The 72089-nt window shown below is 36.7% G+C and overlaps 2 protein-coding genes across 2 annotated transcripts in view; both read left to right on the top strand.

Moving 5' to 3' along the window:
• Positions 1 to 9035, top strand: part of MOB1B (MOB kinase activator 1B) — a 54160-nt gene extending 45125 nt beyond the window's left edge. Inside the window, exons 4-6 of the mRNA XM_029235660.1 lie at positions 3613 to 3746; positions 6008 to 6171; positions 8786 to 9035. Coding sequence (XP_029091493.1) covers positions 3613 to 3746; positions 6008 to 6171; positions 8786 to 8863 — 376 coding nt within the window. The 3' untranslated portion in view covers positions 8864 to 9035. The remainder of the gene's footprint in view (positions 1 to 3612; positions 3747 to 6007; positions 6172 to 8785) is intronic.
• A 10821-nt stretch (positions 9036 to 19856) lies between these two features.
• On the top strand, positions 19857 to 46269 carry DCK (deoxycytidine kinase). The gene is given in 8 exon segments (XM_029234534.1): positions 19857 to 19883; positions 19885 to 20302; positions 24845 to 24960; positions 34643 to 34836; positions 35836 to 35983; positions 40843 to 40958; positions 42484 to 42574; positions 44313 to 46269. Coding segments are annotated over 8 exon segments (1137 nt in total). The 3' UTR covers positions 44340 to 46269.
• The last annotated feature ends 25820 nt before the right edge of the window (positions 46270 to 72089 follow it).

The following is a 72089-nucleotide window of genomic DNA, read 5'->3' as shown; positions in this document are numbered from 1 at the left end:
CCTGCAACTTTATTGAATTCATTGATGATCTCTAGTAGTTTTCTGGTAGCATCCTTAGGATTTTCTGTGTATAGTATCATGTTATCTGCAATGACAGTGACAGTTTTACTTCTTCCTTTCCAATCTGGATTCATTTTATTTCCTTTTTTTGTCTGTTTTGGCTAGGACTTCCAATACTATGTTGAATAAAAATGGTGAGAGTGGGCATCTTTGTCTTGTTCCTGATCTTAGAGGAAATGCTTTCAGCTTTTCACCATTGAGTATAATGTTGGCTGTGGGTTTGTCATATATGGCCTTATTATGTTGAGTATGTTCCCTCTAAGCCCACTGTTTTGAGAGTTTTTGTTAATCATAAATGGATGTTGAATTTTGTCAAAGGCTTTTTTCTGTATCTGTTGAGATGATAATATGATTTTTATTTTTCAGTTTGTTAATGTGGTGTATCATGTTGATTGACTTGTAGATATTGACCATCCTTGCATCCCTGGGATAAGTCCTGCTTGATCATGGTTTATGATCCTTTTAAAGTATTGTTGGATTTGGTTTCCTAATATTCCGTTGAGGATTTTTGCACCTATGTTCATTGGTGATATCGGCCTGAAATTTTCTTTTTATGTGGTGATTTGTCTGATTTTGGTCAAAGTGATGCTGGCCTCATAGAATGAGTTCAGAAGTTTTCCTTCCTCTTCAATTTTTTGGGAATAGTTTGAGAAACATAGGTAATATAACTCTTTAAATGTTTGGTAGAAGGTAATATAACTCTTTAAATGTTTGGTAGAATTCACCTGTGAAGCTGTTCAGTCCTTGACTTTTGTTTGTTATGAGTTTTTGGGTTTTTTTAAAATTACTGATTCAGTTTCATTATTGGTAATCCATCTGTTCATATTTTCAATTTTTTCCTGATTCAGTTTTGGGAGATTGCATGTTTCTAGGAATTTATCCATTTCCTCTAGGTTGTCCATTTGACTGGCTATAATTGTTTGTAGTAATCTCTTATGATCATTTGTACTTCTGTGGTATTGTTTGTAACTTCTTTCATTTCTGATATTATTTGTTTGGTTTTATCAATTTTGTTTATTTTTTCTGAGAGCCAGCTCTTAGTTTCATTGGTCTTTTCTATTTATTTTATTATTATTATTAGTTTCTATTTCATTTAATTATGCTCTGTTCCTCATGATTTCTTCCCTTCTAACTTTGGGTTTTGTTTGTTCCATTTTTCTAGTTACTTTAGGTATAAGCTTAGATTGTTTATTTGAGATTTTTCTTATTTCCTGAGGTAGGCTTGTATTACTATAAAATTCCCTCTTAGAACTGCTTTTGCTGCATCCCATATATTTTGGATCGTTATGTTTTTGTCTTCATTTGTCTCCAGGTATTTTTTGATTTCCTCTTTGATTTCTTCAGGGACCCATTGGTTACTGGGTAGCATGTTGTTTAGACCCCACCTGTTAGTATTTTTTTTCTTGAAGTGGTTTCTCAGTTACTATTTATTATCATTATTAACCAAGAAATGAACATTTTGGAATTTGTAGTTTATAAGTTCATACCATGATGACAGAAACAAATTTCAAAGACAATGGTCTGTCAAAGGTGGAGTAAAAAAAGCAGTGGGTGCAAAATAGAGTTAGAATATGAAGTCATCATTAAGTATAAACGTGACAAAAGAAAAGGAAAGAATCAGGGAATCATAGTTATAAACTCCAGGAGTATAAGCAATATGCAGTTGTTTTATTTTTCAAAAAACCTTAGGACATTGAATATTAGTATTGTTTATAAAGCTTCAGGATATTGAAAATGATTTTTTGGTTTACTGTGCCTGCTTTTGACTTCTGCATTTAAAAATAAATAGGGAACACCTGAGAATCATTAACAAAATGAAAAACATGATTGTGAGAGAAATGCAAAAACATTGAGGCTTCATAACATAAGGGAAAAAACATGGATGAGCTCCTGTCTTTAAATGAATACTAAGTAAGGATGGCCAGAAGTCCTACCATTCATGTTCTCTGTCTCCTAAGAGGCTCAAACAAGAAGAGGCTTAAGTCACACTTGAGACTTTTGTTTTATGTTAGGAAGAATATCTTGACTGTGAAAGTGATTAAATAGTGGAACAGGATGCCAAGAAATGTTGGGGAATCTCCTCTTGGAGACCTTCAAAGTAGACTTGACATTCATCCTTGTTTCCCAGGGTTGGTATGCTGTCAGAATATTTATTCAGGTGTATCCTGTTTAAGATTTACTGTTCAAGTGTAAGAAACTATGATTAAATAGAAAGCATCCTTGTTATCCTATCTCAAGATACTTTTCATTGTTTAAAATACCCTGTAGTATTTTTCCATTATATTTTCTTCCAGCTCCTTTGCTAGGCTTAATCACCTATCATTACGTTAGTCCAAACTCTGGGACAAGATTATAAAAACACAATTGATTCAAAGAGAGAAGCTAAGTGGCAGAGGTAACCTTCAGAAACTAAAAAACTAAATGCTAGTTCAGTTTAGATAATTTTGTACATGGAGTTTCAGCTGCATGCTTATTCCGTGTCTTAAAAATCAGGTTGTGTGGGCTTCCCTGGTGGCGCAGTGGTTGGGAGTCTGCCTGCCGATGCAGGGGACACGGGTTCGTGCCTCGGTCCGGGAAGATCCCACATGCCGAGGAGCGGGTGGGCCCATGAGCCATGGCCGCTGAGCCTGCGTGTCCGGAGCCTGTGTTCCGCAATGGGAGAGGCCACGGCAGTGAGAGGCCCGCGTACCGCAAAAAAAAAAAAAAAAAAAATCAGGTTGTGGTTGTATGTGTGTGTGTTTGTTTAATTAACTCCATTAGCATTCTGTTGTACTGTTTTTACATACTAATTTACAAGTCTCTACTAGTCTTTTTCCTTGAGAACAGGGAAAGTGTCTTTCATTTTAGTGTCCGTTGTTCAAGTGTCTTTCATTTTAGTGTCCGTTGTTCAAGAACAGTATTCCTTGACACAGTATTACTCACATGGTAGGTGCACATTAAATGTTTATTATACCAAAGGCTAGTGTCTGGTTAATACCTAGATACTATAGGCATCTTTATTTGGGTTGCCAATTTTCCTCAAAGGCATGTTTAGCTCCTCAACCAAATGTACTCAAATATTGAATCATTATCTTTTTCATTAATCTTACTTAGATGCTTCCATATCATTCTCTAGTCTTAACCCAAAATTTAAAGCCCCAAGTTAAAAAGAATTGTACTGCGTAAGGAGAAACGGTTTTTGAGGAAGAAAACAATAATCATAAAGATTAAAGATGGTCATCATAGAAGTGGGAAGTAAACTTAGGGTTTCTACTATAGCAGTTTATACTATGTGTGATTCTAAAATATAACTGCTAAGTATGAAGGAAAGCTCACAAAAAATGGGTTTGGTGGGATCTGCTTAGTTTGTATCCTGATAAATGCAAAATAGTCCAATAGCAATTTTAAAATGCTAAATTTAAGTGCCAAATGCAAAAAATCTTTTTTTGGAGGAAGAGATTAAAATACATCCTGAATACATTCCTAATAAACATATGTATGTAATATAAAAACTTACACATTATATATAGGTATACACTGATGTTCTGTGTACTTTTTATCTTTCCAATACAGATATGAGTATCATTGGGCAGATGGAACAAACATAAAGAAGCCTATTAAGTGCTCTGCACCAAAGTACATTGATTACCTGATGACTTGGGTTCAGGACCAGTTGGATGATGAGACATTATTTCCATCAAAAATTGGTATAATTGTTTAACTGGGATCCATCATGATTTATCTAATTTCATGCGTTTCTAGGGCTTATTGCCTCTCTATTCCAGGAACCATGTTAAATTACCATACCTATCAAAATATTGCTAATCTTATGTACTTGAAAGTGTCTATCTTTTTCATACCAAGTTTATCATGAACATTAGGTAAACCTCCCTATAATTTTAAACAGTAAGAAGATCGGTATATCTTGGATAGTAACAAATCTGGCCTGTGTTAGGGAAAAAAGAGACTGGTCATTGGGTAAGCAGCCAGTATCATCTGCTGCAGTCATATCCATTTCTTGTTTAGGAAGGGAGCTTATATGACTTCAAAACCGTTTTACCTTATATTTGTGGCAAAGAGGGCATTTGTATTCATGACCCACGGTGTGAACCTTGCAGGCTGTGAAATCAGGCTAGGTGAGAAGAAAACAAGATTTGACAGGTTGGCCTGTTATCAACTGAGTGACTTTTATATATGCTGACCTTTTAAAGGGCTGACCTTTCAAGTGGAAATTATTTACATTTAGACAGTTCATATGACTTTACTGTGTCAAATTCCTTACAACTGTGTTTTCTGAAAAAATTAAGAATTTGCTCTTTTTCAACTTTTTGACTGTATTTTATGCTTTTTTAGTTTTGGGGAGAAGGATATAGTGGAGGAGACAGCAATGTAAATAGTTGCTGTTGGGCTTCCCTGGTGGTGCAGTGGTTGAGAGTCCGCCTGCCCATGCAGGGGACACGGGTTCGTGTCCCGGTCCAGGAAGATCCCACATGCAGAGCGGCTGGGCCCGTGAGCCATGGCTGCTGAGCCTGCGGGTCTGGTGCCTGTGCTCCGCAACGGGAGAGGCCACAACAGTGAGAGGCCCGCGTACCAAAAAAAAAAAAATAGTTGCTGTTGTTATGGCTTGTTTTAAACACATTCATTGAATGCTTTAACTACTTTGGAGCCTTTGTAATAAAAGGTCTATTTTTCAAGACTGCATTACTTATATACATAGTAATGGTTTGGGATAAGTGCCCTCATCTTATCTTTTATCTTCATAATATAATTTTTAACTTTTAACCCAATTTCAGGCTTCTAGAAAATTTGTAAGAATTGTGCAAACAATCCCTATGTATCCTTCTTCCAGATTTTTTAGTTGCCAACATTTTAACACATTTGCTTTCTCTCTCTCTCTCCCTCCTTCCCCACTCCACATTCTTTTCTTTTTCCTGAACTGTTTGAGAGTAAGTTGCAATTATGATGGACCTTTATCTGTATGTGCTTCAATGTGTATTTCCTTAGAAAAATCACAGTATAACTGTCAGAATCAGGAAATTAACACCAGTACAATACAACTGTCTAATTTACAAATCTTATTCAGATTTTTCAAAATTTCCCAATAATATCCTTTAGAGCAAAAGAAAATCTTTGACATTTGTTTTCATTCAGTGTCATGTCTCTTTAGCCCCCTTTAATGTGGAATGTGTATTTCTCAGGCTTTTTTGGTCTTTTCATGACACTGACATTTTTGAAGTGTGTAATGTAAGCATACTATTTTATATAGTGTCCCTTCATTTTGGGAGACACTTATGTACCCCAAAATGTCTTATGTTTTCTTGTGATCTATAATATTTTTAAATGGGCAGTAGGCAATGTGATGACATTGAACCCAGTAGTACCAGTATTTGCCTTGTGTTTTGCCAATCTGGATCATTTAGCCACTTTAACAAAGGATGTAGACTTTTGTATTTTCCTAGTTTTGTATTTAATGCTGTAAAAGTGCTCTAATTCATAAAACAAGTCTAATTGAGCAGAGACTGCAGCTAATTTCAGGGTAAATGTAGACCTGGTGTAGTAATGAAATAATTTCCATAGAAAAAAATCTGAAAATGTATTGCAGGCATTTTAAACAAAACTAAACATAGTGATACATTATTTGTGTTCAGCATAAGAAACCTGAGGATCTGAATATGCATTTTAGCTCCATTACCATCTTAGACATTTATTTGTTTCATTTTGGTAAAGTGGTGGTATATTAGAGGCCTAAAGGGCTAAACTGAAGACAGATTCTTATTCCATAGAAGCATTGAAGTTTATTTTCATTCATGATATGTTGAGAACTTTTGAAAAGTACAATGGGTATTTTAAGTAGTAATTCATAAATACTTCTTATTTTCAGCCTTGTCTTGGTAATTTATATTGCCATTTGCTGATAATGCCTTGTTCTCTTCTTGTTAATAGAGGGGGTTGTTTATCTATTTACTAGGTGTCCCGTTTCCGAAGAATTTCATGTCTGTGGCAAAAACTATACTCAAACGCCTCTTTAGGGTTTATGCTCACATTTATCATCAGCATTTTGACCCTGTGATCCAGCTGCAGGAGGAAGCACATCTCAATACATCTTTCAAGCACTTTATTTTTTTTGTCCAGGTAAGTTGGATTAGGAGATCTTTTTTGCTCAGAAAAAGCAGTTATCTACAGAGTTATGGGGTGAATACTACATCCATACTGTCAGGATAAAATTTGCTATATCTCTCTAGTCTTCATCCTCTCTTTTTTTTTTTTTTTTTTTGTGGTACACGGGCCTCTCCCATTGCGGAGCACAGGCTCCGGACGCGCAGGCTCAGCGGCCATGGCTCATGGGCCCAGCCGCTCCGTGGCATGTGGGATCTTCCCGGACCAGGGCACGAACCCATGTCCCCTGCATCGGCAGGCGCACTCTCAACCACTGCGCCACCAGGGAAGCCAGGTCCATTAACTTTTGATCTGAATCCTTAGTTGACCTCTTCTTCCTTCTCTCTTTATTTCTCAGAGAATGGGCCTTAGAGATGTAGACTAAAAGGAGTGAGGCTATTCTTGTCCTGCTATAATAATTAGAGAACTAAAAGGTAGGAGTGAAAAAGAGGTAGAAATGCAGAAGCTGAGCAGCTGTTTTTCGGTGGAGTTTGGAGAAGGGAGAGATGGTAGGCAGGAGAAGTCCAAAGCTTGAATCTGTGTTGTTTTTGTATATCTGTGGGCATAAACTTATAAATACCTTTCCCATGCCCCATCTCCACAAAGAAAAATGTGTTTATTTTCCCTCTATACACACTCCTCATAATGGGGATACACATTTTGTATCTTAATTTCACCTATATAAACAAATTTTAGGAGATAGTAACTTGCCAAAACTGTTGCCCTGAGCAATTATTTTACTATGGTATCCCATCTATAGACACCAATAGAAACAAAATGTTATCCTAAAATTTGCATCTGTGCTTTGGTTTAGGCAGAACATGATTGCTTGAGGTTTTAGTGGTTTGGGAGAGGGTATTCTCCCACCAGAAGGTTTATTAGTTTTACCTTATTATATGATCTTAAAGTACACTGTATCTCCCAACTCCTAGCAAAATAGTAAGGAATTGATATGTTGCATTTACCACATCTGAGCCTAGTTACATCTCAGGACACTGTGACCTTCTTAAAGGTGGGTCCATTAGTTATACAGTATTACCGCTTCTTTGAGTGAGAGTGGCCTCTGCCCTGGGCCTCACAATTTAGAAGTTCTGCTCTGGCCCTTGCCCATACTCCTGCATGGAGTGAGAAGTCCATAGGGCCAAGAACATACCTACATAGATCCCTTCTGGTATGTGCTTGGATACCTGAGATTCAGAACTCCCTACCCACATGGTCTCAAGTGTATTGCCAGGGTTTGCATGGATCTTTTCCTTTGGTCTGTACTTTTAAGGGAAGGTCATATCTCTGATAGCCAGACCTAAGGGATAGCCACATGGCAGCTGCTGGTGAGTGTGTTTGGACATTGCCTTTATAAGCCTGTCAGGGTGTCCACACTCCTGCATGTGAGACCCATTGAAATACAGGATGGAGCTGTGGTTTGGTAGATCAGGGAGGTTTGCTGAGGGCCAGGGACTGGCTCTCCTCATGTCACTACTTTCCAGTGTAGACTGAGGAGTCTTAAGAATTCTAAATTTGAATCTGCTTTCCTGGCTACTATGGTGTGTTTGTTAAGGTAGGAGAATCGAACATATATAACAATATATTAGCTTAATGTAAAATACAGTAATTTAGTCATGTGATATATATCCATTTGTGCTATTGGTCCAGACCCCGCAAGTCTTAGTGGTAGACTTGCTATTGAGTGCCCCTTAATGCCTTCCTAGTACTTACTGCAGTGCTTGGCACGTGATGGATGCTAATAAATGAGTGAAATTGTGACCTCAGAATGCCCCACTGTGGCAGAATATCAAAAGATCAGAAGTATCAACAGCTTTTTTTTTTTTTTTTTTTTTTTGCGGTACGTGGGCCTCTCGCTGTTGTGGCCTCTCCCATTGCGGAGCCTGACGCGCAGGCTCAGCGGCCATGGCTCACGGGCCTAGCCGCTCCGCGAACAGCCACTTTTTATTAGCCTTATAATTTATAGTTCAGGGGAAATCTATTCATAATTGAATTTCAGAATGACAGTGGTAGAACTTCTAAAGAAGCACAATTTAAATCCAGGCTTTCTTATTTGTTCTTTACAGGATTTACTTATCATTTATGGACTCCACATTATTCATGTTATTCTCATACCACATTATATAGTAGCTTGAAGATATGTTAGTTAATAACATAAACTAACTTTTTTACTCTTCATATAATGCTGAAATTTGCCTGAGATGTTTTTTGATCCCTGCTTGGTTGACTATATCTAAATGGTGCCCTGGTTATTCCTTTTAACAGGAAGCAGCAACTCCCATTTATTGAGCGTTTACTTTGTGCCAGGGATTACATGAAGTGGTTAACATACAGTATCACATTTAGTCCCCATAATAATCTTATGAGGTAATTTACCCTAGTATTATTACAGATGTAAAATATAATATCAGAAGTGGTTAAGTGATTTGCGTAAGACACAGAGGTAGGGAATAGAAAAAGTTTTCTTGAAAAAAAGATTTGACTTTTATTTACTTTAAAAGCTAATTTCCAACAAATGTTAATGGAAATCTGTTTTGGAATGAGATGTAAATAATGTTTCTGGTATTTCTTCTGCCTTTGTCATACATAGGAATTCAACCTTATTGACAGAAGAGAACTTGCACCACTCCAGGAACTGATCGAAAAACTCACCTCAAAGGACAGATAAAAGAATGCAGATGTGTGCAAATTATTCCTCAAATGAAGCTGTGTGGAGTGCATTTGGATTTTGTTTTATTTTATTTTTATCTTGGTTGTTTTTATGTTAGGTTTGGGGGGCTTGTTTGGGTTCCTTTTTCTTTATTCTGAATAAATGAAACCATATACTATGGCTAGAGGAAGGCAAGAACCATTCTCTATTCAGTTGATAGGGGTAAATTTTGTCTTAGTGGCATACAGTATTTTTTCTAACTTGGGGAATTTTTGATAATACTATATGTTGAAAGAAATGCTTATTGATTGGACTGCTGATGGATGGGGGTTCTCCATTGTGTAAATTGTGGTTGATTTTTGAAGTCCCCAAAAGTCTTATGTTTTTAAGTGCCTTGGCAGGCTCATTTCTGAGATGCAAAGCACAGACATAGAACTGAACAGGGCTTGAAACAATATTAGGATTACTACCCAGGGCACTTACTGATGCATGTTTCAAAATACCTATTGATAAAAGCCATAGTTTACCTAAATTGGTGATCTCCAGCTTTTACTACATTAAAGAAACACAGTTTGTAAAGGTGTGCATGTAGAGCATAAAAATTAGTATTTCTTAATTATTTTTGATATTGATAGTAATTCTGTTCAACAGATGCTTAAAGTTCTACAAGCAGGTCTTTTCCATCTCTTGATATCTGTGATATTGAAACTTGAAGATGTTGAAATGTAATACCGATTACATTTTGGCTTCTTTCTACATGTTAACTGCACTGTAGGTGTAAAAATTCAGGTTATATATAGGTTTGCCATCTTCAGAGATGATGCTGAACTGTGAGGTTTCTTAGCAATTGCCAAATGAGCCATAAATCTGCAGAATCCCCTTCTGCTTTGAAGAGGAGGTGATAGGAGTGTGTGTTTGTTTGCAGGGGGGGTTAGTTTGAATGGTGCGTTATAGATGGGATTAAGTACAGGGAGTCAAGTTCAAGAAAGTCCTTTCTCAAAACTCTTGAATAGAATGGCATGAATATTTTAATCAATATTTTGTAAGCAAAGTCTTAGAGACTTCCTTTTAGGAATCAACTTCCATGAGAAGTTAAAAATAAATTACTAATTTTAGATATAGACATAAACATGGAATTTAAGGACTTTGGGGAAATTGATCACTTTACAGCATTTCCATTCAGTGAATGGAGCTGGTGTTTGTCATTTTAAAATGATACAGTACCTTCTTTACTTGTTATAGGCCCAACTTGAAACATTCTGACTTCTGATTTTTCCACTGTGAAAGGAAATCTTTCTTTGCAGTGATATCAGATAATGAAAGTGCTAAAGTAGTAATTAACTTTTACATTTTTTTTTTTTTTTTTTTTGCTATGACTTTCTGGTGAACTATTCCCATAAGTAAAAAGTTCAGAAACTTAGTTTTTTTTTTTGCGGTACGCGGGCCTCTCACTGTTGCGGCCTCTCCTGTTGCGGAGCACAGGTTCTGGACGCGCAGGCTCAGCGGCCATGGCTCGTGGGCCCAGCCGCTCCGCGGCACGTGGGATCTTCCCGGACCTGGGCATGAACCCATGTCCCCTGCATCGGCAGGCGGACTCTCAACCACTGCGCCACCAGGGAAGCCCCCAGAAACTTAGTTTTTAAAATAAATGTTAACATTTTTCGCTTCAGTTTTACTCTTGCAAAATATCCTTTTTAGACTTCCAGTTTTAATTTTGTCATTTCTGGTACATCTGTTTCCTTCAGTTAGAAATATATACTCTTCCTTTGTTAGGAATATATACCTTTTTCCTTGTAGAATAGAAATCTTACTCTGAAATTGTATAGACTAAAAACAGTAGAAAAGAATCTAAAATGAAATCAGTTTGTTTTTGCCATTAACAAGTAGAATAGTGATACAATTTACTGCCATTACAATTATGATCAGTAGGAACTGCCTTTTTCTCATTTCTAGCAATCATTCTCCAAGTACCAACAGTAGAAAGTAACAGGAGAGCCTGGCAGAGGCAAACATATTGGACATTCATTGGTCATACTTATTTATAAACTGCAATGAGAACTAGCTGATTTCCTTAAAACAAATCTTTTAGTATCCAAATATATAATATCAGCCACTGTGGGTTGATTCAGAAACAAAATCTGGCATCTAGTGATTTGGGGTACCATCTATTTAGGAAGATGAAACATGATTATTCAAATAGTCTTCCAGTACTGCATTTGACTTCATATCAACCTAGTAATAAAGGGGTTGCAATAGCCAAGTGTGGAGAGACAAGTGAAACATTGTTTTTGCTCATTTAAGCCTTATACAGTAGTACACTGTACAAATGTTATTATAAATTAATGTTTAGTAGTCGGACTTACTTTTCCACTCTATGTAGATAGGAGTTTCTTATCACTGTGCCAGAATCTCAGGTGCCTGCTTCTGAGTATTCCTTTAAACAGAGGTATTGGGAAGTAAGGAAATATGTATGTGTATATATATGGTAACAAAGTAGAGACATTCTCCCAGGGAGAGGCCTGGCATTGTGCATGGTGTTACATGGCTGCAAATAGGGAAACACCAGAGCATGTGAGAAATAACTGACTTAATAAAAAGCTGCTTTGATTCGTTTGGTTCCCAGGAGCGTTAGTAAGATGCCTTTTATAAAATAAGGATCAAATCTTGGTTTTACAACATAGTTTGCTTATAAATGTCTATTGGATTCTTTCCAGATTTCTTAATTTGTACATAACCAGGATAATGATTTCCCCCCCTGCTCTTCATACAGAGATATAAAGCAGAAGTTGGTTTTCTCATCTGCTGATGAAAGCATAAAATTTAAAGTAGTAAGTTAACGTAGTGTTGTCACAAAGCTTTGGTTAAATGTTGATAGGAAGCAAGTTTTAGTAATTCTTTTAAATGACGGTGTAATGGTGGTGGAGAGAAATTAATAACAGAGTGAAAATCTTTCCATTAGCTGTAGGTGGTGCTACTGGCTTTCATTTACTGGCTTGATTATTCTGTTTCCCATAAAAACCATGGCACTAGGCTGCACTAAAACATTAAGTATGTGTTAGCTGGTAGAGGCTTTGGAGGTCAGTTTACCTTAAATTGAAAGATTTTAGATTGCTATCTCTTCCTACCTTTGTCATTTTTAAATGCTAAATGTTCAGCATAAAATTAAGTAGGAAAAGATATGTTTAGTGTATAATATGTCACAGACTGAGGTACTGCCTGGCTTATCAGGAAAGATAAAGCACTACAATCTCTTATATTCAGGAATTACCGATAATGTGGATATTTATATTTTACATGTAAGCACCACACTGCATTTTATGTATTAGCATTTTCCTTGCTTAGGGGAAAATAGCAAAATGACAGATTTCTTTTATACCTTTGTGTACACCCTCTCTGAGAGAGTTTTTGATAACCACTGAAATGGTAAAATATGTGAGATAAAATTATTAAGTTGTAGGACTTCCTTTTAAGATAAATATGTCATACCTTGAACATCTCAAATGAGAGTTGATCTTCAGAGTAGTTTCTTTGGGAGCACTACTTATTCCAGCTATGCTGCAGAGGTGTAATGTTTCTAGAACACTTTCAGCGATGCCTTGAGAATTGGTTTGTGACTATGCAAGAAAATCTGTTTTATCATTTCAGTTGCACCGAAAACTTTTCTGGAAGCTTAATATGACCTATCTCATTCACCAAAACAACTCTACTTTGGCTGTTTTCTTAGAACTAAACTATTAAGGAAGTTCAAAAGAATATGCCATAGGCTCTGAATTTGCAGAAGAGAATGTTTTGAGCACTGATTTGTAACATCATTTAATAAAAAAATAGTTTCCTGATGTCACTGCTTTGAAGTAGGCAGTATTGTTTGGATGTACAAGTTTTATTTTTTTAATTTAGTTTAATTACCTTACAGTTAAATATAATAGTTTAAAAAACCAAAGTCTTTTTCTTACTTTCTATTTTTGGTCCATTTTCCTGATAACTTTTGGATTATATCTTGAGTACTGTAGGGTAGTTTTGATTGAAGGTATATTAAAAAAAAATGGATCCAATATTTAAGATAGAAGTAGCTTAAGGAAGCAGCAGGCTTTACCTCCATGCTTTTTTTTTTTAAACTTATTTTCACGCAAATGAACAATTTGAATTTAAAGACTGGAGATCATTGTAAAAAGAATTTGGAATACAGTTTATATATTAATTATGCTGAATTTAAGTCTGTGTGTCACAGTAAAATATTTCAAATTGTATAATCATTTCATATGTGATTTATAACTTTAACATTTTGAATGTCTTTTTAAAAGATATGAGACAAGAAGTATATTTGAAAATGTCACTGCATACCAAGAGGAAAACTTAACTTATTTTGAAACTTATCTGGGATATTAAAGAATATACCAATTCCTAGAAACACTATTCTAGATCTATACGGACCGCTCCTAAAATGATTTAAATATCAGCATTTTGTCATAATATTAAGTTTCACCATAGGAATTACAGTTGTTGAGCTGTCAGTTTAATGGTATATGAGATAACTGTTTAGAGCTAAAGCTATTTCATGATTTAATGGAAAAGTTTAATTTTAAGATATAATAACAATTCTGACTGCAGACAATTTGAATTTTTGAGGCTCTCCTAATGGGCTAATGATAGAGAAAAATTCATTTTGAAGGTATAAAACTGTGCTCCATGTCTGCCACTTGTAGCTGAACTGATACTTAAATTTTGACAAAAGAGAGAAAATACAGATTAAAATACTGAGTACTCTCAGTTTTGCAAGTGTGATACAAATTTCCTTTTCTGCATATAATACTACACAATAGAAAAATTCGGATTAGAATCCTCAAAGATAGTGAAATCACTGGCCTTTCCAAGCTTATGTTTACTTGTCATCTCCTTCTCCTTGGAGGTAAATTACTTCCTTACTGGTGTTGACTTTGCATATACTCCTCTCTCCCCTATCTCACAACACACACAGACACACACACACACAGACGAAAAACAAAACAGATTGATTATATAGGTCCTCACTGTTAGTGATTCTGAAGTGATTGCTGTCAATACATAGGTTGCACCTGAAGTGTTGGATGATACAATTTACATAAGCATTTTTGGTTGGTTTTGGTTGATAGCTTTCTTTAAACTACATCACTGAAGCTGAGATTACTAGAGATATAAATTTAAATCTTTTATTAATATTTAATTTCTGTTATATATTATTAAATTCTTATATGTGTGGGTGTTTCTTACAGGTTTGCAGGTTTTCATTTTTATTTTGTTTACTTAATTGTGCAAGTTGTAAAATAGATTCTTGCATTTTCATTTTAAGAACACTTTTCTCCTTAAATTGTTCTGCAGAGATAACTGTTTTTAGGGGAAATAGTTTTTTACAGCCACTAAATTGTATTTGTTATTTTTGTACATGCATTACTAGGGTGGTAAGGACACTAATCTTGTGGGGAAAACTTAAATTTGTTTTATTTGAACTTTCCCTATACATTATTACTAAAAATTATCTAGGAACAGCATCACGAGATCTAGGTTGAGAGAGAATACAATAAACATGAGAATACTTAAAGTTTTAATAGAATCATTTCTGAGGACAAAACCAGAATACTGCCAGTGCCATAAATGGAAGTGTGAGGCAGCATTCACACTGTGCAACTGTTGCAGAGAATGAGTAAGACAGGATCCTGCTCTAATGGAGATGGACAATTTCTCTCTATTAAAGTAGCTGAATCTAAAACATGAAATGCAACATGGGGGCTATATTGTAAACTGTGCCAAGATTACTCAAATTGTAGTTACTTTTGATCAGACTTCAACTATTTTCTCGTTTTTGTTTCAAAAGGGGATACTGAGGGAATTCCCTGGCAGTTCAGTGGTTAAGACTTGGCGCTTTCACTGCTGGAGGCCGAAGTTCTATCCCTGGTCAGGGAACTAAGATCCCACAAACCATGTAGTGTGGTAAGAACTAAAAAATAAAAGGGGATACTGAATGTCAGAAAATCTGTAATATGTTTTAATTGAGAGATGTAAATAATGTATACAGACTTGTATGTCATGGGATTGGAAATACTTAAATTCTAGGGTTTTTTTTCTTTAAAGGAAGAAACTGAATGTCTATTTAAAAAAATAATAAATAGTTATGTTTGGCCATGAATCCTGACTTTGCATTACTGTTTATTTTTGCTGTAGGTGTTCCCACACTGTACAGATTCCTAGAGAAATATTGAAGGTATATGAAATATGTTGAACATTTAAAACTTGTTAGGCATTATTTTTTATAATACAACAACCCTGGAAGTTAGTGGCTCAGTGTCTTCTATACTAGAAAACTAAAGTTTAGAAATTATAGAAGTCACTGATTAGCACTAGGGTGTGAAAACCCAAATATGCTCGACCTTGAGGCCAGTGGTTTTGTTTATTTCCTTTAAATATACTATTACCATGAGAATAATTAGCAAAATAATTATTTGTTCACCTTTCCGTTAAGCTTTTATCTAATATTTTGTCTTCATTACAGACCATTAAAGAATAAGCAGTATGGGAGAATCCTCATTTTACCCTGATACCTAAGTTCCAAAAGGAAATGTGTATTTTAGAGTATTCTTAGAGTATCATTATTTAGAGGTATTTATGTTTAGAGGAAATTGTGTTTAGACCATTAGGTTGAGAATATTTTGATGGTAGTAGCCATAGTTGCCCAGTGTCACTAATTGGTATTTGAGATGAAGACTAGGAGTAGAAAATGCTAGTTCATGCTGATGTGGACTGTGCCTGCATGCTTTAATAAAAAATACCTTGTTAGGGCTTCGGCACAGTGGTTGAGAGTCCGCCTGCCGATGATCGGGACACGGGTTCGTGCCCTGGTCCGGGAAGATCCCACATGCCGCGGAGCGGCTGGGCCCGTGAGCCATGGCCGCTGAGCCCGTGAGCCATGGCCGCTGAGGCTGCACGTCCGGAGCCTGTGTTCCGCAGCGGGAGAGGCCACAACAGTGAGAGGCCCGCGTACAGAAAAAAAAAAAAAAAAAAAAAAAAAAATGTTATTATGCATATATAGTACGTACAAAGCGTCTACTGTATGTAAAGAAATATACACATCTAAAAATTAACTGTTTTGCTAATTCGGTTCATTTGCTTCTACTGTACTGAATTTATATGGTTCTTTACTATATAATATTGTATGGAATGATGCATTTTGGTAACAAAGGTTCTAAATTATTTCTTTAATGCTTAAACAGCCATGCTTCACAGATACTGTTACGAACAGCATAATGACTACAGTGTCATGTTTTCTTGATGACTTAAGTTCGCCTTTACAAGCATGCAGCAAAATATATGTTCCTTTGCTAAGGAGCTATATAGGGCTGCTGGCTTGCTCCTATGCCGTGCTGGTATGTTATTTTGCTGTCACACTTCAGACTTGCTGGAAGCACTCTCCCAATCTTGCTGTTATGATGGCTTCTGCATCCTTCTGTTTTCTAGGTAGTAATGAAGGTTGCAAGTAGAAATTTATAAGCAAGTTTATTAAGTTGATAAACATCCTTTTACAGAAGTTGTTGGGTTGGTGTACACAAATGCAGGGGCCGTGTAACCACTACTTATCAATGTTCAAGACCTCTTATTCTTTCAGCCTTTGTTCTCATTTTCTCAGTTGGTTTAGAGTTTTATTTATTTATTTATTTGGCTGTGCCGGGTCTTAGTTGCGGCACGCGGAAATTTTTTTTTTTTTTTTTAGTTGCGCATGCGGGCTCTTATTTGGGGCGTGTGGGATCTAGTTCCCTGACCAGAGATCGAACCCGGGCCCCCTGCATTGGGAGCTCGGAGTCTTAGCCACTGGACCACCAGGGAAATCCCTAGAGTTTTCTTAATAAACTTGTATGTTATCAGTTAGGAGACCCTGTCTCATTCTTTAGTTATACCAGCATTCCCGCTGGAGAAAAGGAATTCCTAAATTGAAGGAGTAGTAAAATTTCTGGCAAGGAAGGGTTAAGATGGTAGCATGCTCACACCTGATTGAGTGCTCTAATACAGAGGTCCCCAGCCTTTCTGGCACCAGGGACCGGTTTTGTGGAAGACAATTTTTCTACGGATAGGGGGCGGGGGGAGCGGGGGTGGGGTTCAGGCGGTAATGCGAGCAATAGGGAGTGATGGGGAGTGGCAGATGAAGCTTCCCTCGCTCACCTGCCATTCACCTCCTGCTTTGCAGCCGGGTTTCTAACAGGGGGTTGGGGACCCCTGCTCTAATACCCTGTCTTTTATCTGTAATTCCAAAATCTGAAACACTCAGAAAACAAAGTATTTTCTTGAATTCACTGCAAACTTAACCTGATCTGAGGTTAATAGCCTTTATTCTACTTAATGTGAAAACATGCTTCACTGCAAAATGTTAGTGTACTTAACACTTTTGCAGGAGGGTGAGGAATGGTTACATAATATATGTGGTATATAACTATATTTCTTTTCTAAATTCCAAAATTAAAAAAAAAATTATTTACTTGGTTGTGCTGGGTCTTAGTTGTGGCAGGTGGGCTCCCTAGTTGTGGCAGGTGGGCTCCTTAGTTGTGGCATGTGAACTCTTAGTTGTGGCATGCATGTGGGATCTAGTTCCCTGAACAAGGATTGAACCCAAGGCCCCTGCATTGGGAGCGCAGAGTCTTATCCACTGTGCCACCAGGGAAGTCCCATAAATTCCAAAATTTTAAAAATTCTGAAACAGAGTTGACTACAAGAATTTCAGATAAGGGATTGTGGACAAAAATCAGGGAGATACTTTTGAGAGTGCTTTTCTCTAGTCTCTTTCTTGTGTCATCAACTGGTTGTGCGCCATAATGGGAAATTATGCTGAAATTCATGTCAAAAGAGCTAGGTTTCCTGTTTCCCCATTTGTATTTTTGAGGTACACTCTTCAGCTTGGAGGAACTCAAGTTCTCACAGCCAGACACTGGCAGAACTGGGATTTGAAACCAGTCTTTAATTTTCCAGTGCTTAAACTCTCAGTCACTGCACTATACAAGTACTTCTTTTGTGGTTTTTGTTTTTGTTTAGTTGTTTTTTGTCTGGTTTGGTTTGGTGGAGGGGGAACCACACTTGGAGATTTCTAATCCTCAACCCCAAACATCTTTGTCAGATCCACATGGGACTTACTGAGTTCCACTTTCCTCCTGTTGAAGGTCTCAGAGACTTACCTTGCCTTATTACTCTCTCAGTAGCTGCCAAAACCCTTACCATTACATGTTTTTTTTCCCCCAAGTTTGGGTGTGGAATATAATACCTAGTAGCAGGAATTCCCTGGCAGTCCAGTGGTTAGGACTTCGAGCTTCCACTCCTGGGGGCCTGGGCTTGATCCCTGGTTGGGGAACTAAGATCCCGCAATCTGCTCAGTGGGACCAAAATATAATAAAACAAAACAAAAACCTAGTAGCTTCCCCAGCTTCCTTGCCATCCCCATGACAAGTATTCAGGCCTTTTTCATTTCAAGGATCTTGCTACTAATTACTGTGGGGATAAACAAAAGTAATATACATAAAATACTACCATAATGAAATAGGGAATTTACAAAAAATGATTTTTTCTGTTTTCATCCTAGAGTTCCCCATGGAATCACATTTTGATTTCTGCCTTCTATTTCTGAGAACAGATTCACCATTTACCGCCTTCTTCTTACTCCACCTTTTGATGCATTTCAGGTCTGATGTTGGTTGTAAGGTAGGAAAGAATAATAGGGCCTATGGTTTATGTAGACAATTTGAACTTGGGAACTTCTAGACTGGGGAGTGGCCTGTTTACTAGGTCTTTACTGTGATTAAAAACAAATTCCTCTGGGCATTTCTACACTGTATTTGTCCCCAGCTAGATGAGTCATCTAGCAGAGGACATGGCACATAAGTAGGCATTCAAAAATTCAATATACATTTGTTAACTATGTGCTAGGTGTAGGGTATGCAGATTTAATTAAGCTTATAGTCATGCTGAACAGAAACCTACCCAGTGTGGTAACTTCTTCACAGCATTGTAGGGCAGAGAAATTTTCCCTCTTTAGGTGCTGGTCTAATAATGAAGTTGACATAAAATTAACAGGAGAAAAACATTTAATTACATACGGGAGCCCCATAAAAATGTAAGACTCAATGAAATGACTAAAGCAGGAAGCTTTTATATCCTTTAGACAAAGAAACAATAAATTTGTGATGAATTGACAAGACGAAGGGGTTTGGGCCTGGTGTAGTTAATTGTTGAAACAGTAACAAGGTTTATTTATCCAGTCTTCTCTGCCCTAAATTCCCAGTCTCTGGCGATAGGTTGCCTTCTACCCTCCTGGTACAGGGAAGGTAACTTTTATATGGGAGAGTTAGCCCCTGCCTTCAGGAGGAACAAAGGACGGTCACAGTGTCCTTATTTAATTCAAAGTAATATGCCAAAGTGGCAAATTTGGGGGTGGCACCTTCTGCTCTCCTTCAGCATAAATGGGGCATCCAAATCAGGATATGAGAGATCAGAAAAGGCTTCCTGTGGTGTGGCATCTGAATACTTCAATTCCCATCCCAGTTCCACTCACACTGACTTTGAGACTTTCAAAATCCCTCCTCAGTGCCTGTTTCCTCACTGATAAATGGGGCTAACGGTAGGATCTCTGGCACTTGATTGCTAGTTAACCAATGAAAAACGTTCAAAATAATGTCTGGCACACAGTAAGACTGCAATACATTCCCAGCGCCACCTGGCCTGATGATAGCCTCCAGGCTGAGAACACAGGGTAATTCGTTTGGTTTTTCTACTACTCACTGCCTCACCCCTGACAAGTTCAAAGTTTCAAGTCCAACCAATTCGGTCCAGACGCTCAGAACCCACAAACCCCACGGGACAAACGAGTTCCCCAAAGCCCGGCCCACTCCTGGTGACGAGGGCAGGTGGCGCGACCTCTACCCTTGAGCGCTTTTCGACCTTGGGCACCCGCCCGGATTCCCACAAGATTCAGGGAACCCTCCCTGCCACCGCCTTCTGGGCAGAGATGCGCCTGCGCGCGCGCGGCCCCGCCACCCCCGCTCCCCGTGACCCTTCGTGCTGGGCGCGCACGCAGGGGCCCCGCGCGAGGCGGGCTCCGGCGGAGGGGCCCAGGAGGCAACTCAGGTTTAGGGGAAGGCGGGGGCGTGGCTTCCCCGCTGGGCGGGCGGCCACTTCACAGTCCCGCCTCATTCGGCAGCTGCAGCCGCGCGCCAAAATCAAACCCGGGCGCCCGCCGGCCAGAGAGTCTGCCGTTCAAGGCGAGCTCCGCGGCGGCGGCGGCGGCGGCCCAGTCGCGCACACCTTTGACCACCTCCCAGCGCTCCCTGCCCGACGCGCTCGGGGCCGCCACAAGACGAGGCATGGCCACCCCACCCAAGAGGAGCTGCCCATCTCCCGCAGCCAGCTCTGAGGGGACCCGCATCAAGAAAATTTCCATCGAAGGGAACATCGGTAAGGAGCCTAGGGAAGTGTTGGTCCCAAAGCAGGGGTAGTCGCGGCAGCGGCGGCTGAAGCGCCCCTTCGCTTCATCCCTGCTCCTCCTCATTGAGGGCTTTCCTCCCAGCCTGCTCCTGTGCTTGCAGACGCGCCCTCAAATTCCCCAGCCGCCGAAAGCACCCTTCTCTTGCCTCTCCAGCTTCCCTCCCGTGCCACGAGGGTGTTCGTGACCCCTGGGCGTCAGGCGGCCGGCCTAGGCCTGCGGGCCTTGTGAGGCGCGCTTGGGGTCCCTTTCATCCTCTTTGTTTGGGAAGGGTTTTGTTTTTGCGGTGTGTGGTGTTTTTTTTGGATGTGTCTGTATGTCAGTTCTTGAGGTGCAATATACATAAGTTAAAGGATCCCTTTTTAGGTATACCCCTCTATGAGGTTTGACAAACATACAGTGTTTTACTACCATCATGATCAAGATTCAGAACATTTCCATCCCTGCAGAAAGTTCCCTCTTGCTTCTTTGTAGTCAGTCTCCTCTTCATTCCTATCCCCTGGCAAGCGGTAATCTGATTTCTAATCCTGTAAGTTTTGCCTTTTTCAGAATGTCATATAAATGGATTCATAGAGTATGTAGCCTTTTGTGTCTTGCTTCTCTAGTTTAGCATAATGCTTTTACATTTATTCATGTTGCTTGTATCTGTGGTTTGTTCTTTTTTGTTTCTGAGTAGTATTCCACTGCACGGATATACCAGTTTCTCTCTCCCAATTGTGGACATTTGGATTGTTTGCAGTATTTAGATTATGAATAAAACTGCTGTAAACATTCAAGTACAAGGAAAGAATTTTTAAATGATCTTAGCAGAAAGAGTTCCTCACTCCCTACCCAACATCCAAGTAAACATTGTGTTATGATTCAAAGACCACTGCTGTTTCTGTTCTTAACCCAGATGTCATTTTGCAAGATACATGAGAACTTCTGATTCTTCTCTATTTCCTACCACAGGAAACCTATGCCTGGTACTTCCTGTTTTGATAGGATTTTGGTTTTTTTGGTTCCAAGTTAGGTACTGGCCATTCATGCATACAGCAAATTTTAATTCTTACTGTGTTGAAAGCACTTGTACTTCTTTTAAAAGGCAAGGCAAACAGGTGCTCTAGCAGCATTCCAAGGAATAGAAAAAGCTGGACACACCCTCAAAGAGGACATCTTGTTTCATTGCTCCAATATTAAGGCACCAGTGGGAAAGATCAATGTAATAGACTCTCATTTCTTCTTAGCTGGATAAGTTCTTTGAAGGTGAATGTTTACTAGTATGATTCCTCACAGCTACTTATTGGATATAGAAGACCATGTATAAAGACAGGAGAAAGTAGATGAACAAAACCTTTTCAAAAGTAAATTTGAATGAACAACCTCTCAGATTTATACCACAATCCCTTCCCTTTCCTAAATCCACTGAAGCAATGTATCATATCTGGAAATTTACTTCCTTCCAAGCATCTTTAATCTTCTCAGCACCTAAAATAATTTTCTAATATATCACCCCCTCTCCAATTTCTCAAAATTCTCCCAGAGCAGTCTTTGTGTATACCAATGTGATTGTGTTATCCCTTGCTTAAAATTCTCTGACCTCCCCATTATCTACACTGGAAGGAGCTACAAACTGATGGCCTGCAGTTACACAATATTGGCATGCCCAACTTTGAAAAAAACATTTTTAATTAGTTTCTAGCATTTACAAATGTTGAGATTTCCCATAAACATCTAGGTTCTTGGCTTCTCTTGAAAAATCTGAAGATCTGGTAGCACTGTGTTTCTGTAAGAGAACCATTTGCTCTTTAGATGGGATATGTCACTTACCACTTAACTGTTTTCCCTGACACTGCAGCTTTGTCATTTGCTGTTTATTAATGCTCTTATACTGTTGTTCATGTGCCCTCCGCCTTATGTGCCAGACCCAAATAAGCCATATGTGTACAAATTGCTAATCTGTTTATAGAAGACTATTTCATGATTCGTCTGTTTTCTAGAATTTGAACTTTAACTGGTCATTTTCATTTCATACTCATGTAACTTGTTTTCTCATTTTCTCTAACTAAATTACTCTCTTACGTTAGATTTTGGAGTCCTTACCTACTTCTCATCTTAATGGTCTGTATAGAATGATTTTTGGCATCATTATGCCTACTTGGCATTAATAATTTTGTTAGGTCCCATGACTTTTTAAAGTATTAACATCAGTGTCCTTGGTTCTTGTTCTCCTTTGCCTTCCTAGAATTTTAATTTATTAATTAGCTTATTTTCAAGCCCCCCATTTCCTCCTCATAAGTTAAGGAACTGGATATTAGTCTGATTGGGAACTGCAGGTAACTATTTTTATACTGCTTGAAATAAAGAGTAATTTTAGAGAGTAACTGTTATTACTCTTAAAATTTCAGAGTATGACCACATGAACTTTTTCTGTTTGTAAGCAGTATCAGAAGAAAGCTGAATGCTCTAGCCTTAAGTGCTTTCAGGCTCTAGCTGATGGCTGGTGTTTTAATGTGTTCCTTGGGTGCTCTTTCTGAACATCATGTTTTCCTTCCTTCCTCCATCTAGCTCAGTGAATGTCTGGTGAACGTTTTATATGCTTCCATTCACTTCTTAATGCCTTACAGTTTCTGTGCTTACCCTCTTCACATGAAATTTGTGGTCCACCAGTGTTTTTCCTATGATTAAACCTCATGGTCATCTAGTTTATCCTTAAAAGTTTTTTGCCTGTCCTCTGGTGGTAATATGACTTTTGTGTTTTGCTTCTTAACTCTTCTCTCTGTGTTACCTTCTGATTGACCCTCCCTCTTTTTTTTTTTTCTTTTCTATCGACCTATGTAATGTTTTAGGTTTGATTATAGTTCTTCAAGTCAAAGGTAAGTTCTTTTTGCCCTCTTTGGATCCAGTTTATAAGGAAGAGGAGGCTTTGCTTCAGTTGCTGTTTTTTATATGTTTATCTATGTGCGTGTGCATTTGTATTCATATATATGGAGAGAGAGAGAAAACATCATGCTGACCAGAGATGACTAATATAATCACATTTGGTGACTTCAGATAGGAAGGGTGTGGTGGTCATTAAGAGTATTGTTAAACCCTGTCAAATTCTAGGTCAAGACTTTCCCTACTATTAAATTGAATGAATTCCCAGATTTTTTTTTTCCCCCGGTACACGGGCCTCTTACTGTTGTGGCCTCTCCCACGGAGCACAGGCTCTGGACGCGCAGGCCCAGCGGCCATGGCCCACGGGCCTAGCCGCTCGCGTCATGTGGGATCTTCCCGGACCGGGGCACAAACCCGTGTCCCCTGCATCGGCAGGCGGACTCTCAACCACTGCGCCACCAGGAAAGCCCTCCCAGATAATTTTAAAATAGTGAATATAATGTCTTGGTTACACCCAAACTGTTTTCTTTTTTTCCTTCTAGATATCTCAGAAACTAGTGAATGATCAGGGAGAAGTAAAGTCTATACAACTTTATTTTTTTTTTAAGGAGTTTGATAGAGTGCACAGAACCATAAAAGTGAAGCAGAAAAAACATGGCTATTGTTTGTAGGAAGTGTTTTGCAAAAATATTTTTATAATTTCTGTTAGCCATAGTGTCATATGATAATTAGTGTCATATAATAATAATCATATTATTTCCCATCCTAAAACTCTGGGAATTGGATGCTTTTTTTTTTTTTTTTTTTTTTCTGGCCATACTGCTTGGCTTGTTGAATCTTAGTTCCCCGACCAGGGATTGAACCCTGGCCCTCGGCAGTGAGAGCTCAGAGTCCTAACTACTGGACCACCAGGGAATTCCCTGGATGCATCTTTATATTAATTTTGTGGTTTATTTGGTTGTTTCTAGATAGGAAAAACCTGAGTTTGTTTGTAAACTGAACAAATAGAACCAGTAGAGAGGAAAATTTTGAAAATGCAAGAGCCTGGAATGACTGTCACTGTTGTGATAGTTTACTTATTTATCACAGCAGTTTCCATGAGGAGGGTATTATTATTATAGTCTCCATTGTATTATGAAGAAACAGGTTCTGAGAGGTTCAGTGACTTGCCCAAAATTACATACCTAATTAAGTGGGATAATAGCCTTAACCACTTTCCACAGTTATCTCTGTTTTGTTAAGGAAAGTAAGTCTAGGACTAGAATTTTTACTTTTTTTTTTTTTTTTTTGGCCGCGCTGAGCGGCTTGCGGGATCTTAGTTCCTGGACCAGACCAGGGATGGGACCCATCCCCCCTGAATTGGAAGTGCAGAGTTCTAATCACTGGACCTCCAGGGAATTCCCTAGAATGTTTAAAATTCTGTTCCATGGCTTTGGTAAACTAAAAACAGTAACAAACAAATGAGCTTAATACAGGTGGGCAGGGATCCTTTTACTTTTCATTTAAATAAAGTCTAAAAGAGAAAGTTTAGAAAATCGAATGCTTTTCTTTTTTGTATTGTTTGCTATTATAAATTTTGTAAAAGCTGATGGCTGTCTTGGCATTATTTTCCTGATAAATTTCCTTCCTCAGTTTCACTTTTCCTCTTACAACAGCTGCCGGGAAGTCAACATTTGTGAATATCCTTAAACAAGTCTGTGAGGATTGGGAAGTGGTTCCTGAACCTGTTGCCAGGTGGTGCAATGTTCAGAGTACTCAGGATGAATTTGAGGTATGAAAATAAACTTTATTTAATAAAATAAAAATTTTTGATTTAGAGAACAGTTGTATTCTTGGATTTTTTTTGTTTTGTTTTTTTTCCTTTTGCAATAAAACTTTCAAATATAGGACTTCCCTGGTGGCACAGTGGTTAAGAATCCTCCTGCCGGTGCAGGGAACACGGGTTCAAGCCCTGGTCCTGGACGATTCCACATGCCACGGAGCAACGATGTCTGTGCACCACAACTACTGAGCCTGCACTCTGGAGCCCGCAAGCCACAACTACTGAGCCTGTGTGCCTAGAGCCTGTGCTCCACAGCAAGAGAAACCACTGGAGTGAGAAGCCCGCACACTGCAATGAAGAGCAGCCTCCGCTCGCCACAACTAGAGAAAGCCCGCACGCAGCAACAAAGACCCCATGCAGCCAAAAATAAGTAAATTAAAAAAAAGCAAGCAAACAAACTTTCAAATATAGCTCTAAGTCTGTATCTTTATTTGGGCAGTAGTTATGTGGAAGTACATATATATGTATAACATGCATTGAACTATGCACTTAAGATTATGCACTCCATTGCATCTAAGTAGAATTTTAAAAGTTTTTAAAAATTAATTAAAACTTTTTTTTTTTTAAAGAAGATGTTGGGGGTAGGAGTTTATTAATCAATTAATTAATTTTTGCTGTGTTGGGTCTTCATTTCTGTGCGAGGGCTTTCTCTAGTTGTGGCAAGCAGGGGGCACTCTTCATCGCGGTGCGCGGGCCTCTCACTATCACGGCCTCTCTTGTTGCGGAGCATAGGCTCCAGACGCGCAAGCTCAGTAGTTGTGGCTCACGGGCCTAGTTGCTCCGCGGCATGTGGGATCCTCCCAGACCAGGGGTCGAACCCGTGTCCCCTGCATTAGAAGGCAGATTCTCAACCACTGTGCCTCCAGGGAAGCCCAATTAAAACGTTTTTAAAAAAATCTAATTTTAAGTTAAATTTCTTGCGTGGCTTTTTACATTTTGTTTAAAAATAGGTAAATAAGAAAAGCAAAAACAGCTACCCAATAGCTGAATTTTACTAGTTTATTTTTCAGGACTTCTGTCTTAGAGACAGCCATTATTTTTGTACTTTCGTTCGTGTTGGACTTTCACCCTGGACACAAGTTTCAATTTCCCAGAACTTTCCATCCTACACTACAAATGAGAAAGAGGGCATAATCGTTAAATTCCATTCTTTACAGCAAACTTTATTGTAGGTGTATGAAGAGAGATCTGATTGCTAAGATTTTTATTTCTGGAGAAATGAGAATTGAAATTAAAAGCAGCATAGCAGAAATGGAAAAATGGAAATGTGTGCTAGAAACTTACTTTGTTAGGTCTGAGGAGGACAGAGAGGTTTTGAAAAAAAAGTCTCATTTTAAAAGTTTAGCTGTTGGTCTGGGGAATCTAGGAATAATAATTGAATATTTAAAATGTAAATCATATATACAAGGAGGAGTCACCAGCCAAGGTACTCTGCAGACTTTGGGGACACTGGTTTTTAATAACCAAAAGTATTTTCTCAAATACCTGTTTGCCAAACATAGTTAACTTTAGGTCTGGGACCCAGCTCACTACACCCCAATCCTTTGAATAATCTAGGACTAAACCCTGAAGGGACTTCCTTCCCATATGGACTCCATCTTCTTAAGAAATTGATATTTCAGTCTGGTCTTTGAGGAAGGGCAGAGTTAGCCTTAAGTAAAGTTTTAAAGTGGGTACATTTATTTGCTTCTTTCAACATTTTTTATTGACATATGATATAACTATAGAAAAGTATATAAACCTATGTACAGTTTAAAGAACAATTTGAAGGCTATCATCTTTGTAACCATCACCCAGGTCAAGAAATAGACCATTACTTTCTTGTTCAAGAATTCCCTGTTTGTTCTTCTCAGGTCGCAGTATCTCCTTCCCAAGGGTAATAACTCCGCTAGGGGTAATCACTCACATAAAATAATTCTTGTGATAATAATTTTTCTTCTTTCTAAAAAGAATTTTATGTACATGAACATATCTCTAAGAAACATAATGTTTTGTCTGTTTTTTAATGTTGTATAAATGAAATCATCTGTTTGCATTCCTTTTCCTCTTGCTTATTTTGCTTAATAAGTTTGTGAAATTTGTCTATATTGTTGCATGCAGCTATAGCTTGTTCATTTTCATTGCCATATGGTATTCAATTGTGTTCATATATCACTGTTTGTCCATTCTATACCTTTGATCAGTTTTTGAGCGGTTCCTACTTTAGTTGCTGTAAAAACATCCCTGTTAGGAATATGAATCCTGGTGTACACATGCAAGAGTTTCTCTTGGAATAAGAAGTAAAATTACTGGGTGGTGGGTATGTGTTTGATGCCTGTTTTCTGAAGTGGTTTTACCAGTTTACATTCCCCACAGTGTACTGAAGCTGTCACTGGTTCACCCCTTTGCCAGTATTTAGTATTGTCCAGCTTCCTAAATTTTATCATTCTGTTGAACATTTAATATCTTTTATGTTTAAATTTATATTTTCCTGATTGCTAATGAGATGGTGCTCCTTTAATTAATTAATTTATTTGCCATTTGGATTTCTTTTGTAAAGTCCCTTTTCAGGTCCTTTTGCCCATTTTCCTTTGGATCTTCTGTCTTCCCTCACCCTGCATTTTTACCTCTTAAAGTATGTCTTGTGGCCTCTTTCAAAGTGCCCTATTCAAGTTTGCTTACATTTAGAAATGAGAGACCTGCGTTCTAAAAATAATCTTTCTCCCCCTCATTTCTGGGGTCAGCTGTCAGTGCAGTCATTCTCAGGGGTTAGGTAGAAAGTAGCCAAATTAAACCAATGTGAGAATTACAGAAGGAACTCTTTCATTGGGGGAATGTTAGACTAGATTGGATTAGGTGACCTTCATTTAAGGTCCATTCTAGTTTTAATATCATAGCTTCTAACTCATATTAAACATGTATAACTGGTTTGTTGGCACATTAAATGTTTCTGCCTCTCAGTGTACCTTACTTTTTTTTTTTTTTTTTTTTTTGGTCGCACTGCACGGCTTAGTTCCCCGACCACCAAGGATTGAACCTGTGCCTCCTGCAATGGAAGCGCAGAGTCCTAACCACTGGACCGCCAGGGAATTCCCAGTGTACCTTATATTAACCAAGCACACAGGAACATATATAAAAACTATAATGTCAAAAATTTTAATTTGCAGAGAGAAATGTAATTATCAGATTCATTGATGTAGGTCAACCCATTCTCTATATAGGCCCAGTAGAAGGAACTTATAAGATCTCAAGGATTTGGTGCTTTTTCAAACAACAAACAATCCCTTGGGAATTTAAATATGTGGGATGCCTCCTGGTTAAAAATGACTGCCCTAGTGAATCACTGTTAGTGTTAGGAGTGTATTGAACCCTTTAGTTGTGTTGGAGAGGAGAGGTTGAAAACATTGCATTAATATACATGGGAAGCCAATTTATAGTAAGAAGGTTGTCTATTAAGCTTAGAATCAGAGCTCAGGGGAATTAGTTATATTATCTTAATGACTGATGTCATCAGACTAAGATGCATTGATGCATCTGTCTCCATTTTAAGAATTGGCTTCATGGATCTGATATTCATGTTTATGGGCTGGAGCATTTTCTTCCTGTGTACTAGAGTCAAAATTCCAAACTTTCTTTATAACTACCATGCAAGTGAACCTACTATTATTGTTAACATATACTTTCATTAACATATACTTTCATCAGTTTCCTGTAATCCAGTCATGTCTCCACCATGTTACAATTTGGTAACCTTCATTGGATTTTGTATATTTGTGTACATTCTTGGAGGATAGTTTTAATTTTGTGTGTGTATTAAAGGCTACTATGTTGTTAATCCTCTCTACTTAGGTGGAGTTTCAGATTGTGGGGATAGTATTTTGGGGATAAGGTAGCGGAGTGTGAGGGTAGTAATGAGTGGGTGGGTTCTCAGTATCTTTGGATATTTCCTTTTTTCCTGGACCTCAAGAAATGGAATTTCTTCCCTCATCCTGGGGCCCTTCTTCCCCAGACCCATCCCTGACCTATTCCTTGGGATTATAGTGTGAACCACTATCCAAATCTAAGCTTTCTTAGCGTGCTGTCAATAGTGAGAAGTAGACTGTCTTCAGACCCAACTCTGGTAAGGCCAGTCCTACTTCGAATGTTCTCCATTTAATCACACTTCTTGGCAGTAACACTGGGATGGGAAGAGTTGGGCTGCTGGTACCTTTGATCTCTTCCCCTAGTCAGTAATTTAATTTGCACCTGCATGTTTAGCTGGTTTTGTTTTTTACCTGCCACCTAGTGGCTGAAATGTTGCTATACTGTCGATGAGCTCCCACCAATTATAGCAAAATAAAGAGGGAGAAAGTACCTAGAAAGATTATGTAGTCTCCCCTCCCTTCTCCTCCCATGGAAAGAGTATCTTTAAATCATATGACCCAGATGATTATCAGTCTTTGTATTAAAGATTTATTTCAAATAACAATGTGCTTTATTTGGTGATTTATGTTATTATTTAAGCCCAAAGCTTTGATTTAATTGCTTTCTTTTAGCCTATTTTTTGAGGTCTACAGACTGTCAGAAAGATATTTTTAGTCTGTTTCTCTCAGTGAGCTGAATTCTTTTGGGAGATCTTTGTTATTTACTGTGAAATGCTATTTTACTTTTATCTAACACTTCTTACCACTAAGAAGTCACTGAAAAATTAGTAACTCTGTGAAAGAAGGGATAAAATATACTTATCTGTGAAACAACAGCATATTTTTTGATAAGTCATTCTTTTTTTTTAATTTAATATTTATTTTTGGCTGCATTGGGTCTTCGTTGCTGCTTGCGGACTTTCTCTAGTTATGGTGAGCAGGGGCTCCTCTTCATTATGGTGCGTGGGCTTCTCATTGTGGTGGCTTCTCTTGTTGTGGGAGCACAGGCTTCAGTAGTTGTGGCTCGTGGGCTCTAGAGCGCAGGCTCAGTAGTTGTGGTGCATTCTTAACCACTGCGCCACCAAGGAAGTCCGTATCAGGTAAATTTAAGGTAATACTTGCTGCTATAGTAAAGTCTCTGTGGTTTAAGATGATCAAATTTCATTTCTCAGGCAGTGTACAGTACAATATGGTATTGAGTGGATGGCATACCATGCTGTCACTCAGAGACCCAGAGCCTTTCTAATGTGTGGCTCATCTAACCTCTAGGACAGTGCTTCAAACTTTAGTGTTCAGCAGAGTCACCTGGAGGACTTGTTAAAACAAAGACTTGGCCCTCAACCCCAGTTTCTGATTTAATAGGTCTGGCAGTGGGGTGTTGAAAATGTGCATTTCTCTCAAGTTCCCAAGTGAGGTTGATGCTGCTGTTATGGGGATCATACTTTGGTACCCCTGCCCTGGAGGTGAAGTTGAAAACCGCTGCTCTAGGGCCTTGGTGTCTTTTGCTTCCAGTTGATGAATAAAGAAAGAATCATCGCTTTTGAGAGGTTTTTATGGGTCCAGCCTGGACATGATAAACGTTGCTTCTGCCCTACTTCCACTGGCTAGAACTGAGTGTTCTGGCTGTAGTTAATCACAAGGGAGACTGGGAAATAAAGCCTAGCTGTGTGTCCAGGAAGAAAAACAACCTGGTTTTAGGGAACACATAGTAGTATCTATCACACGCAATTTCTAAATAGAAGTACTTTAAATATATTTGTTAATGTAACTTAAACTCAAAAGTGCCACGTTTAATTAATCAATGTAGAAGTTGTTGAAGTTTATTTTAAAGTTAATGGGTTATTTTAGGGGATTCTCTGGTGGTCCAAGTGGTTAGGACTCCGCTCTTCCATTGCAGGGGGCACGGGTTCGATCCCTAGTCAGGGAGCTAACATCCCACAAGCCTTGGGGCGCAGCCAGAAACAAAACAAAACAAAATAAAGCTGATGGTTATTTTGGTAATAGGTATTTGTGCACCAAAGACAACCTGAAATAGTAAGCCCAGATAATGATAAAGACAAAAAATTGTTTTTCACGGTTAGTTTTATTTATAAAAATAACTCAGATGTATTTTCACTAGTGAATTTGTATTTATGTCATTAGTGAATTCTCCATTGTATAATTATGTAAAGTTATCCATGTCTAAGATAAAATTATTAAAATACAGAGCACCAGCACCAGTTAATTATCCACATAGTATCTGAATATCTCCCTTCAAGAAATCAAATTAAGTATTACTTGCTTTATAGATATGATATAACTTCAGTATTTAATAGCAGATCAACATTTTGGAAAGAATATGGCTTTATTTTCAGTCTTAGGCTTGAATCCTAGTTTTGCTGCTTACCAGATATATTGATATTAATGAGTTATTCAACCTTTTTGAGCCCCATTTTTAAAATTTATAAAATAGTGTCAGTAATGACTATTTCATAGGGTTGAGATAATGTATGTAAAACTTTTCATGTAGTCCCTGGCATAAAATAAATAATAAACAGTAGATATTATTATAATTATCATTAAAATTGAAGTATATTTTCTTAATGAAGGGATATTTTGTGTAATGAACTTACTAGTTCTTCAACGAAAATTCTTTATTTTCTAAATCTAAGACATAAAAAATAAACTTTTAAGAAAACTTAAATATGGCCTTTGTGTTCACATTCCTAAGCACATTCTTTTTTGAAAATATGCTAAGTAAGCTACAGATAATGCAACCAGGGATAGAGTAGACTAATCCAAGACTTAAATTTTGTGTTTTGAATTAACATTTATACTGCAGAGAATTCCATGTATACGTAAATACCACTACACCTCTGCCCCCTTTTAGTGTCAAGTAAAAAAACTTTTTAATGTATATTTTTTGATTATTTGATAATTAATAATTTAATATTATGTATTTAAATATATTTTATTGAGCTATAATTGACATATAATATTGTATTAGTTTCAGGTGTCCAATATAGTGGTTCAACATTTGTGTACATTGTAAAAATGATCACCACAGGAAGTCTAGGTACTGTCTGTCACCATACTAAGTTGATACAATATCATTGACTCTATCCCACATGCTGTGCTTATTTATTTTATAACTGGAAATTTGTACTTCTTGATCCCCTTTACCCATTTCACCCCACATCCCCTACCTCCCTCCACTCTGGCAACCCCCCATCTAGACCTGTGAGGCTGGGGGTTTGGTTTCGTTTGTTTGATTCCACATGTAAATGATATCATGTGGTATTTGTCTTTCTCTGTCTGACCTGTTTCACTTAGCATAATACCCTTAAGTTCCATTAATGTTGTTTCAAATGGCAAGATTTTGTTCTCTTTTATGGCCAAGTAGTATTCCATTGTATACATACACCACATCTTTATCCATTCATCTGTCTACAGACACTTAGGTTGTTTCCATATTTTGGCTATTGTAAATAATGCTGCAATGAACCTAAGGGTACATATATCTTTTCATACTAGTGTTTCTGTGCCTGATATATTTTCTTAAATTTTTAAAAATTAATTTTTTTTAATGTGTGGAATAGCAGCTTGTGCTCTTTAGCTAAGTTCTCTTATAAATCCAGCAGTCAGTGTTCATAAAGTTGTCTCTGTTACTAAGAGTAATTTCCAAAATGCTATGCTTACTAGGGTAGGAAAATAAAATAGACACTACTGTCCTCTTTATAAAAATAACTACACGAAAGTTTTGGTTGAGTTGATATACTTCATTTAGCTGGAAAAATTCACTTGTATGAAACATTTTCTCCCTGGATGATGATGAATAAGTGGAAAGTCAGTTTATAATTAAATTAACAAAGGCCCTTGAAACTCTACTAAAATTAAATTTATTCTTTAAGCAGTTTGGGAAGGCAGTTACTTTACCCTTATTTCAGTTCATCATCTGCTCAGTATTTCTAAACAGCCCTATTGTTGACTGTTAGCCCTTTGCCATTTTATGCTTTTTTTTCTTCCAGTTTTGAGAAGAAGTTTCACTTAATTATGTGGTTTGTGGTATGAAATTTAAATTCTGCCTCAAAGTGCCATGTGTTTGTGTGGTTTTTAGTTCTTAACTGAAACTGAGGTCCGTTGTAATGTTTACACTTCTGGATTTTTTTTTTTTTTCCTCAGAGGAAAACCACCTACCTTGAGCATGAACTTTCAGGAAGTGTTCAGGGGTATTTGAACTAGGATTGAGAATAGGAATTAGGCAGTCATATTTTATTCCTTGAAAGTTAGAAAACAAGATTAAAGACTGTATAACTGTTGGGGGACTCTTTATATAGCTTGACATAGAAAAGATGATGAAGCATCCCTGGGTCCTGGGTTTTGTTTTTTCTTTCTTTCTTTTTTTAAATTTTTATTTTATTTGGCCACGTAGCACATGGGATGGATCTTAGTTCTCTGACCAGGGATCGAACCCATGTCCCCTGCATTGGGAGTGTGGAGTCTTAACCACTGGATCGTCAGGGAAATCCCTTGTTTTTTCTTTCTTAATCTGACAACTCTAATATCAAAAGTATTGTAATGTATTCTATTACTGTGCAATCAATTTTAATTTAAAAAGAAAGAAAATACTGTCACTCGAAGAAATTTCAGGGACTTCCCTGGTGGCGCAGTGGTTAAGAATCCGCCTGCCAATGCAGGAGACACGGGTTCGACCCCTGGTCCGGGAAGATCCCATGTGCTGTGGAGCGACTAAGCCCGTGTGCCACAACTACTGAGCCTGTGCTCTAGAGCCCACGAGCCACAACTCCTGAGCCTGCATGCTGCAACTACTGAAGCCCATGCGCCTAGAGCCTGTGCTCCACAGCAAGAGAAGCCACTGCAACGAGAAGCCCATGCACCGCAATGAAGAGTAAACCCCGCTCACCACAACTAGAGAAAGCCTGCACTCAGCAACGAAGGCCCAGTGAAGCCAAAAATAAATAAATAAATTTATAAAATAAAAAAAGGAAGAAATTTCAGTGGCTTCTTTCTCTTTACCCCCACCCTCCCCCTTTTTTTTTTTGATTGGGAAGCTTCGAATGTTAGAATTTGCTGACTTTGGCCTGTAGTAGTGAAGTGGCAATGGATAGATGCTCACAATTATTTTCTATATTTTTTGCAAGTGATTCATTGAGGATACCGAGCCTCTTTAAAAAAAATTCATGGTTTAAATCAGATATTCCCTAACATAAACGACTTTAATCAGATTATATAAAAATCTAATAACAGGAAATTGGCTCTACAGAATATAGAAAAGTGGATGCTGTGGTTGGAGAGAGAATAGCAAGTAGATACCACCAAGGTATCTCAGGAGTTTTTCAGTGTGATAGGAATACTGGAAGGGACCTAAGATGGCTTTGCCTGTTTAATTACTTAAACACATTGTACTCTGTCCAGGGAAGGTGCTAGGCTAGAAATCTGAACAAAGCAGTGTTACTAGTAAACTTTTGTGATATTTTGTAACACCAGTAAGTAATTTCACTGTGTTCAGAGGCAGGTGTGAATATCTCATTGTCTTGATTTGTGTTTCTTTAAATTAGCAATGTTGAGCATATTTTCATATGCCTATTAGCCATCTGTATATCTTTGGAAAAATGTATATAAAGGTCTTCTACCCATTTTTTAAATTGGGTTGTTTGGTTTTTTTATTTATCCAATTTTTTTAACTTAATAAACATTAAAATAGCCCTATTGACCATTGCTTTTTGTTTCCTTTTTCAAATTCAAAATAGGAACTGACAACGTCTCAGAAAAGTGGTGGGAATGTTCTTCAGATGATGTATGAGAAACCTGAACGGTGGTCTTTCACCTTCCAGTCATATGCCTGCCTCAGTCGAATACGAGCTCAGCTTGCTGCTCTCAATGGCAAGCTCAAAGATGCAGAGAAACCTGTATTATTTTTTGAACGATCTGTGTATAGTGACAGGTATATATAAATGACTGTACTTGTCAGTTTGGAATCTTGGCTTAGAAGTGGACTTTTTTTTCCTGTTTCCTGGGAATCAAAGTAATAAGAGAGGCTGAGTTGGAGATTTGAGATGGAAAATGACATTTAATACCTTCAGCAGTTTGGTACTAATGCCATTAGGGAAGTTCTAGCATAATTGCTAGCTGCCATAGAAACTGGTATAGTGGCCATCTCATCTCATTCAAATTTGCAGAGAATTTTTTTTTCTTCCAACCCTCTTAAAATTCTTATCTGCTCTGGTTAAATCTGGATCTGTATTCTAGACTTGCACCTGGAGCTAGGAGATCATATATCTCTAAGGGAGGCTTAGAATTACCCTGCTTATTATGTAAGGATTGTTTTACTGGAGTTAGATCTGAGGTTCTCAAACTTTAGGACCCCTTACATTCTTAATAATTATTAAGGAGCCCAAAGAGCTTCGTGTCTTATTGATATTTATGTTATTAGATATTAAGGTTGAGAAATATAAAAAAGATTTACTAACTTATTTGAAGTTAGTAATAATAAATCCATTACATATAAACATAAGAAAGATGTGAAAATTATATCTTTCACAACAAAAAATTAGGGAGAAGAGTAGCATTGTTTGAAACTTTGCAGATCTCTTCAGTGTCTGACTTAATAGAAGTCAGCTGTATTCTCATTTGTGCTTCTGCTTTTAAGCAGTTGTAAGCTTTTGGTTGAAGTACAGTATATAAAGTAATCTGGTCTCTCACAGAACCCCTAGAAGGGTCTTGGGGACCACCAGGGGTTCTCACACCACATTTTTGGGAACCACTGGCCAAGTACATATTTTCTGTAGTTGGAGATAATGTGTTGTTTTCTTCTGTTGTTTTTTTCTGCTAACCAAGGCCGTATCCATGGGTTTAGGAGAATGTTTCATGTCCATTTAGTAGATCCGTTTTTTCTTTGTGCTTTTTGGAAAGAATTTATGTGTTGATATAGGCTCTCTTTCAGGTATATTTTTGCATCTAATTTGTATGAATCTGACTGCATGAATGAAACAGAGTGGACCATTTATCAAGACTGGCATGACTGGATGAATAACCAGTTTGGCCAAAGCCTTGAACTGGATGGAATCATTTATCTTCGAGCCACTCCAGAGGTGAGAAACAATAAAAATTTGTTTTGTCCATTGACATTTCAGAATAATATTTAGAAATCCTTTCAGTGGTATGCAATGAAGGCGATTTAGTTTAACTCCACTCCCCACCTCCAAATTAGAAACTCATAACTGTGTAGATAGAAACATTCTTTTTTTCTAAGCAAACTGTAAGCCCACATTTGGAAGTTGCTCTTTTAGGCCCCTTCTCTGTTCTTCCTCAGTTCTGTTCTTCGTTATTTCTTCCTGACTTTCTCAGGGTCTGTCATCTATCACAGCTGCATTAAGAAACTTTCTAAAGCAACCCCTAGAATGTAGGCTTCATGAGGTGGAAGTTTGGGTATTTTAATTACTGTTGAATTTCCAGTGCCTAGAATAGGGCCTGGGTACATAGTGGGAGATCAGTAAATGTTTGCTGAAGGACTGGCCAAGTTGGTGGAGGTCCATTTCAAGAAATCCTTTATGGTTGTTTGTGGCTTGGAATGGGTGGGCAGTAGCAGCTGTAGTTGAGAAGAGCCTTAGAGGACCCTTGCCATTTTCAGTTAAGGAAGCTTACTTGAAAATGTGCCTTTTGTCATAGGTTGTAAATAGCTATTCTTGTTAACATATGAAATTATGTTATGAATCCAGGAAGACCAAGTAGATAGATGCCTTTCATAAAAGTAACCTAAATAAGAACTTACATTTGTTAAGGAATTTCTGGTTTTGGTGCTTGCATGCCCATTTTTCTCTGTTTTTTATTCCTGTTTCTTCCCTAAGTCACAAAGTAGGCTCTGGTGAATGTAAATGCCATGACTTCTAGCCTGAAAGAATACTGTATTGCTATTGAAGCTGAATTTTCAAAGAAACTAGGTTTCTGATTCCAAGGGATGATTTTTTTCCTCTTTAAGCCAGAATTTAACAATAATAATTTTGAAATTCACTTTTATTTTTGAAAAGAATTTTTGTTTTTAATTATGAAAATAGTAAATACAAATATAGAAGAAAACATGAAGAATACTAATAATTTCATTCTGCTAGAAACATTCATAGTCAATATGTTAAAGCCTAACACAAAACTTTATTTTATTTTTAAAATATTTTTAAACAAATAAATTTATTAAAAAAACAAAAACAAAAAACATTCTATTCTGTTTACCACTCTTTGTTACAGTCTATCCCATTTTAACTCATTTCTATTTTTCCCATGGTCTTTAGAGATAAGAGCCTCAAGGGTATGGAACAGTTCGATAGTAATTCCTCATCTTGAAGATTCACATGCAGTGTCGGTTGTGTGAATTAGCACCCTAATGCTACATGTGTCTGAGGCCTGTGATTTCAGGTTCTCACTGGTGAATTATTTATTTTCAAGTCATTGTCTTGAAATGTTTTCAGACTCCCTCTCTCTCACTCGGGCTTGTGGATGGAATTTTACTAGCTCTCTTTTAATGAAGGCACAACCTCTCAAGACTCTTTGTTTTCTTCAGGAAGATCAGCTCCAGCTCCTTATACTACATAACCTACTGCCTCAAATCTCCTGGAATGACTCAAAACCTCAAAGCTCCATGCTCCAACCTGGGCTGGTTGTTCTGCCATTCTGTTTCAAATTTGCTGTTTTTGGATTTTTTATTCTTATCCTCTTGAGACACCTATTCACTTATCTCTTGTGGATCCTGTATTGCCTGGCTCTTCATTTTTTTTTTTTGGTTTACTCTTTTTTTTTTTTTACATTTTTATTGGAGTATAATTGCTTTACAATGGTGTGTTAGTTTCTGATTTATAACAAAGTGAATCAGTTATACATATACATATGTCCCCATATCTCTTCCCTCTTGCATCTCCCTCCCTCCCACCCTCCCTATCCCACCCTTCTAGCTGGTCACAAAGCACCGAGCTGATCTCCCTGTGCTATGCGACTGCTTCCCACTAGCTATCTATTTTACATTTGGTAGTGTTTATATGTCCATATATATACTACCACTCTCACACTTTGTCCCAGCTTACTCTTCCCCCTGCCCGTGTCCTCAAGTCCATTTTCTAGTAGGTCTGGGTCTTTATTCCCCTCTTGCCCCTAGGTTCTTCATGACCATTTTTTTTAAGATTCCATATTATATATGCGTTAGCATATGGTATTTGTTTTTCTCTTTCTGACTGACTCTGTATGACAGACTCTAGGTCCATCCACCTCACTACAAATAACTCAATTTCGTTTCTTTTTATGGCTGAGTAATATTCCATTGTATATAGGTGCCACATCTTCTTTATCCACTGATCTGTCGATGGACACTTAGGTTGCTTCCATGTCCTGGCTATTGTAAATAGAGCTGCAATGAACATTGTGGTACATGACTCCTTTTGAATTATGGTTTTCTCAGGGTATATGCCCAGTAGTGGGATTGCTGGGTCATATGGTAGTTCTATTTTTAGATTTTAAGGGACCTCCATACTGTTCTCCATAGTGTATCAATTTACATTCCTACCAACAGTATATAAGGATTCCCTTTTCTCCACACCCTCTCCAGTATTTATTGTTTGTAGATTTTTTGATGATGGACATTCTGACTGGTGTGAGATGATATCACATTGTAGTTTTGATTTGCATTTCTCTAATGATTAATGATGTTGAGCATTCTTTCATGTGTTTGTTGGCAATCTGTATATCTTCTTTGAAGAAATGTCTATTTAGGTCTTCTGCCCATTTTTGGATTGGGTTGTTTGTTTTTTTGATAGTGAGCTGCATGAGCTGCTTGTAAATTTTGGAGATTAATCCTTTGTCAGTTGCTTCATTTGCAAATATTTTCTCCCGTTCTAAGGGTTGTCTTTTCGTCTTGTTTACGGTTTCCTTTGCTGTGCAAAAGCTTTTAAGTTTCATTAGGTCCCATTTGTTTATTTTTATTTCCATTTCTCTAGGAGGTGGGTCAAAAAGGATCTTGCTGTGATTTATGCCATAGAGTGTTCTGCCTAAGTTTTCCTCTAAGAGTTTTATAGTGTCTGGTCTTACATTTAGGTCTTTAATCCATTTTGAGTTTATTTTTGTGTATGGTGTTAGGGAGTGTTCTAATTTCATTCTTTTACATGTAGCTGTACAGTTTTCCCAGCACCACTGTTGAAGAGGCTGTCTTTTCTCCATTGTATACTGTTGCCTCCTTTATCAAAGATAAGGTGACCATATGTGCATGGGTTTATCTCTGGGCTTTCTATACTGTTCCATTGATCTATCTTTCTGTTTTTGTGCCAGTACCATATTGTCTTGATTATTGTAGCTTTGCAGTATAGTCTGAAGTCAGGGAGATTGATTCCTCCAGCTCCGTTTTTCTTTCTCAAGATTGCTTTGGCTATTCGGGGTCTTTTGTGTTTCCATACAAATTGTGAAATTTTTTGTTCTAGTTCTGTGAATAATGCCAGTGGTAGTTTGATAGGGATTTCATCGAGTCTGTAGATTGCTTTGGGTAGTAGAGTCATTTTCACAATGTTGATTCTTCCAGTCCAAGAACATGGTATATCTCTCCATCTATTTGTGTCATCTTTAATTTCTTTCATCAGTGTCATAGTTTTGTGCATGCAGGTCTTTTGTTTCCCTAGGTAGGTTTATTCCTAGGTATTTTATTCTCTTTGTTGCAATGGTAAATGGGAGTGTTTCCATAATTTCTCTTTCAGAATTTTCATCATTAGTGTATAGGAATGCAAGAGATTTCTGTGCATTAATTTTGTATCCTGCAAGTTTACCAAATTCATTGATTAGCTCTAGTAGTTTTCTGGTGGCATTTTTAGTATTCTCTATGTATAGTATCATGTCATCTGCAAACAGTGACAGTTTTACTTCTTCTTTTCCAATTTGTATTCCTTTTATTTCTTTTTCTTCTCTGATTGCCGTGGCTAAGACTTCCAAAACTATGTTGAATAATAGTGGTGAGAGTGGACATCCTTGTCTCGTTCCTGACCTTAGAGGAAATGCTTTCAGTTTTGCACCGTTGAGAATGATGTTTGCTGTGGGTTTGTCGTATATGGCCTTTATTATGTTGAGGTAGGTTCCCCCTATGCCCATGTTCTGGAGAGTTTTTATCATAAATGGGTGTTGAATTTTGTCAAAAGCTTTTTCTGCATCTATTGAGATGATCATATGGTTTTTATTCTTCAATTTGTTAATATGGTGTATCACAATGATTTGCATATATTGAAGAATCCTTGCATCCCTGGGATAAATCCCACTTGATCATGGTGTATGATCCTTTTAATGTGCTGTTGGATTCTGTTTGCTAGTATTTTGTTGAGGATTTTTGCATCTATATTCATCAGTGATATTGGTCTGTAATTCTCTTTTTTTGTAGTATCTTTGTCTGGTTTTGGTATCAGGGTGATGGTGGCCTCATAGAATGAGTTTGGGAGTGTTCCTTCCTCTGGCAGGAGGATTCTTAACCACTGCATCACCAGGGAAGTCCCTGAACTTTTAAATTTTTAACAAAATTTTATTGAAGAATAGTTGATTTACAATGTTGTGTTTAATTTCTGCTGTACCGCAGAGTGACTCAGTTATACATATTTATATTCTTTTTCATATTCTTTTCCATCATGGTTTATCACAGGTAAATTATTTGATTTTTAACTAAGCTTATTTTATACAGTTTATTTCAAGTTTGGATGCCAAAAGTTTGTACCCATATTTTGACTTATTTTTGAGAGTAACACTTGGTTTAGAGCTACCAAATGGTTGAAAAGCACAAGGAGAGGAAAATGAACTACTTCAACTTCCTAGGGAAAATAAATAGAGATTTTGGCTAGCATAACTAAAGAGACACTAAGGAAAAATTTAATGGCAGCTGTCAAGAATAATTGTTCCTTGCCTCCTCCACTCCTCCTACCTGTTTCTTATTGCTTGCTTTTAGAAATGCTTGAATAGAATATATTTACGGGGAAGAAATGAAGAACAAGGCATTCCTCTTGAATACTTAGAGAAGCTTCACTATAAGCATGAAAGCTGGCTCCTGCATAGAACAGTAAAGTAAGACTTCCTTTTTCTTATTTATTATTCATTTTAAATTCCTTTATCAAATTTTAATCCAAATCATGTATAATTTTTCATTTTCAGCCATTTTTATTTATTAGTATTGTAGGATCTCCCAGAATTAAGTACGGATTTTGATTCTTTTTACTGCAATGGGATCCTATTTTCTTAAAGTTTTTATAGCTAATCTCCCCCAGCAGTATTTACAGCATAATATATGGAATTTCACATTAAGGGATAAAGTAGGAAATATATCTGTATACATTATTTAGGTACAAGCATACCTTATTGTATAGCACTTCAATTTATTGTGCTTCACACATGCTGCATTTCTTACAAATGGAAGGTCTGTGGCAACCCTATGTCAAGCAAGTCTGTTGGCACCATTTTTCCAACAGCATTTCCTAATGTTGTGTCTCTACATCACATTTTATAAATTCTTGCAATATTTTAAACCCTTCACCAGCAAAAAGATTATGTGACTCTCTAAAGGCTCAGATGATGGTTAGCATTTTTTAGCAATAAAGTATTTTTAAATTAAGGTATGTACATTTTTTTTAGACATAATGCTATTACACACTTAATAGACTGCAGTATAGAGTAAATGTAACTTTTGTATGCACGGGGAAACCAAAAAATTTGTGTGACTTGCTTTGTTGCAATATTTGCTTTGTTGTGATATTCACTTTACTGCAGTGGTCTGGAACCAAACCTGCAGTATCTCTGAGATATACCTATACTCTTTCAGAGAGAATTTTAAGATATTTCAAGTTTGTTTCTTAGATCACTGTACTTTGTCATTAGTCAGATCTTGGTTCAGACGCATCTCACTTATTAGTATACAACCTTAGACAATCTCTGAGCCTCAAAGTGACCTCCCTGGGCTTTAGTTTTCTCATCTATAAAATGCAAACATTCCTGGATTTCCTTGGTGGTGCAGTGGTTAAGAATCCACCTGCCAATGCAGGGGACACAGGTTCGAGCCCTGATCGGGAAGATCCCACATGCCGTGGAGCAACTAAGCCCATGCGCCACAATTACTGAAGCCCTCGCACCTAGAGCCTGTGCTCCGCAACAAGAGAAGCCACCGCAATGAGAAGCCCACGCTCTGCAATGAAGAGTAGCCCCTGCTCTCCACAAGTAGAGAAAGACCTTGTGCAGCAACGAAGACCCAATGCAGCCATAAATAAATAAATAAATAAATGTATTTTAAAAAAAAGACAGCAAAGTTCTAAGAAAAAGCAAACATTCCTACTTTATGGTATGATTTTGGTTTTTGAAGAGAATTACATTTCACAATGCCTAACTTTATATATTTTATACCTGAGATTTTTAGACATGTATAGTAAATCTAGTTGAGAAAGAAGGGACTGCCAGATGAAGTACTTGGCAGGATAATTTTAATATAAAATGATTGATAACATTTTGTTTTCCAGTGAAGACATAAGAATAATTTTTTAGTATTTCTCTTTTATTTGTTGCTTTTTCTAATTATTTTGTTCATCTCTCTCTTTTCAAACAGAACCAACTTTGATTATCTACAAGAAGTGCCTATCTTAACACTGGATGTTAATGAAGACTTTAAAGACAAACATGACAGTCTGGTTGAAAAGGTAGATTTATACAAAGACTATAAATAATATTTGTTTTGTCTTGTCTAAAGAAGTGTTCTAACTTTGTGAGAAAACAATTTTCTAAGGAAAGATTACATAAAGTTATATTAAGAGACAGTTAAGAGCTTTAGAGGGATTTAGACTGTTTAGATTCTCATCTTAACTTCAACTTCTAGCTTTGTAGCCTTAGCTAAAATTAGGACCTTCTTTATCCTTTAATTTCTTTATCTGTATTATAGGGGTAACCACGTTAACAAAAGTTCTTGCTCACTCTCCTCTGCTTTGTTCCCTTTTCTTCCCCTCTTCCCTATACCACCAATCTTTAGATAATAATAAACTATTTGTGAAATTAATCTTTTTCAACTAAATTCAGTATGGAAGATGTTTGAAGCTGTAGGATATGGATCTCATCCATTTTTCTACTAACTAGAGTCTTGAGATTAAAGATTTTTAGTTTTGAGTTCTATTTGGGACCTTGTCAGTGATAACTTGGCACTGCCTAATCATTGAGTCATTGTCCTAATCAGAGTTGATCTATCCTCCATAGATTTGGAAGTTGACTATATTCTATAAAGTGAGTGGTGCTCATATTCATAAAGGGACTGGCAGAGAACCTATTGATGAACACTTGAGAGAGAATAGTAATGGGATTTGTATAACAAATATCCTTATATCCATGTTAATTAACTTAGTGATCTAAGAGCTAAAGAAGAAGCCAAATTTTTCTGTTGTTTGTTTAGTTTTGAGAGAAATCTTATTTTTCTTTTTTCCTGTCACAAAATGTCTGCTGTTTACTATAATAGGTATTTAACATTTATAAGGGATGTATCTCAAGAATTTTGAAAATCTCACCATTTATAGATAACTACTGTAGCATATAGTTGTTTTTCCCATGATATAAAGAAAAGCATATCTGGAAAATTCAAGTGATCTCTTCATACTAATTTAATGATGTTAAAAAACCTAGTACAGAATTCATTTGTGATACTGTTAAAATAAAATAAATAAAATTAAGTCAGCCAGCCATCATTTTAACTAGATGAATCTGTAAAACCACTTTTTAATTTTATCTAACACTTCTGTATTTTGATTAATAATCACCATTTCATATTATTATTTATTTTTGGTTTAATTAGTTTTACTAGAAGTTTGCTTTCTTTTTCAGGTATTTTTGCAAGGCGGTAATCTTTGTCTATTCAGAATTACTCTGCAGCCTAGAATACGTAGAGAGCAGTATCTTGAATTGTGACGTTGGCCAGTTGGCTAAGTTCATTCACTACTTATATGACCTTTCCTCACATACTAATATTACAGTGTGTATATATGATTCAGATTTGTGCTTCAGAAAAATTATAAATCTGTTACATAGGTTACATACATAATCAGGACCTTTAGACTTATTAAACCGTTGCAATTATTAATGTTATCAGTACTAAAGCTGCACATGTCAGTAGTCTATGGTATTATAAAGAGATAACAAAATTAGTGTTATGGCTGTTATAGAACTGTATCAATCTTAAATGTAAATTTAATGACTCCTGTGATGACATTTTAGGTCATTCATCTTCTAATACTGAAGTATTTGTTAATATTTCTTTTGAAACTAAATGATATCGCTTTGTGATAGTTACTTATACAGTTGAGGTCTTCAACTGTGTAGATACTTTTAATTGAAAATGAATATTAGATATCTCAAATTAGCCAAGGAATTATATTAATATTTTTTTCCTCCCCTCAGGTAAAAGAATTTTTGAGCACTTTGTGATCTTGCTGAAGACTGCAGGCAGCCAAATGATTGCACATACTTCAGCTTTGTGTATCTTCATAGGTCCATATTCATACAAGTCTCTCTTCTAAACCCAAGTTTTTAACTATTTTTGTTTCAAGAAAAAAATTTTTTTTAATGAATCCTATATAAAAGTTTATAGCTAGTTTTTCTTTTTTCCTTTTTTTCTTTTTCTTCTTTTCTTTTTTGGGGCTTTAAAAAAAGAAAGACATTTAAGTATCCCTTACAACAAGAAGTCTGGGGGTAGATGGTTCCCGAATCATTATAGTGGCTAAGCTGCATCATAAAGGACCCAGCCTCCTTCTGTCTTTCTCCTCTATTATCCTCCTCAGCCGGTTGACTTTTTTTTTTTTTCTGGTGCTTCTCATCTCACTGACCAATTTCTTAACTACAGACTTTAATGTTACATAGTAAATGGTAATGTGTCCTGTGTAAATTAGTGTACCTGTTAAAAATTGAAAAGTGGAATTTAAGGAATCCCTAGAAAGAGTATGATGAGGTTTTATTTTAAATACTTTTGATCAGGTGCCTTCCCTTCTACCTTAATTTATGTGGAAGATAAGACCAGGTTTAGTATTTAATTACTTCACTGATTTATTAATGTGTCTATAATACATTTGTAGAGAAGCAGGTTAGACTTTGTTCCCGGTTTGTAATGGCATAACTTATAAATCATTTAATCTTTTTCCTGCCTTTGTTTCTACATCTGTGGTATGAGTGAGGCTTCATCTTTTGCATGGGATTTTGTAGGATTAAAGAGAAAATGTTTCTATACTTAAAAGATAACTGAAGATTATTACATGAATAGAAAGATTGAATTCATTTGGAACTTAAATAGCTACCTGCTTTTTCCCTTCTCAGACCATTCTTTTAGAATGGAGTATTACTACTATAGTTAAAAGATTGGCTTAATCTATGATTGTCTTTAAGTCATTTGAGGTGGAATTATAGTTTTCCTTAATTTCTTCCCATTTTTATAGGTCAAATGTTAGTGGGACATAGTGAGGGATACATTTTTCCATTTTATTTTTTATTGATGCTATACTGGGAATGAGTAGTCTTTCTTTATACTTGGTGAGCTGTCAGAAGGGAAACTGAAGACAAGGTAGATTTTCTTCTTAGCAGTTAAGTCTGTTTAGTTAGTCCCAGCTCTTATTTCCTGCCTCCTACTTTCCCTACTGTCTCGATTAATTAGGCAGCCTACTATTTAAAGTTTTATTTAAAAGTAAATAAAAGTCACACATTTCTACTTTGAGAACATCATCATCACTTTTCACTTCATAGTTTGCTTTGCTTCTCTGTTGGATTATACCTGAAGTATTTTTCCCCCTCCTTTAAGAGAAATTACTGATAAAAATGATCTTGCTTTATGTTATATATCTTGAAAGCATTATCATTTTTTGTTGATTATATGTTAGTAAATACATATATTAATAAAGAAGGCAAGGGGTAAAATAGTTGTAATTTAAAAAATCTGCATGGGTTCATTTTAGGTCTGTATGTATAGATTTAAGTCTGTACGTATAGATTTCTTTCAACTTTGTGTAGTTAAGGTGTGCAGTGTGCAGTGTGTTTTCTTTGTATTTAACCTTTCTACTTGACATTTTAGAAAAATTCTGTGGCTTTTAATGAGAGGAAGAGTTACTTTTACTTTGAAACGATCATTTTCCTTTTTAAAATATCATTTCTTGTTTTTGGTTTCTTGATATTCAAAGATGATAATTTAGTGAGTTAAACAGTTTAGATGCACTGATCTTTGAAAAAGAGACTGTTTCAAATCTGTAATTACCATAAATATTTAAATTGTCTCATGATATTGTATAGATTTGTTTTTGTTTGATATAAATGAATTTGTTACTAAATTAAATATTTGCTTAATAAATAAGTAAAAGTATCATGAACTCTAATGGAGCTACACTCATTGAAATGATTGCATCTCTTTTAGAATTAAAATTTATTCTACTTTTGGAGAAAATTATGAATATATAAAGATTGATAGTGGCTTATATAAATTAACATTGAGTCTATTTTAAGTGGAGACATATTTCAGAGATTTTCCATAACCTTTAAAAATGTTTAGCTTAATGACTTTTTAAATCTGTAAAATTGAAAAGAAGCTTAAAAAATTATTATTTGTTATGACTTAAAATAAAAGCTGTACCACTGGGTGAGCACAAGGGTATTGAGCCTAGTGGTCTGCATTATCTCTTGAATCCTGTCTCCCCTATCAGATCATCTTTCTTCAAAGTATATGTACTACTTTTTATAGTTTACTCTTCTAAGAAGGTGATTAATTGTACAAGGTTTATCCCTTCATTCAGAGTTTTCTCATCTTTTATGCCTGAAACTTAGAGCAGTGTTTACCAAGCCCCTAGGAATCAGGTCTGTTATATTTTAAAAGACAAGAAGTCCCAAAGTGTTTTTTATGTAGAGGTATAAATCTCATTACCTACAGAAAAATGCTAGATAAGTTGCTTAAAGTATTTATAAATCCTGGTAGATAATAGCCTTCCTCATTTGAAAAATCTTACCTCTTTCCTTTATTTATTTTTTGGCTGCGTTGGTCTTCCTTGATGCGTGCAGGCTTTCTCTAGTTGCGCGGGCTTCTCATTGTGGTGGCTTCTCTTGTTGCGGAGCATGAGCTCTAGGTCCACGGGCTTCAGTATTTGTGGCTCGCGGGCTCTAGAGTGCAGGCTGAGTAGTTGTGGTACACGGGCTTAGTTGCTCCGTGGCGTGTGGGATCTTCCCAGGGCTTGAACCCGTGTCCCCTGCACTGGCAGGCGGATTCTCAACCACTGCGCCACCAGGGAAGCCCCTACCTCTTTCCTTTGAAAAACATTCTTTTGGGGGGGAAATAATTTTAGATTCACATAAGTTGCAAAATTATTAGAGTTCCTGTGTACACCCATGGTAACATTTTACTTAACAATAGTGTATTATCATGACTAGGCAGTTGACTTGGTGTACTGCTGTTAACTAAACTACAGAACTTATTTTTAATAGTTTTTATTTTCATTTTTTAGAACAGTTTTAGGTTCACAGGAGAATTGAGTGGAAAGTACAGAGTTCCCATATACTCTTTGCCCCCATACTTGCACAGCCTCCTCCAATATCAACATCCCCCAACAGAGTGGCATGTCTGTTATAATCAATGAACCCACATTGACACATTATTACCACTCAAAGTCCATAGTTTGCATTAGGGTTTACGCAGTCTTGTATCTTCTGTGGGTTTTGACAAATGAATAATGACATGTAACCACCATTGTAGTATCATACAAAATAGCTTCCCTGCCCTGAAAATCCTCTGTGTCTGTTCATCCCTCTCCCCTAAACTCTGGCAATCACTCATCTTTTTATTGTCTCCATAGTTTTGCCTTTTTTCAGAATGTCATAGAGTTGGAATCATTCAGTAGGGAGCCTTTTCAGTGGCTTCTTTCACTTAGTAAGTTGCAGTTAATTTCCTCCATGTTTTCTCATGGCTTGACAGTTCATTACTTTTTAGCACTGAAAAATATTCTCTTGTCTGGATGTACCATAGTTTATCCTCTCACCTACTGAGGGACATCTTGGTTGCTTCCAAGTTTTGGCAGTTATGAATAAAACTACTTTAAACATCGGTGTACAAGTTTTTATGAGGACATAAGTTTTCAGTTCATTTGAGTAAATTCCAGGGAGTGCAATTGCTGGATCATATGGTAAGAGTTTGTTTAGGTTTCTGAGAAATTGCCAGACTGTCTACCAAAATGGTTGTATCATTTTGCCTTTCCACCAGCAATGACTAAGAGTGCTTGTTGCTCTACATCCTTGCCAGCATTTGTTGTCAGTGGTTTGGATTTTGGCCATTCTAATAGGTATGTTGTATCTTATTTTAATTTGAAAGTCCCTAATGACATGATGTTAACCGTCTTTCCATCTGTGTATCTTCTTTGGTGAGGTGTCCGTTAAAGTCTTTTGTCTTTTTTTAATTGGGTTCATTTTCTTAATACTAAGGCTTAAGAGTTCTTTGTATGTTTTAGGTAATAGTCCTTTATCAAATATGTCTTTTGCAAATATTTCTCCTATCTATGGTTTATCTTATTTTCTTGACATTGTCTTTTGCGAGCAGAAGTTTTTAATTTTAATGAAGTCCAGCTTATCAATGATTTCTTTCATGGATCATACCTTTTGTTTTGTTTTGTTTTTTAATTTAATTAATTAATTTATTTTTGGCTGCGTTAGGTCTTTGTTGCTGCGTGCAGGCTTTCTCTAGTTGCAGCGAGTAGGGGCTACTCTTCGTTGCCGTGTGCAGGCTTCTCGTTGCGGTGGCTTCTCTTGTTCCTAAGCACGGGTTCTAGGTGTGTGGGCTTCAATAGTTGTGGCATGTGGGCTCAGTAGTTGTGGCTTGTGGGCTCTAGAGCACAGATTCAGTAGTTGTGGCACATGGGCTTAGTTACTCCGCAGCATGTGGGATCTTCCTGGACCAGGGCTCGAACCCATGTCCCCTGCATTGGCAGACAGATTCTTAACCACTGCACCACCTGGGAAGCCCCATACCTTGTGTTGTATCTGAAACGTCATCGCCGTATCCAAGGTCATCTAGGTTTTCTCCTATGTTATCCTCTAGGAGTTTTATAATTAATGCATTTTATTTTTAGATCTATGATCCATTTTGAGTTAATTTTTATGAAGGGTGTACGATCTTGCATCTAGATTCATTTTTTTGCATGTGGAAGTCCAGTGGTCAGCACCATTTGCTGAAAGACTAGCTTTAATTGAATTGCCTTCGCTCCTTCGTTAAAGATCAGTGGGCTATAATTATGTGGCTTTATTTCTAGGCTCTCTATTCTGTTTTATTTTTTATTTTATTTTTGGCTGTGATACGCATCATGCGGGATCTTAGTTCCCCCACCAGGGATCAAACCTGTGCCCCCTGCAGTGGAAGCGTGGAGTCTTAACCACTGGACTGACAGTGAAGTCCCTACTGTAGCTTCATATTAAGTCTTGAAGTTGGGTAATTTTGCATTTCCTAGAGGTATGAGCTACTTAGGTGTAGTAACACTTTGGGTGCTTTTTGAGGTTATCCTAATAAGCTTTTTCTCCTTTTAAGAATTTATTTGTATAATGAAATCGTTTTTCCTCATCTTCAGTTAGAGAGTAGAATATTGAAAAATGAAGGCATGTTTGATATAATTCATTTTTTTCCTTATTCTGTGTAGTGCCTTGGAATGTTGTTGTCAATTATAAAATTTATTAGTACTGAGATTAGTAATGCCAAAAATGTTTAAATACAGTCTTCCCCCATAAGAGCTGTTCAGTAATAACTTTCTACCATAACATCTTTTAAATGATTATATCATTGTTGAGACAATCACCTTTTTTTTTTCTCCTTGGGTATAAAGACTCTTCCTACGCTAAAATATACTAAACAAGTATGCAATAAAGAACAATATTTAAACATTTCCAGCTCAGACAAAAACATAATAATTTACTTGATACTACACAGAGATTATCATTTTGAACACACTTGAACTGTACATCAGGTAATTTTGCTTTGCATAAGTATGTGAAATGAGAGGAGTGAAAAAGTTATATCTTTTAGAACTCTCGTCTGTTATATGTAGATGCCATTTCCATGTGTTTTGAAGTTTCCTAAAGGTGTTTTTTTGTGTTATAACTTAATTTTAAGTGGAGTTTGAATGCCAGATAACCATTAGTCCCCAAAAGGGTGGAAGATTGGTGGGGGAAAATGGTACAGAAAGCAGAACTCACCTTCCAAAGAATGATTTCTTTATTCCTCTCCTCCACCAACCATCACTGATTATCAAATTTTCTTTCTTGGCAAGTACAGTAAACCTTGTTTACAATATATTTTATGCACAATCTATATTGTGTATTTCTTGTAAACTTGTTATTATTCAATCGATACATTTTTGGTATCTTAGGATATAATATAATGTGCCCCATTAGAATTAATGGAAGATATTTCACTTAAAGCTTTTTAATTAGTGACAGCTTTTTTTTCAGTAATAAAAGACATAAAGTGAGGGACAGGTATGTAATTTGAATTTGATTCTGTTACATACTCCCTTTCCCCCACCTCTTAAAAACTTACTGTGACTGCAGCTCTGTAATTGTATGTTTAATGAGGTATAAATTCTTAATGTGATATTGATGTTCTCAGAATATTTTGTATGAATGAAGATTTGGGTTTGGTTCAAAGATTTCACAAAAAATTAACACCAAGTTCTGTTTTGGCAGATTTTGAATTGATAAATATCAAAATGTTTCTTTTAAGAATTAAGACCATCCTCAAAGAAGATTATTATCAATATGGCTACTCTTTGAATTCATTTAATTTTAGTTCTGTGCCTAGAATAAAATAAGTACTACACAGATCAATGTCCATTGTACTAGAATATAAAAGGTGACAATTAGAAGTCAAACTAGGTAACAGTACTTTAGTTTTTGGTTTATGTTTTTATGATTACCTTAAAAATATTTTAGGTATAAAATAACAAGTACCATAAATAGAATAAAAGAATCATCAAATATCAGATATTAAAATCCTTTCTTAACCATTGTAACTTAGACTCTGTGGTAGACAAAATTTATTACCATTTTACAGATGTGAGAGGCTGAGGGATTTCTCAAGATCCCACAAAGACTAAAGCTGAAACAAAACCCAGATATTTTGACTCTCTAGAGTGGGGTTTCATTTTATTTTAGTGAGTAGCGACTCTAGTTTTACTTCTGCTCTTTATATCTAGGGTCATTTTTCTTTCCGTCCCTAACTCTGTCTAGTATTTCATGCCCATTTAAAATAGCAATTTGAAAATAAAAATCCGATAACAAAAGTAGTTTAAGTCCATGATTATTTTATAGTGAAATCAGTAATTGTAGCCCTTTGCCACATGAGGTCATTATATACTTGGTTCTTTCCTCTGCTCTGCCTCTAATCCAAGCATCATAATCTTGATGATGAGTGGTTGGGAAAAGATAGGAGCTGATGAGAGGTCTTTTGCATTGCCAGAGCAAAAGCATTAATTGATTAATAAAAACTTTATTGAGTGAGATTTTATGTGTACAGATGTTGGGGAGGGAAGAAAATGAGCTGTCAGAATAAATACAGGCAATCAAAAAGGCAATACTTTTAGAATTATTTTACTATAAGAAAGTCTGGTACCCAACTCCCAGGGGCTTCTCTAAGTATTAGATTGAATAATACCAATTGTTTTTTTATGGGATAGTGATTGGTTAGATAATTATGCCTAACAGGTTGCCAGGAAACTTAATTTTCTAATGTTCACTCATTAGACTGTTTGTTAAGGGTTATCTTGCAAGACTGTTTCCCATTTACTTAGCAATTATGTATACAAAGAAACTTAACAGTTATTTTTACTGTTCTGTGGAACTGCATGGAGCTCAGAGATGCTTATTTTTCCAAGAAGGAAGTTTTACTTAACAAAACCATGATCTAGAAAGTGATTCAGTAACAGAGTTAGGTGAAACCTGATTTTTGATTGACCCATCTTCTGAAACATATCACCTTTTAATGTTACTTGGCATCACTTCAAAATGGTGGTGGTATTTTGGTGATATTGAATATATTTATATGTGTGTGTATGCACTGTTTTTACCATTATCCCTTGCTTAAACTAATAAGATTCATTCAAAGATAAGGCATCTTCTAAAGCTGCCATTTTGTCCTTGCTGTTACTGTCAGCTAGAGTGGAATAATTTTATATTAGAAGAGTAAATTAGGAAATTGGCTAATGTTATAAAACAATTTATGCTTCACTTGGCTCAGCAACACTATTTTGATATGTTGTACAGAGCTTAGAATACTAGTTATCAAATTCCTGCCTTGGGGACAGAATAGACGGTATGGGCATAAGTTATTATTTTGCTGATGGTTGACATGAACTGGTTGCTAGATTAGTAACCAGTTAAGTATGATAACTAATTTTTAACAGACTGACCTTAAATAGACAATTGAATATTGTCCTTTTCAGAATAGTTACCTTGAGAGACTATACGTTTATTCCAAAGATTCTGCCATTATTCAAAACACTCTTGGATCTGAGTTTAGAATCTGAGTTATATAACTGTTTAAATGTGATTCAGGTTCTTTTTGTGTGTGTGACTGGATATAGTTTTTTGGGTTTTTTTTTAATGACCATAAATCATTTAGTGGTGAGTCTAATGAACAAAATGGATAGTAAAACTTGAAAAAAGCTGCTTTTGGCCATAAAAGAAGGTAACAATAAGGCACTTAGATTTCTTGTTCAGTTTATGAAATATATGTGAAGGAAATTCATACGTTTTTTGCTAATGCAAATGTTTATGACTAACGGCAGACTCTAAACAACACATAACCTATTGGTATGGTTGCTTTGAAGGCAATCCTCAGTACAAGGTTCTGGTATAGTTAAAAAAACCCAAACAGACCCAAACATTGTGTCCTATTATGTTTACATTCGGTATATACCACAGTCAGCTGTTGTTAAGTAAGAATTTATCTTTAGTATTTTTAACATCACAGAGGCAGTAATGATTAAGAACACAGATTCCCAAGACAGACTGCTGGCTTCAAATCCTGACCCTGCCACTTATTGTCTAACATTAGGCAAGTCATTATAATCTTGGGAAAGTAATATATTTAAATTTCTTTATAAGAGGGCCATAAGTAATAGTACCTACTTATAAAGTTGTGCAATTTTAATGTGTAGTATATATAAAGCACTTAGAACAATGCTCAATGCATGTTAGCCATTACTATTAGTACTTTTATTTCCTTTCATTCAACATCTTGGTTGCTGAAAGCATCTGGAAAATTGGTAAGTTTGTGCAGTTATAAAAAAAAAGTGAATAAAATGGAACTATAGTAGGATAATCACTGTATTTTTTGAGTGGAAATAGCTATGGTGTGTGGAGAGAGAGATTCACCAAACTTCATTGTTGTTACCTCTGGTAAGTGGGATTGGAATGGTGGTTGAGATTCTTGGGAGAAGGTTTTCATTTAATATTAAATTTATTCATTCAGCAAATATTTATTGATCTCCTACTGCATGCCAGGGACTGATGAAAGAACATCTAAGTTGTTAGGAGTCACTCTTCCCCTTGAGTAAGTTTGGAGTGATAAAGGAGATTAAATTGTGTAAGTTCTTAGCATTTTCCTTTATTTTTATTTTCTGTGCTTTTACTTTTTGAGTGGCACTGAATATAAACATTTTTGATATCTCCATTAATGTTTCAGAAAATTATGATTTTTCATTTCTGAATGTAAATGTTCTTTGAAATAAAGTAGCTTTATTTTCAGATTATAAAATTAATAAATATTTGTTATGGAGAACTCTCAGGAGATTTTGATGCTTGATATTTCTAACACCAAGAGAACTTCCTTCTCTTGGTAAGTAGATGAGATTAATAGGCTATGGTTTTTCAACCCAGTGGAAGAATGGGCAGAAGACCTAAATAGACATTTCTCCAAAGACCTACAGATGGCCAACAGGCACATGAAAAGATGATCAACATTGCTGATTATTAGAGAAATGCAAATCAAAACTACAATGAGGTACTACCTCCTACCATTCAGAATGGCCATCATTAAAAAGTCTACAAATAACAAATGCTGGAGAGGGTGTGGAGAAAAGGGAAGCGTCCTACACTGTTGGTGGGAATGTAAATTGGTGCAGCCACTTGGAAAACAGTATGGAGGTTCCTCAAAAAACTAAAAATAGAGTTGCCATATGATCCAGCAATCCCACTGCTGGGCATATATGCAGAGAAAACCGTAATTTGAAAAGATACATGTACCCCAGTGTTCATTGCAGCACATTTACAATAGCCAGGACATGGAAGCAACTTAAGTGTCCATCAACGGAGGAATGGATAAAGAAGATGTGGCACATATATACAATGGAATATTACTCAGCCATAAAAAGAAACGAAATTGAGTTATTTTTAGTGAGATGGATGGATCTAGAATCTGTCATGCAGAGTGCAGTAAGTCAGAAAGAGAAAAACAAATACCGTATGCTAACACATATATATGGAATCTAAAAAAAAAAAAAATGGTCATGAAGAACCTAGGGGCAAGACGGGAATAAAGACGCAGACCTACTAGAGAATGGACTTGAGGACACGGGGAGGGGGAAGGGTAAGCTGTGACAAAGAGAGTGGCATGGACATATATACACTACCAAATGTAAAATAGATAGCTAGTGGGAAGCAGCCGCATAGCACAGGGAGATCAGCTTGGTGCTTTGTGACCACCTAGAGGGGTGGGATAGGGAGGGTGGGAGGGAGGGAGACGGAAGAGGGAAGAGATATGGGTATATAGGTGCATGTATAACTGATTCACTTTGGTATAAATCAGAAACACCATTGTAAAGCAATTATACTCCAATAAAGATGTTTAAAAAAAAAAGATGTGGTACATATATACAATGGAATATTACTCAGCAGTAAAAAAGAATGAAGTAATGCCATTTGTAGCTACATGGATGGGCCTAGAGATTGTCATACTGAGTGAAGTAAGTCAGAGAAAGACAAACATCATATGATATCGCTTATATGTGGAATCGAAAAACATGGTACAAATGAACTTATTTACAGAAAAGAAATAGAGCCACAGATATAGAAAACCAATTTATGGTTACCAAGGGGGAAATCTCCCATCAACTGGGAGATTGGGATTGACATATACACACTACTATATATAAAATAGGTAACTAATTAGAACCTATTCTATAATGCAGGGAACTATATTCAATACTCTGTAATGACCTATAGAGGAATAGAATCTAAAAAAGAGTGGATTTATGTATAACTGATTCACTTTGCTGTACAGCAGAAACTATCACAACATTGTAAATCAACTATACTCCAATAAAAATTAATTTAAAAGATGTGGTACATATATACAATGGAATACTACTCAGCCATAAAAAATAAAATAATGCCATTTGTAGCAGCATGGATGGGTCTAGAGATGATTATACTTAGTGAAGTAAGTCAGAAAGAGGAAGGCAAGTATCATATGATATCACTTATATGTGGAATCTAAAATATGACGTAAGTGAACTTATCTACAAAACAAACAGACTCACAGACATAGAGAACAGACTTGTGGTTGCCAAGGGGGAAAGGGAGTTATATATATAACAATCATTTTGCTGTACAATAGAAATTAACACAGCATTGTAAATCAACTACAATAAAATACATTTTAAAAATAGGCTATGGTTTTTATCTATTGTTTTTAAGCAAGATGTATAAGGATGTTTGTACCCCTTCCTAGAACATATGTTGCAACAAAGAACTTTCAATGTCTATAAATTATCCTTAGTTGTTTAGAAATTGCCCTTGCTCTTTCTATTTTCTTATTTAAGTAAAAGAACATTATGATTAGTGTTATGAGTCCAATATTTCTGCCCCGGGGAAGTGATAAAAACCAAAATTCTGAATTCCGTATTGAAAATGTAATAATACAGAGTTTTTAAAACTAAGATTGGATTATTAGCAAAATTTATTGACTTTTATGTTTAGTGATAGATACTTAATGGGCATAAATTGAAAGTTATAAATTAGACTTTTGATATATTAATTTTTTCCATTGATTTATAATTTGAGTTTTTTTTACTTGATTTCTGTTGGCATTGAGAATAAACCTAAACATTTTTCTTTTCTTTATAAAAGTACAACACTCCCATTAAAACAATTTGGACATTGCAAAAATATCGAAATAAGGTAATCCCTAGATCCTATCATTCAGAAGTACCAACCTAGCAGACTGTTGCCTTCCAGCTTTATGTACTTACATCTACAAAGAAACATTTTTCTTTTTTACCAAATTGAGTTCATGCTATAGATTCAATATTATGTCCTGCTTTTTTTTTTACCTTAAAGTATATTGTAAAAAAATTTCTTGCATCTAAGTTATTTTTGAAAATTTAGTTAAACCCGTAATTTCTTGGCTCTGTAAAATTTGAAATGTTAGAAAATATGAGAAGAAAAAAGATCTGTAATCCTGCCACTGAGAGTTAGCTACTTACACATTAGTATTTCCTGCTAAACTGTTTCTTTGTTCCCACCTTCAAACAAAACTTAAATATCCATGGTAACTCTTTATTTAATTTCTTTTGTTAAATGAATAATCATTTTGAAAAATGAACTTCTTTAAAGAAATTTATCTTTATATAATTAATATGATTAGTAAATTCATATTTTCACACTTTGTAGAACTTTTGCATTTGTAAAGGACCTCTAATTCGAATTTATTGTAACATTTTCTCTTTAAAATATATTTGTACATGCTTACATGTGTATGTGAAAGTCCTTAAGTGCTGTTTTATGTTGGAATCTTTAGGGAGAGAGTACATGTGTGTGCATGTGTGTGTGTGTGTGCACGTGTGTGACAAATTTGAAGACACACTTTTTTATCTGGCTGGGCTTGGGTAAGCTTCAACTTCTGTGAGCCTCAGTTTTCTCATTTCTCAGATTGTAATGGTAGGACCTTTCCAAATCTGTGAAAGGACCTCTTAAATTATAAAACATACAAATGTTAATAGTTATTATTTAAGGGGCTCTAGGAAAGAAAAATAAAAGGCAAAGGCAGTCCTTGATTCCATCAAGTTATGGTCAGATTTCCTATCAAGGTAGGTGGAAATTGGGTATGGGAACCTTGCTGTAAGAAACGCAGAATATAGTTTTGCATTGAATTTCGCATCTTTCTTATTAGCAGAAGGTACAGATTATCCTAACAGATCACATGTCTAGATCTTAGGGCAAGAGAGAATGTAATTCTTTTTGTACCGTTTTAATTTTGAACAAGCCATGTTTATGGTACCTAGCTCTTAGAAAAAATAAAAAGAACAAGAGAGAAGTGGTATATCTGCCCACCACCATCTGCTATTTTTAGATTGGCTAGGAAGCCCTATTTGGCCGCCTTTGCCCATGTCATTTGGCAACTCTTGAGCCTGCATCATTTAGAGATAAAAGAAGCTTGGAAGGTGGAAAACTGAATTTCTTTGATTTTCCAGTCATCATTGATGAAAAAATATATCACCACAAACAATTTGAAGGACGTTGGCTGTAAGTAAAACAATAAGTGTTTTCATTTAGTGAGATGGGCTTATGCGACACAAAAGACATGATGTATTTCCACCTTTCTGCCTTAATAGGGGGTGAAGAATGTATGAACCTTCTGTCCTGGTTTGATTTTTATTTATTATCAAGAGAAATAATAGTTTAGAAAAAGATGTAAATACTGTGCATATATATACATATAATATAAATATATGCTTATATATTTTTATGGCCTTTTAGAATAAAATTCTTAGAAAAGAAAGGGAAACTATGAATGTCAAGGAAAGAAGCACAGAAACAATCTGGGAAATGACAGATTTTAAGATTAATGTACTAAGATGAATTTGAAAACTAAAGAAAGTAAATAGAGAAATCTAATTTTCCATTTACTTGGATAAAGGGACATAATATTATACCCATGGATCAGTTTTAAATGAGCATACATTTGGGCATTTTATAGGTAATAAAATTTAACCTGTTTTATCTGTGGTATCTATAAAGTGTTCTGAAACATTTCTATTGTTGGATATAGTAACTTACCAAAAGCTCTAGTAAAAGTCAGGTTATATATTGTAGGTAGTTTTTCTTTTGCCTATATTATTATTTTACTAGCTTCCTACACTAACTTTCCTTTAACTGTTAAACTTTAACTGTTAAATTATCATTTTCCTATAATTGAATTTTATTAAATGAGTTACCAAATGTTAAGTGCTCAATAAATGTTTATTATTACAATTGTGTTGATATTTTTAATATGTGCACAAATTCTAATGAAATTATATCATTATACTTTCTAATTATATTAGAAAGTTTATTTAAAGCCTGTCCTATTGCAAGCCATATTAATTATTTTACATAGCTGTGCATTAAAAAGATGAAATTCACTTTCTCATAGCTGTTCCAAAGTTGATATTTTCCTCCATCTCCAAAAGAGTTTGAGAAAAACTTATACTATAATCTTAGTCTTATGTCTAGTAGTAACGGAAAATAATTTTGCCTACTAGGAAAAGTTGTGGATATATTGCTCTTTTTAAATTTGTGATTATGAAGTCAGAAATGATATATTAAGGAGAATCCATTTACAATAACTTAAATTCAAAGATAAAATTTTGTTTTTCAGGTCTAACATACTTGTAAAGAAAGTTCAGGGAACATTTATAAAGTGCTTTATTGTTTGCAAAGGACATTTACACACTTTATCATTTAATCCACACAATAACCTTGTGAGATAAATAGAAGTATTCCGTTTAATAGATGAGAAAACTGAGTCTCACAGAGGTCACAATTTGAATGTGATAAGCCAGTATTTCTACAAGAGACTGGATCACTGGAAAGGATTCTGTAGAAATGGTGCTTGCACAAAAGGGAACTTGTAAGGGATCCTAGGGTGTCCTTTCAAAACTATATTTCTGTGATTTGTATAGTTTTAGGTGGGAGGCAACATGATATAGTAGGAAACACCTGGGAAGACCTAAATTTACTATATCCTGGCCTTGAGCAAGTAATTCAGCCTCTCTGAACCTCAATTCCTCATATGTAACATAGGAACATTTTTTATTAACTTGCAGTGTTTTTTTAAAAAATATATCTTTATTAGAGTATAATTGCTTTACAATGTTGTGTTAGTTTCTGCTGTACAACAAAGTGACTCAGCTATATGTATACATATATCCCCATATCCCCTCCCTCTTGAGACTCCCTCCAACCCTCCCTATCCCACCCCTTTAGGTCTGCAGTGTTATTGAAAAGATAAAATGAGTTAATGTAGAAAAGAACTAGGGACTGAACTGCTTAATGATAGAACTATTGTTAATACATATAAATCCAAATACAGTAACCCTTCCAACATAGCACCGTAGCCACATAGCCCATTAAAGCCATACTTTTGAAGGGGAGTATAGTGTTACTAATCAGCAACTGTTTTTGGTAAATGAGGAAAATGAATGGAGAATTTATTGAAGATGTTAAAGCAGAGAAGGGAATTGCATAGAATGGAACCCATGGATATATATTTGAGGTGGAAAGTAAAATCTCAATGAAAGCAATACAGATGGAAGAAAGAACACTGCAGGACAAGAAAGAGCCTGCGACCTAGCTCAGTGGAAGCAAAAAGCATGAGAATCACTTGGCTAATCCTGGGCAAACTGTTTCTGGACAGACCATGTATCAGAGAAGTCTCCAGGAACCTCTGTCATTCAGGGAAATGGAAAGTTTCAGCAGTGGAGTGGAATTGCTGATGTTGGACTTGGGCTTTATAATCTGATAGACCTAGGTTAAAATTTTGGCTATGCTACTTGCTAGCTGTTTGATCTTGGACAAGTTATTTGATATCCCATGTCTCTTCTGTAAAAGGGGGATGATAAATCCTACCTCGTGGAGTTGTTTCAAAGATTAAATAAGATATATGTGTAAAGTGCTTTCTTGTTTTTTGTTTATTGCTTCCTTTGCCAACAAAAATATAAAATCTATATGGACAGGACCTTTGTTTTGTCCCTGTATCTGTTGTATACATGTAATAGTAGATCCTGAAACATTTGTTGAATGACCAAACAAACTTGTCGAAGTGTGTTTGTGTGTGTGTGTGTGTGTGTGTGTGTGTGTGTGTGCGTGCGCATGTGTATAATACAGTAAGCCCATTTGAGTGATGTGAGGAAAATACTCCCAAGCTGCAGTGGCTTTATAAAATTTTTATCATGATCTATCCTTGTCTAAATTTCTATTACATTTATTATACAATCACTCAGGTAATATTTAATCACATACTATTTTGTGTCCTAATCAATTTTATGTTTAATTTTTTTAATTAGATGGTTAAGCTCATGGAGAGTAGAGAGTGGTATATCCATCATCATCCAGTCTGATGCTATGCTCCTAGATCTCCAGGTTGGAATAATATGTGTTGTGAATTATTGGGCCACATAACCAGGAATTTATACTTGATAATGGTAATTGGTCATGGTAGGATTTTGGCCGAAGATGAAAATATGTTTTCTTCTGTTGTCTTCGATGAATATTTGTCAGATGAAAGGCTGAAAGACATGATGTCACTGGACAAGAAAAGGACAGAAAGATCTGTATGAGAGTATTTATGTTCTAATCCCAGAACAGAGTGTATGTGTTGGTGGGTATTTTGAGGTTTCTTTGACAAACATTTCTCTTGCTTCTGGGCCTTTGCACATATCTTTGCCTGGAAAATTTCCCTTACTCCTTCTCCTTCATCTGCTAATTCCTACTTATCAGTTTTCTGCTCAAAGTCACTTTCTCCAAGAAGCTTCTATAGTTCTGACCTAAGTCTGAACAAAGTGTCTCTCATCTGGGTTCCCATAGCACTCTACACTTTCCCTATTATAATACATATAAAATTATATTGTAATTTTCTGTTTGAGTTCCCAACTAGACAATAACTCCATGAAGATAGGAATTGTATATGTCTTACCATTACACCGTAGTGCAGTGCCTATTACTCAATAAACGTTTGTTGAATAAATGAATGAAAAGTGACTAAAGGAAAGGAAAAAAATCTTCAAAATAAGAGCTGTCATTTATTGGATATCTGTTAAGTGTCTGGGCCTTTATAAAAGTTAATATTTAATCCTTGCAACAATCCAGATGGAGCAATTGAGTTCAGGGAACTTAACTTGGTCAAAGTGATACTGCTGAGTTTTGAACCAGGGTCTCCCTAGACCAAAGCCTCTGTCCTTTCCACTTTAATACTGCCTCTCTCATGCCTTACATTTGAGCAAGTTGTTACAGGGTACAAAAGTTTTTACCTCTTATGACACCTTTGTAAAGCTAGATGTTATCTTCCTTTTTATATCCAGTAAGTGGCAAAGCCATGATTTTCCAATTAGATAGTCTAGATCCAGGTTCTTTCCCTTTCCATAATAACACAGCTGTCCATTCTGGGGGGATTCAGTGGTGTAAGGTCTTTACAAAAATGGTGCGATAATAAAAGTTTAAACGATAAGATGTTTTTGATTCAAAAATAATAGAAACAATTCCAGTCAGATGTATTTCAGCAGGGCTGGAATAAATCCTGTATTTTCTTTGTCATTTTTTTCCAAGAGGGGGAAAAAATGAATACAGTTGGGAATGATTGCTATTAATACTATCAAATGCTTTCTTCTCTTTGATATCTGATTGTTTCCTGGCCTCATATTGCTATGAGCTCAAAATTCATAGGATTTCTACAGAAGAAAGTATAGTTGGTAGGACAAAATGGTGCTGTTGGGTGAATTCAATGCAGCTCCTTCCTACCATTAGCCCTCCTTCTTGTGACAGTTTGTTTTTCAGTTACTTTGCTTATCCCACACCCCTCAAATTGTGGTTTCTGGTAGGAGCAAGCTTAGTTGGGTTTGCCACAGAGGTCATTGACTTTGGCCACCCTTGGCCTATGACTTTATTTTGCTCTTTACCCTCACACCAAAAATTACTTCTGTTGAGAAGTAAGGGGAGTGGGAATAGGATAGTAGGGAGTGTTGTATTTTTGACTGAAACAAGAGGCTCAGAACTAAGGAAAGTAAATCTCCACAACACCTTCCCGAAAGTAGATAAGTCTCCCACATGTGCAGACAAAAGAAAATGTAGTGTGAAAAGGAATTCAGATTTTTCTTAGTCTTACTAGAGTTCTTGCAGCTGCTTTGACACATATAGGTCACTGGACTGTAGGGCAATGCAAGTACAAAATTTCAAAAAAGTATTTTTTTAAATTTTAAGTATTTTTAAAAGCACTAAAAGACTATAGTTTTATAAAACCACAATTAACCAAAATTTTGTTATAATCTTTTAATAAAATGTTAGAGTTAAATGAAAGACTTAAAAGCCAATCGCAAATTTGAAAATAAATTGTTCTAAAGCAAATATAATCCCAACGTATATCTTGATTATTGGCTGCTTTGTTCTGCCCTGTACTTGTCTGTAAATGTTTGATGAAGCCACAGTTCATTATTTACTTTTCTTTGATCTCTACACCAGCTAAATATGGTTGTGTTTCTGTTTTCCTTGTGACTTTGCATTTGTACTATCTGGCATTGGAATTTTGCTGAACAGGTGAGTTTGACCCTTCATGGGGGAGAAAGAGAGGAATGTGGGTAACTCAGGCCCAAGTAGGTTGTGGCTGAATAGAAGGAAATCCCAGGTTCGTTTTTTAAAACAGAGGTGTAATTTATATACAGTGATCTGTAAATTTTAAGCAAACATTTAAAAGTATGTTTACATGCATCTAACTGCCTCCCATCAATATACAGAACATTTTCAGTACCACAGAAGGCTCTTAGATGTGCCGCCCACTGACATTACCAACATTTGAATTCCTTTTCACACTACATTTTCTTTTTTTAATGAATTTATTTATTTACTTTTGGCTTCGTTGGGTCTTCGTTGCTGCACGAAGACTTTCTTTAGTGTGGCGAGCGGGGGCTACTCTTCCTTGCAGTGCGCAGGCTTCTCATTGCAGTGGCTTCTCTTGCTGCCAAGTATAGGCTCTAGGGCGCGCAGGCTTCAGTAGTTGTGTCTCGCGGGCTCTAGAGCGCAGGTTCAGTAGTAGTGGCACATGGGCTTAGTTGCTCCGTGGCATGTGGGAATCTTCCCGGACCAGGGCTTGAACCCATGTCCCCTGTATTGGCAGGCGGATTCTTAACCACTGAGCAACCAGGGAAGTCCCACGCTACATTTTCTTTACATTATTAGGATAACCACTATTCTCATTTCCATCACCATAAATTAGTTGTGTCAGGAGAGCCATCTTTCACACTGTTTTTCACAGAAGACATCATGAATGGGAATGATTGATACAAAGTTTGGGAATTGAGAGTAAGTTCAAATTCCTTGGGATGACATATATGACAGTTGTGGTGCATCCATCATTTCCTAAAGACAGAAATTCCCAACTGGTTCTATTCAGTTCCACACTGGTCAGTGGGCAGAGTTTTCCCTTAGGTATCCACCTCCACATAGGATGTCCAGATTCCCCACATTAAGTCCCACTCAGTCTTCAAGGGACATCTTAAGAGTGTCCAGGTTGGTTAGATGGTTAATGTTCAGAGGCAAAGTGTCAGTGTGGGGTACACATTAAGAATAACTCATCATGGAGTACTTTTCTCTATGTTTCTGGGCCTAAAAATTTCCCACTCCCACTTTGAAAGGGCCTCCAGTCCTGGACCCCATCCAGGTCTGTTCTCCATCTCTGTTGTCTCTATCTTAGCTTCAGGCATATTAACTCTTTGGGGACAAAAAAGCTAAGCTAGAAGCATACATCCATACTTTTTCTGTCTCAAACTTAATCCATTGGGGTTTTTGGGTCTCTGTTTCTGCTCCTGGGCTAAGGGAAGATAATAGTGATCTTGGAGATCATTTCATATCAGTACATACAGATTTGCCTTACTCTTAGAAGGTTGCATATGATTCCATTACATAGATGTATCCCATTTGGTTCAATATTTTGATATTTTAAATAACGCATAAATATCTTTGTATATGTCTTTTCTCTCATTTATCAATAAATACTTGGGACAAATTCCTAGAAGAGATTTCTGAGTCAAAGATGTATACACTTAAGATTTAATTTTAATAATGCCAAATTGCTCTCAATAGAGCCGGTACCAATTTATATACTTCTACCAGCAATGTGTGGGTATTCCTTTTCATACTTGATGAAATTTAAAAAAAAAATTTTTGCTTACAGTGTTTGTGCTATGTGGAAATTTAAAATTTTTATGTACTTGAATTGATCAGTTTTTAATGATTTCCTGGTTTTGTGTTATAATTAGTAAGGCCCTCCCTACTCTGAGTCTATGCTTTATGTTTTTTTTTAATGTTTAAAACTTTTATGTACCAAACATTTATTTTGGTATAAATGATATGACAAAAATTTTTATATAGCTAACCTACTTGTTCCAGAACTGTTTACTTAATAACCCATCTCCCATTAATGATGTGCAATGCCACCTTTATACTAAATTCCCTAATATATTTATGTCTATTTCTAGACCTTCTATTCTGTTTCATTCATCTGTCAGTCATTCAGTGGCACTGCACTATTTTAATTGGTGAAGTTTCAAAATAAAAATAATTTTAGTAGGCTTGTTCCCCTCTTATTATTAATTTTATATTTTTAGAGTTTCACAGCCTTTTGACATTTTTTCTTTTCCATATGCACTTTAAATATACCTTACTGTTTTTCTGACAAAAATTCTGATGGTATTTTTTTTTTTTTAAAGAAGATGTCACGGGTAGGAGTTTATTAATTAATTAATTTATTTTTGCTGTGTTGCGTCTTCGTTTCTGTGCGAGGGTTTTCTCTAGTTGTGGCAAGCGGGGGCCACTCTTCATCGCGGTGCGCGGGCCTCTCACTATGGCGGCCTCTCTTGTTGCGGATCACAGGCTCCAGACGCGCAAGCTCAGTAGTTGTGGCTCACGGGACCAGTTGCTCCGCGCCTTGTGGGATCCTCCCAGACCAGGGCTCGAACCCGTGTCCCCTGCATTAGCAGGCAGATTCTCAACCACTGCGCCACCAGGGAAGCCCCTGATGGTATTTTTATTGGGATCATATTAAACTATAGATTTAAATTAGGGAGAATTGCTATCTTCATGATGTTGAGTCTTCCTAATCATGAACTTGATATTCATTTTCATGTATTAAAGGTTATTTTTTGCATTCCTTAGTAGTATTTCAAAATTTTCTTCAAAGTTCTTGCCCATTTCTTGTCAAGTTTATTCCTAAATATTTTGCCATGTTCTGTTGTTATTGTAAATGAGATTTTATCTTCCTTTGTATTTTTTTTTTTTTTTTTTTTTTTTGCGGTACACGGGCCTCTCACTGTTGTGGCCTCTCCCACTGCGGAGCACTGGTTCCGGACGCACAGGCCCAGCGGCCATGGCTCACGGGCCTAGCCGCTCTGCGGCATGCGGGATCCTCCCGGACGGGGGCATGAACCCGCGTCCCCTGCATCGGCAGGCGGACTCTCAACCACTGCGCCACCAGGGAAGCCCATTTGTATTTTTAAACTGATTGTTGTTGCTATTAATACATATGAAGGCAATTAATACTTACATATTAATTTTGTAACCATTCACATTGCTGATTTCTCTTTTAATTTTAATTGATTTTTGTTCCTTCTTTAAGCTGAAAGCAATTGTTAGATGGTCTACAAATTATAATGTTTACCTATTCCTTTTCTATTTTTATAACTAATTTCTTCGTTGACCAATTGCATTGGCCACTGTTTTCCTCCAGAACAATATTAGATAATAATGATGAGAATGGTCATCTTTGAGCTAACATAGTTAAATTTGTGTAAAGTGATCAAAAAGGCTATAAAATATGTTTCCTTAAAACCACCACAGAGGACACGTTTTCAGAAAGGAAATGACTTTTAGAAAGTCAAAATGCTTCCTGAAAGGGTATCTTGTATGTTCAAATCTTCCATGTATTTGTTCAAATGAATCTTCTCAGTGATACCTTCCCTGACCACCTATTTTATTTTTTAAACTTTTTATTTTATATTTGAGTATAGTTGATTAACAATTTTGTGATAGTTTCAGGTATAAATCAAAGTGGTTCAGTTATACATATACATGTATCTATTCTTTTTCAAATTCTTTTCCCATTTATGTTGTTACATAATATTGAGCAGAGTTCCCTGCACTATACAGTAGGTCCTTGTTGGTTATCTATTGTATTTTATAAATTTATTTATTTATTTATTTTTGGCTGTGTTGGGTCTTCGTTTCTGTGCGCAGGCTTTCTCTAGTTGCGGCGAGCGGGGGCTACTCTTCATCGCGGTGCGCGGGCTTCTCATTGTCGTGGCTTCTCTTGTTGTGGAGCACAGGCTCTAGATGCACAGGCTCAGTAGTTGTGGCTCATGGGCTTAGTTGCTCCGCCCCCCCCACCAAAAATTCCTTCTCTGAGTCTGTTTCTGTTTTGTAAATAAGTTCATTTGTATCATTTCTTTTTAGATTCTGCATATAAATGATACTTCTCTTTCTCTGTCTGACTTACTTCACTCAGTATGACCCACCACCTGTTTTAAATTGCACCGGCCCCCTGCCCCAATGCTTCCTATCCTCTTTCCCTGTCTCATTTTCTTCTATGGTATTATCACAGTCCCCCAAGCTAGTGCATGTTTCCTTCCACTGGAAACAATAGCAGGGATTTATTAATCTTTGTTTGCTTTGTTTTATATCTTTAGGACCTAGAACAATACCTGGCACATAATAATGCCTAATAAACACTTGATGGATGACACTTCCTAAGAAAATTCAGGAAAGGTGCTAAAGAGATTTGCTTGTCTCCAGTTAGATGTCAGTATAGAATAGGAATTAATTACCTGAAGAACTAGGTGAGATTTAAAATTTTGTTGTGACATCATTGCAATTTGAATTTCTGTTACATTTCTTTTTCTGCATAGTGATGAACAATAAATGAGAGTCTTCAAATCCCAGTGGGTGTGGGAAGATAAGGACCAGGTGATGGTAGCTGTAAAGAGGAGAATAGGCTGAAACTTGAGGAGGCAGGAATTCCCATAGAGCTCCCTGACTGGCATCCGTTTTGAAGAACAAAATAGTTTTCTTTTGCAGCAATAACCACAAAAATATTTCACTAGAAAGAGAATTCACCAGGAGGACTTGAACTTCACAGTACAATCTTAATATTGCTCAAAACAGATGTTGTTTTTTTGAACCTAATTTACCATTAAAATTAAACACAGAAAAGTTCTTTCCCTAAAGCAGGGAGAGATTTCACCTCTAAAGGAGATAATTTAGGCCCAGAATGTAGCTATGATTACTAAGAAAAAGAAAGGAAGGGAGGGAGGAGTGAAGGGTGGAAGGAAGGAAGAAGGAAGGGAGTGAAAGAAAGCTTATGAAGGTTAAACAAATTAGGCTGGTGATATTTTGTGCAAGTTCTGTTGGAAAATTACTCTAGTAGCCTCAGTGTGGGAAAATGAGTTGCTCAGCAGTGACTGCTAAAAATACAGCAACTAGAAAGACGAGATTACTGCATGCTGGCACATTTGCCTGGCTAGTGCTTGGTAATTTGTTCTGAGGTCTAGCTTTGTTAGAGTGTCGATGCCTCTCCTTTGAGTTTGCTCACCGCAGGATGGTGATTAACCTGAACCTGGAGGACATGTAACAAGGCTTAATTCAGAAGCAGAAATTGGGGATCTTCAGCTCAGAAGTGCTCTTCACACTTGTGCTATTATTGGCACCATGATTAGGCTGAATTTAGACTAGCATTCCTGTCTCACCTGATGGGAAAATAGGAGGTTACTGCATTTAGGATGGAAGGAAATCACGAATGTCAGCCTGCTATTAACAGTGTTTTCAGATAAAAATTGCAAGAGCCACATGTTATGATCTTAAGTGGATTTCCAATCAGTCTCTTGTTCACCAGGACTAGTCTCTTCCCTCCTTGGTATTGTGATTCCTGTTAACGTATTCCTTTCCTTCCTTCTACTCCATCCCAGGTAGAAATGAAGGACTGACTTCTTCAGTAGGATAAGGGAAATCTAATCCCTTCTTTTGTCTCTCATTTCAATCAGAGGCAAGACAAAAGACCTTACTGTTCTCTATAAGGTACTTCATGATCTCCACTTCTTACTGCTTTCTTCCTTGCTGGCTTCACAGCAGACTGGACTCTGCCGTTCCTTGAATATACAAAGCACACTTGTCCCAGGGACTTTGTCCTGATGGTTGCCCTGCCTGGGATGCTATCCCCCGAGATCTTTTCATGGCTCACTCCAGCACTTCCTTCAGGTCTCTACTCAAATGTCATCTTATTAATCAGGTCTTAGCTGACTACCCTGACTACCTGCCTCTGTCTCCCACTGTTCCCTTTACCATGCTTTGTGTTTGTTTACTGTTTTTATCACCACCTGACAAATTATGTATTTGTCTATAGTCTGTCTTCCTACACTAGAATGTAAACTCCACCAGAGCAGGGACTTGTGTTGTTTACTACTGTGTTCTCAGTGCCTAGAATGGTATCTGGAAAATGAAGCAGATGCCAGATAAACATTGCTTGAATGAATAAAAGAATTTTCTTTAATCCTTGGCACTTTAATGTACAGGTTTGTTTTTGTTTTCTGTAATGTACTTGATTCTTCTGTAGCATATGGGAATGTATTTGTCCCTTAGCATCAGAAGTCATTTATTTTTTGAAATGTTTTATAAATATGAACTTTAAAAAATCAAATATAATAGGATATGTGTGAAGGCTCTGTAGGAAGTTGGTTAGTGAAAAATGATCCTGGAGTTCTTAGAGTATATACTTTTAATTTTGGTTTCTATCTTTTTCTACCCAGCACACTCTACGTTAGGTAGACAAAGATAGACCAAAATAAGATGTTTACTCAACTCTTCATTATCCATGCTAATGAATAAGCTACTTGCTATTCTTGCTATTTTGCTTGTATTTGTTTTTATACTTTTCCCCAGTTAAAGAGGATCAATATTTTGTTTGACAAAGTTTGGTTATACACTATATAGGGGGAAAAGTAAATAAGAAATAATGAACATTGTAGCAGATGGTTTTGTTATGTATTCTGCTTAATGATGCCTAAGAATTTGAAAGCAAGATTTGATATGGACCGTACTTCTCTTGTGTTTTCTCCTATTGCACTCAGTTTCTTCCAATAAAAATAGATAATTAAGACTTTTTTCTGTACATTAAAAGACAAAAGAATTACTATCTTGCAAATATACTGAATGATTATACATTATTTAGAAAAATCAGTACAAACGTATTTATGTTAATCAAGTGTGAGTTGCAGGAAAATGCATGTTTAGATAGAATGGGCCTCTTTTCAGCTCATTACTTGGAAAAACCTTGATAAGAAAAGACGAGATTCTAGAAACTATAAGAAAAAAGGATGTATTCTATGGAGAAAAGGTAGCATGAGAAAAGATTTGGATATAGGAGTACTGTGGTCCCATGAAGGGGTTCTAGAAGTTAACACATTTTGGGCCCTCAAAGTGCATCAAATCATTGTTGAATGTACAATTGGCATTCATTAGTTCATTAATTCACTTATTCTTCATCTACTTATCACATACTAGTTGAATGTCCACTATGTTCCAGATAGTTTTTAACTGAAGTATAGTTAATTTACGTTATGTTAGTTTCAGGTGTACAACACAGTAATTCCCTGGTTGAGGAAGAGCATCTTGGAATCTAACTTTTTCTAATAAAGACTTTCAACTTATCTTTGTTTCAGCCACACTGAAGGACAAATTCAAGATTATTGGGACATAAAGCTATACAATTTAGGGGCTCCTCTTTACGAAAAAGAATACAAAAGTAGTTACTGGGCTTTGGTAGAGCCTGTACAAGAGAGTAAACCTTGATTGACTTCCCTTCTCACTTTTACTTTCATAGGTACTAGTGCCTTCAATTTCAGAGCCATTCCAGTGTTCTGGGTGGGTGAATTGAATGGTTTCTGTGCAGCTGCTTAAATCTCTGCTCAGCTAAGTCAGTTTGACTTGTCCATCTACTTTCTACTTTCTGTTATTTTGTTAACGTCTCCTCACCTTTTATTATTTTTCTGGTTGTTTTCATTTTTCTGGTAAGTTTTTAGGAGGGAGTAGAGAAAAATGAGATTTAATCTGTCAAGTTTAACCAGAACTTCCATAAACTCATCTTAGAATTGGAAGAAATCTCAGAAATCATCTAGTTCGGGGTTCCTTAACCTGAATTTTAAGATCTGTGAAACTTATCCTCCCAAAATTATGTGAAAAATTTTGTATAGAAGTGTTTGTGTTTGTTTTTCTGGGGGGAAGATCTGTAGCTCTCAGATTCTCAAAAGTTAACGTCCCTTGATATTCACAGTTGAGGAAATTGTGATTAAGAGAGATAATTGTCAGACATCTCCTTGATTCTATGTGTCTGACAATAGAAGAGCCTTGATCCTTGGTTAGAGAGGTCACCCAAAGGAAGAATTTTTCAAGCTATGAGCTTTCTGACTCTGATTTTCCTCAGCACACTCCAGTCCTGTCTCGGGTGTGTAAATGTGGACATGTGCAGAATCTTTGCTCTTGCTTAGTTGAAGCCCTTCTCTCTTGTTTAATGATAGTTTTGTCTTCCATTGTGAGGAAGTCATTTTCCTTGACAGAATGATGTACATGGTCATAAATAAAGTCACCTTAACTGTGTTTATCCCAGGTTTGATCATTCTGGGAGGTCTGTGTCTCAGGCTTCCTTAAATTTGCAAGGTCTCTAGGAGTCTGTCTACAAAGTGGCCTGAGCAGCCTGCTCGGCAATAAATCATCCTAAAGGAATAAGGGCTGGCGGCAGCCTAGGGTTGGTGGGGGTGGGATAATCTGGGGGCACGTTGAGGATTCTTCATGAAGCTCATACTCTGTCCAGTTCCCACGGATCCCTGTCTGAGTGCTAGGGAGGGGCTGCGAGTAAAATGTCAAAGAGATTTTTTCATGAAAATCTTGGGAACATTGGAGGAACAAAGCATTGCTGTTTTGGGATCCATATAATAATTTAAGAACGGAGTCATGAAGAGCTATTCTCTACTTTGGTGGAATTGTGACGTAATGTTTGTTCTTTGTCAGCTTTAGGGTGCTTCTATGGCAGAGGTAAAACTCTCAGAGGCCTTGGCAGTCATCTCAGGGAGCCAGGATTGCAGGAAAGTGGTGTCAGTTGTTCGTTGCTGAGAGAATTCTGATATTGCTCTCGAGACACCTCCTGGGGAGAGGAGGGGGCTTTGGGGTCTTATAATTGCTATGCATTCCTATTCCAAACCTATTATTTGGTCAAGACAGGGGAAACATGTGCACATATGCAATGTGTTAAAACACCTATGGCTGTAGAAGTGGTATGTCCTTTTGTGCTTTGAATTTCAGGCATGCTATTTCTTTAAAGATTCTGTAGCCAGAATGATCTCCAGGTATCATCAAATCCTCAAGTCCCATTATGATAAGATTTGAATTTCACCAAAAGGAATTGCTGTGATTTGATGACGGACCATTTTCCACAGAGACCAGGATGCCAACAAGCCATCATATGTCACTAACTGGAGGTAGACTCCTCTGTGGGTACTAAGTCTGTATTGGAAGCAGTAAGAAGGTGTGAAGTGTAAGGGCTATGGGCTGTGTCCCCCACAGCTGAGCAATGCTGACAGTCTTCTCTGGGGGGATTAATATATTGATCTGCCCTCTGGAAGGCAGTGACCTCCCTAGAGGGAAAAGTCTGGCTAATCCCTTAGTTTCTCTGACAGCAGGTCCGGAAGGATCCTGTTGCCAGGAATTGAAGGTAGTTGTTACCTTGACAGCAGGAGTTCAGCATGCGTGCGCCTCTTCTGGTCCCCATGTGATCCTTTGCTGTGACGCTTATGCGTTTATACCTGTGCAAGACTCAGGAAGGTAGAGACAGCTCACATGTGTCCCGTCTGCCCTCTTAAGGAGGCTGGGCTGGGCCCGCTAGGGTCAGTGTGCACTCTCCCTTTGCCGCCTTCTCAGACAGCAACTGATGGAACCGCTTAAGCCAGAGGGGGACCTCTCAGGGAAGCCAGCATGATTCTTGACATGGGCAAAGTGCTGGGTGAGTAAGAGTACCTGCACTTTCAACAAACCAATTGGCTAAAATGCTTCTCCACGTAGGACACATTTAAGAGGATGACTAGCTTCCCTTTCCACCCATGTTTCTGGACAATG

The sequence above is a fragment of the Monodon monoceros genome, unplaced genomic scaffold (assembly GCF_005190385.1).
Source record: "Monodon monoceros isolate NGI ecotype Baffin Bay Population unplaced genomic scaffold, NGI_Narwhal_1 Super_Scaffold_20, whole genome shotgun sequence".
NCBI lineage: Eukaryota > Metazoa > Chordata > Mammalia > Artiodactyla > Monodontidae > Monodon > Monodon monoceros.
This window is presented reverse-complemented; position numbering and strand designations above follow the sequence as displayed.